Here is a 72,089-nt window from a genome sequence, read left to right as displayed (position 1 = left end):
GTATTGACTTTGTAATTAAACCATTTTACCTTCAGAATTTTGTAATCACTGGTTTAAAACCATCTGTTGTGGTAAGAAAGTAAACTCTTTTTCCCCCTCAAAGTACAGGAAAAAATATACAGTAGCTTTTGTTTAGGACTCTGATTTTTTCTTTGTTTATGTGGATTTAGTACTCTGAATTTAAGATTGGCTAATATTGCAGTAGAAAAAAGGGGAAAAAATTCTCTGTGAGAGATGGAAAAGGAAGACTGCCATAGAATTCAAAATACATGCAGGTGAAAGTAACTTCTTAATTGCTGTTCTTTTCGAAGGTGCTTTGTTGTTTCCTTTTGTATATGCAGTTATTATTAATTTATAAGAAAATGAATATGGTGGTGTTAAAGCCAGTGGTTTTTTTTCATTGTTGTTGTTGTTGTTAATACAGACATTTTATTGCCTATATAAAAAGAAGTTTGGAAACATGCATCCCCAGGTTGGTTCAGAGGCTTAATGATGTCAGCAGTGGGTTGCCTTTTCTTGAATTCTCTTGGCCTCTTCCTCATAATCCCAAAATACTAATAGTTGCAGAAGTTCCATATGGCATGTCCTCACATTAAACACAACAAGCAAGAAGCTAAAGAAAGATAGGTCCTCTCTTCACCCATCTCTCTTTAAGAAGAAAAATTCTTTCCCAGATACCCTCCTGCAGAGGTCTCCTAAAGTCAGTCAGCACTGGGTAAAGACAGGTGACAGCTTTTACTATGACTTACACTATTGGAAACTTTTCTTGCTAACTTGTCATGATATTGTCAGGAATCTCAGAGTAGACGTTTGCCACAGGTGTGGGGTGCTTATTACAATGAGTAGAGAGGACTCATGGAAGACAAGCAGAATGTTCAGGAAAGGGGAAATATTTTTAAAATAAGTTGGCTTATGAAATATATTTCTTGGCATTGATGTAGAAGGCCCTGCCCTTCTTTTTCCAGAAAGAAGAGGCAGAAGAGTGGCCAAATTTGTACCTCTGTTAAACCTTTATAAAGGGCATAGAATTGATCTCAACTCTCTCACCCACATTGTGGAAATGAGAATGTCTGAACTACCATAAATTTCACCTTTTGCTTTTGGGAGATGTAGTGAAAAGAGTTTAAAAATATGAACTATGGAGTCAGACCAGTGTCCAAGTCATGGCCCTGCCACTTTTTAGTTTGTGGATCTGGGGAAGTCATTTAACCTCCAGAAGCTGAGGTCTCCTTATCTATAAAGCAGTGAAAATAATAGTATTTCCATCACAGGATTGCTGTGGGGTCTTTATGAGATAATATATTAAAGTACCTGGTACAGTTAAGAAGTATAACAAAAATTTTACTTCTATCACAGTTGACTGGCTTATCTGAAAACAAATTTTTGAGACGTTTCACTTTTAAATCTCAGTGTAGTTTAATAATTATAAAAATAATTGGATTTGTGGTTTAATAGTGGACTTTTAAAGCGATTTTGTAGTTCTCTTTGGCTGACATCTAGGATATACAATCCATTTGGGGAGAGGAGTAAAAATCATTATCAAAAATCACAAAATTCATTGTTGAATGAAAAATTTTTCTTATTCCTTTTTTCCTTCCTCCCTCCCTTCTTTCCTTCCTCCCTTCCTTCCTTTCCTCCTTCCTTCCTTCTTTCCTTCCTTCCTTCCTTCCTTCTTTCCTTCCTTTCTTTTTTCTTTCCTTTCCTTTCCTTTCTTTTCTTTTCTTCTCTTTTCTTTTCTTTTTCTTCCTTCAGACTTTGAGCAAAAGGTCAACTTCAGCTCACAGCAAGCCAACAGTAGCTGACTGTGACGTGGCACAGGGGTGCAGTGAGGGTAAAGAGGAGAGGGTGTGGGTGAGGACAGGCCACAATGTCCATCCTAGGCATCACTGTCAGCTGAGAATGCAAGCTTTAACCTCAAGGTTTCTAACTTTAATGCTTAGCTTCTGCTGCCTACTAGCTATGGAACTTTGGGCAACCCACTGTCTTCAGTATATAGTTGCCTCATCGGTAAAATGGAGATGGCCACAGCACTTGCCTCATAGGACTGGTGGGAAGGTTCACAGAGGAAATGCATATAATACTCTTAGCACAGTGCCTGGCACATGGCAGATACTCAGTGGATTTATTATTCATAACAAGAGCACTGCAATTAATATGTGATAACTGCTTATTGTGCATTGGAATTCAAGAAAAGAGAGTTGCTATTGATGCCATGAAGGTTCAGGAATTGTTAGGAGCATCCAGTTTCTCTTGCAAGTTTACTTATCCTCCTCAAAACTCAAGGATTTTTTTCTTTTATGGAGTTACTGTAACCATATTAATAGGAGCTGTGATTAAAACCATATTTAAGTCAGAAAACCAATAGGTAAACAACCCTTTTTATTCTGTAATGGAAGATGAAAAGTAATTTACTTTTAACAGCACACCATGCTAAACACATAAAAATTACTCATGGAGTGTACATGTAGATGAGTTGTATCAACGACATATAATACCTTGAAACCATGAATGTGAGAGAATGTTTATGCAGTGGTTCTTAAGAATGAAATGAAAAGACAAGCAAAAAATTTTGTCCTTTTTATGTTTAGGAAAACAATATACATGTAATTTTAGTTTAATTTGGTATGATGAATTTGTAAGTATTTATGAAAATAATTCCAAAAATTCTGTATAAAAAGTATCATACAAACTCATAATCCAGGGGCACATTAGGATATATAACTGTTCTAACTGGCAGAAACTTTATAGAAAAACTATGAAAAATGTAAAAGTGTGTGGACTTGAAAAAAAACTAGAGCTAACATGCAAAAAAAGAATTCCAAAGAAATAGAGATTATTTTGGCAATAGAGGGATTCCTATTCATTGCCTAGGCAGTCTACAGAATAAAAAAATTCTATTTCATGTTCCAAAATCAGTTCAGAAAGCAATACCTTCTAAAGCCCTGAATAGCATAGGGAACTTTCTATCTTCCTTAAAACTTAATCTAGTTTACAATCCTCATGGGATAAGAAATTCCTCTTGTGTAAGAAATAGGTGCTTTTGTGAAACAACGTCTAGCCTCCGTCCATAGCTTAGTACTGAAAGTGGTGGATCAGTGGCGCACCCTTGAGCTCTGGACAAACTCTTCTTCTGCCATAGGAGGTGGAGAGAGGTAGGATGGAAAGTTTCAAAATCCTGGAGGAGAAATTGTGTGGCCAATACAATTCATAGCTGAAAGACGAACCTGATACTGTTTAGGAAGTTCTAATTATTCCTCTAGATGTTTATGTGAATGTATCAGTAACATTCTAACATTAGCCTTTTCCAGTCCAGATACTTTTCTCGCGCTTATCAGCATAGATAAGAGGAGGGAAATCAGATGTGAGGGAGAGCACGGGAACCCATCAGCTGTGCATCAGCCACCCGATTGTTCTCCTCTGGCTGTGCTCCTCTTGCCAGTCTGCCGGCTCACAAAGGCCTCAGCTTTGATCCCAATCTGACTGTTTGACAAAGTCAGTTGCAGATGCCCTTCATGGAGACAGCAGATTACAGACAATACCATGCTAAAGAAATGCTATCTTCGAACCATGTATACACTGAAAGCTATCTCTTTATTCTGGGATATGCTTGTTTCAAGGAGTCTCAGAAATGAGGCAACTGTGGAATGGAAGGCACCTATTTATCCAGGCTGCAAAATCTCCCTGAGAAAGACCAAACTTAGCAGCAACAGCTAAATAACAATTGTCTATGACATGAAAATCACATAGATTCATGTTTAAGGCATAGCTATTACAGAAATCCTAATGAGGCATTCAGGCAGCTAAATATGCTCCTCTTTTCCCTAGAACACCTTTAGCTGTTGAAAGGGGGCAGCAATAATATAATCTTGTGGTTGAGCGCTCACTTGCAGGGATGTGATACCAATCTTCAAAACCCATTTTGACCTTCGCTTTCCCTCTGGCTTAGCAAAGAGATTCTGATTTCACTTTGGCTAATACTTACGGAAGGAAGAATGCTATTTAAATTTTGCTTAAAGTAGTCTTTACTGCAAGACACATGTAGTTTCAAGTTGCCAGAAAGTACAAAGTCCTTTTGTAATTTGAAATTATACCACCAGAATTGAGCAAATGACTCTGTTGATGTCAGAAGAATAGACATTGAGTTTTATCCTTATGTTTAGGTTGGTGAATTCCTTAGTGGTCAAGTCCTTCTTTGTCTCAGCAGCCCTAGAAACATCAAATAAAACGATATTGCTTTCCAATCACTTTATTTTTCATGCTTTGACTCGTCTTTAGTCTTTTAAAATTAGTGAATAAAACTGAGCTCTTACTCAGCTTTACTTTCCTTTAAAAATTGAAAGAAGATATATTAATACTTACCTCTGAGACCCACACAATCTCATGCTCAGTGATATCACTCTATGGCCATCCTGAGGCTTCTCATTCCCAGTCATCATTCTAAGCGCTCCTCTTGTCATTCAGACTTGAGAGCTTCCCACATTCCAAGTTTACGTATTTACCTCTACAAGACACAACCTCCAAAAAACTTTTGCTTGTCCAAATTAAACAGCTATTGTTAAATTCTGGTTTGGAAAGTACAAATGGTCTGCTATATTTTGGTTTTCCTCTTGCCTTGGGCAATTGCACCAATATCTCTAAAATTTACTGTGTGCATATTTGTCATCCATCAACCAATACAATGCTAATCATTTCCTTCTTGATTTAAAACCAATAAAATGAGATAACGCAAAGAAGTCCTTAAAAACAAGGTAAGTATTCAGGGTTATATCTGTCCACAAATCTGGTTGATCAAGTTCAAACAGGGCCTGCTGTGTAGCAGAATTCTCAAGAAAACACAGATTAGTTCCTGTTCACTAGCAAAATCTCCAGTACCATTTAAGACGTCCACTGTAACTACACTTTAATCACCAACTCCTAATATAACTTATAAGGCAAAATGTTTTAGGGTTTTTTTTCTAATTATAATAGTAGTCAACAAAATTTAATAATTACAGGGCATCATTAAAGAGAAAATCCCCTGTAATTTCCCCACCCTGGAAAATCACTATCAACAATTTGAGACCAAGTCCCCTCTTCAACATTTTTTTTATTTATATTTATATCAAAAAAGTATGTATATAGTATTTTTAAGAAAAATGTGATACCATGTATACTAATTTATAATCCACTTCCCCATACTCTACCATATTTAGATATTTCTCTATGTGTTTCAGAAGAGCACTTGGTCTTAAAATTCATTTTGGAAAAACAACTCATTTTTTAGAGTATTTGCTTTCAGAAATATCTAATGTAAATCCAAATATCTACCAAATGTGGTAAGTTCAAATGCAAAACAAGAAGATATTGTTCTGTGAGTATCTAATTAGTATTTTCCAAAGGCTCAAAGAACATGGAGAAATCCACGAATTATCTCATCATTACTACAAACGGGTGGACTGAAGAGGTGGTTGTATGGATCTCTGCATATTTGCATTCTGTAAGGATTCAGCATGAAGTCATGAGAAGTAATTGCTTTCTGGCTCTCTTTCTATATCCTTTCTTTTCACCCTCACCTTTTTCTTCTTCACACCTAAATCATCATCCAGATTTTTTTTCTATGTACACATTGCATGACATTTATGATTTTAAAAGTTTGAATTTGTTGCAAGAGGTTATCATTTCCACTATAGCAAGAGTAAATGATTTATTGTGAACCATTTTCATCCCATTTAAATATTCTTCTTAAGAAATGAAGAAATTGGACATATGGAAGAGGCTTATATTCGGATGACATACAAATTTATGTAATATCTATCTTAAGTCTTCTTTCTGTTTCCCTCTCTCTTTCTCTTCCTTCTTTCTCTCTCTGCAGTAACCAGGGCATAAGGGCAGCTGGAACATGTGGGCTTTTATTTGATCAAAGGTAATGATCAACCAAGCCAAAGGAAGGTAGGTCAGCTTTCCTAGTTCACCTGCTAAATAGAATCTTTTTACATTCTCTCCAATTGTGAGTCCATCTGTGCCACCATCAAGAAGGAAAAATCTACAGAAATAAAGGGACTGGCTGTAACAGGAACTGAACATTTAAAGTTGCTTTGAATAGGGATGTAGGGGCTGCTACTCTATGGGTGAAATGTGTCCTTTGCTCATTTCTGTGAATCTAAAGAGCCATAGATTGGTTGCCTTTGTTGTTTTGCTTGTTTGCTTATTTTATTTTTTATTTTCTTCTCCTACATCATCATTTTCATCTTTGTAGTTCTCTTTTTTCTTCCTTAAATTTTAAGAGTTGACACAAATCTCAGGTTTATGCCAAGAAATGACAAAACTTGCATATGTACTGTACAATATATGTTTGCCAATCATAGTTTCCAGAACAAATGCTCTTTATTTATGAAGAAAAATGTCAAAGGTGGAAATTCATTGCAGGGCTCCCTACTTATTTGCTACACAATGTTTCTTCTAGCATTGGAGGAAAATTGATATAGTATCTTGGAGTTTCTGTGAATCCTGACTATTTTTTCAGATACAAGTCATTTTAATGATAGTAATATTAATACATCAGATTGAAGTAAAAAAAAAAACACTATAAACACCATTGAGTTTCCAGGTCATTCCGATGCTACAAGCACTTTTCTTCCCCACGTCTGATTCTTTGCACTATTTCTGGGGCTCAGCACTCAGATTTTAATTGTAAGTACTGTTCTCTGTACAGATAAACACCAGAAAATAAAACGAGGCATACCTGCCAATGCCTGTTGGCTCTAGAAACTTTATGTTCCCGTGCCCCAGGATAATAGTCCCTGGTATTTAACAATACTTGTTGGTTGACATACCGACTGCTCATTTCAGAAAAGGCTTCAAACTGCTGTTGAAATTTAGTGATAGTTGGCTGTAGGGTCAGGGCGGAGGGTGAGGAATTGTCATGTCCACTATAAACTTCAAAAGAGAAAAATGAAAAAAGAAAAACAGGAGATAGCCATCGACAGAAAGTGTGATTATCTGAGGAATAAAGAAAGCCAGAACACAGTAAATCTGAGGAAATCGCATGTCCTTCTGACAAGACTATTTTGATGTTGCTATTTTCACATTGTGACCATTTTAAATTTTACATACATTCACGAAATTGCAAAGACAAAGCATTAACTTTGAGCTTTTAAAAAACACCATGTAAGAAGATAGCAGGACACTTTCACATATTTCTAAATCTCCCTCAGTCCTCCAGGCCATCCTTGGGGGTGTAGGGGTGAGTCTGAGAGGGGGACTGGGGGTCACAATGGAGTCTACTGTGGATGTTACCAGGTAATTAAAAAGCTGAAAGTTTACATTCTACCTTTAGGCTAGCCTAAATATGTTTGTGGCTTGTTGCTGCTCTATCAGAACTTCCTGCTTCACCAGGAAAATAATATATCTTTGTGTGTTCTCTGTGTATATATGTGTGTAGCACACTGGCTTGAAACCCACCCTAATTCAATTCAGCCTGTCAGGGAATTTCATGAGATATGCCCATTAACTTGGATTTGTAGAAGTCTCCACTTTGGGAAGATTTTGTGGCTGTGTTGCTTTGATAATGGAGCTTGTCTTTTGGATGAGGAATACTGAATTATGAGGAAGATATACAACCTGGTTAGGTCGCTGTGTTGCTGATGTGGTGATTAAGAAGTACACAACCAAATAGAGAAAATTTCTGGTGTGGATGTTGCTTTCACTCATTCATCACCAGGGCCATCCCATTTTTCTTCTGCCAGGATTTTGAAGGAAAGCTTAGAAGAACAAGACTCATAAACAGATGGGTCGTGTTGCAGATCCTGCCAAAAGATGAGAATAGATGGTGAATATCATATGCATGTAGAATGTCATGGTAGGGTCGTGAAAAGGAAAATAATAGGAAGTTCCATTGATGCAGCCAAGGTCACTTATTCCTATCTGTCACTCCATCCATCTTCTTTGTCTCTTTCCCTTCCATGCATTGCCTTCTGCCAGTTGTTTCTCTGTAGCCCATAAGCATGATTACATATCTTCCAGTCAAAAAAGCAAAATATCTTAACCCTGAATCCCCATGTTCTCAAATGCAGAGGGTCCAGAAAAAAGTTTTTAAAGAGTATTCTACACTCATTGTCTGCCTTTTCCCACTTCCCATTTACATTTGGATTTTCATGTACATTTTGATCGAATAGTCTGTACCCATACAAGCTGGCTTTTGCTTAGAACACTACACTCAAACTGCCCTGGAAAAACCCAGCAATCACCATATGGCCAAGCCCAACATACATTTTCCAAGCATTTCATGGGGCATCTGTGCTATGTTTGCCACTATTGACCATCATGTGTTCTTGAAACTTCCTGCATCCTCAACTTCAGGTCACTGCTATCCTTTTTCTGTTCCTAGCTCTGACCCTCAGTCTCCTTTATGGATACCTTCTCTGTATCTTCTTTCTAAACCTGGGTGTTTCTCAGGGATCTTCTTCTGGCACACTGCTCTGCCTGGTCTATGTACTCTCCCTGGGCAGATAATTTTGCAGCTTATACTTCTAATTAACACCTTATCTTAGTGACTATCAAATGGATATTTCCAATCTTTGTAGTTCCCCTGAGTCTCAGGCTAGAAATAGATCAGTCCAGGCATACCCTCAAAAGAACCACAAAATTTGTGTAAAATCAGTATGTCTCTTGTCACTTTTCACCAGAATATCCCTCACAGAAGTACTATGCTTCCTCCTATAGGTCTTAATTGGTTATTGGCATCGCTGTATATCTAGTCTCCACATCAACCCTTTTCTCCCCATCTCTCTTACCACAACTTTCCTCCCCCACATCCAATTAATCAAGTATTTTTTAACCTATCAATCATTGCAAGAGTTGAGGCCTTAACCATCTTTTACCTGCAATATTACAGTATATTCCTCACTGATTATAAAGATTGTAGTAACCCAAGGAATTCCAGGTACCAAATACAGCTTTTATGTGATACATGAGGCTTCCTCCCATGAATAATTTGTACCTCAGCAGAAACACAAATACACATCCCTGTCTCAGAAAAACCAATCCAGGTAGGAGTTAATCTCTTTTATATAACTTGGAAAAGTCTTTGATTGTTAGAGGTCGTTTGCACTGACCTTGAGCAGGAATTTGGATTTCATTCTTTGGGAAGGGATGTCAAAGATGTTTCCGAATCATTCCTTTTACCTAAGGGAATGCATGAGAAATCTAGCCTGGAAAGCAGAAGGCAGATGAGTTGCTAGGCTATTGAGAGCTGTGTTTGCATGGAGAAATAATTTCAAGGGAGGAAGCCATGTGTTTATACCTCATCAATATTAACTGAACTTGAAAGAATGAATTGTGACATTGCCATCGATAGTAGATCAAATCATGACCCCCAAAGTACCTGAATTTCACCAAGCATGATTGCTTAATGGTATTTACCCTCATTCAAATTTTACTTGCTCATGTTCTCCATCGTGCATTGTGTTCATCATCTCTTACCTAGACTACTGCCATATCCTCATGTGTCTCCCTGTCTCCAAAGATATGCCCATTAATCACTTGAATGCAAATAGATGTTCATGTTTCAATGGGTCTTTTTTGGCATTTAGGCTAACAACGCTATTTTGCCATATCTACCCTAATGGTATCATAAAGCAGCTTCTCCTAACATTCACTATGAATAAGAATATAATATATTACATAGAGGTGCTGTGAGGACCAAAAGAACACATTCATTGATTGATATTATTAGTATTTTGGAAAGAATTCCCATCTGGGAATATTTAAGCAATTAATCATCCCTAAGATTTTCACTTTGGGCAGTTTTAGTGTAGCATCCCTTTTCCCCACCTCCAAAGTAGACAGGTAAAAATTATTGTGGGAATATATTAATATCCTGGGGATGTCAACCATCAGACATGGTAATAGCTGTCTAGGATGTTCCAGTGGTTTTGTCTCCTGAACATAAGACATGCCTAAAATACCTGGGAAATTTAGTCCATCATCTGAATGATTTCATATATTAAAAAATATCAACTCTGTGTATGTGTTGGAGTTCAGTAAAAATAAAGCTGCAATTGGAGGATATTCTAGGTCATATTTTTCCAATGAACCAGGAAATAATTTACTTTTTCTTTTTCTTTTTTTTAAGTCTAGAAACCACTTAAATATCCAGTAGTAGGGGCTTGATTAAGTTATAACATATCCATATGAAGAGACTGTACACATCTACTAGAAATCTTCTGTAAGAAGAAACTAGATAACATAGAAAAAAGTTCACATACAAATACTAAGTGTATGCACAGACTGATGTAATTAAATCATGTGTGCATGTAGGCATATGTATGTGTATGTATGGAAAAATTATGTTTATAGACTCATTTATGAGAGGTGAGATTATACTCCACTTCTATTCAACATAGTACTGGAAGTCCTTGCTAGAGCAATTAGACAAGAGAGGGGAATTAAGGGCATCCAAATGGGGGCAGATGAGATCAAATTTTCACTCTTTGCTGATGATATGATATTATATCTAGAAAACCCCAAGGATTCAACCAAGAGACTCCTGGAATTGATAAATGAATTCAGTAAAGTCTCAGGATACAAAATCAATACACACAAATCAGAGGCATTCATATACACCAACAACAGTCAAGCCAAAATTCAAATAAAAAACGCAATACCTTTTACAATAGCCTCAAAGAAAATTAAATATCTAGGAATATATTTGTAACGAAATATGTGAGAGACATATACAGGGAGAACTATGAAACACTAAGAAAAGAAATTGTAGAAGATGTAAACAGATGGAAAAATCTACCTTGCTCATGGATTGGTAGAATCAACATCGTTAAAATGTCCCTACTACCTAAAGTGATCTACAGAATTAATGTGATAATTTTCTAATCTCAGCCTTTGCCTCAATTAGGCTTCATGTCATGGAGGTCCATCAAGGTATTTCCTCATCCTTTTAGTATCACTTTGTCACACATTAAAAAGGTTGAGAATTGAGCCAAAAACTTCCATTAAATAAGATTTCCTTCAGTGTTTCTTGTGTCAAATGCTAATATCTTGAAATATTTTATAGCCATTAAAGCCATTGATTTTAATAAGCATTTATCATTCATATTCCTACACTTTCTACTCTGAGAACAAAACACAGAGGAAATCCCAGTACTTACAGAGTGATTACTTTTGCCATCTAAAAATTCTATAAACCTTCCATTTGCATACCAAGTCCCAAAGAGCAAATACATTCTATTGATTAACACTAGCTCCAAGCAGAAGGGAAAAAGCCTTAGAGCTATGCAGAGGAGCGTGGGCCTTGTTCTGAGGTCAGAGAGGAGCAAGTCAGCAAAAGATCTTGAGCAGAGGTGTAGTTTGTGCTTAAGAAAAATCAGGAAAGCTGATTGAGTTAAAACTAATACCATAATCCTGACAAGATATGAGAGTTTACACTGGGTTGTACACGAGGATGAAGAGAATGAGAGAGCTCAGAAAGATAATTAGGATGAAAAAAGTGACTGGAAAAGGAGGCAGTGAGGGAGAGTTTAGGATGATTCCCAGGTTCCTGGCTTCCATAGCACTATAATGACGAGAGAAAAATGTGGAGAGAATGCAATCAGAATGAAACAAATGGCTCTGGGCCTATGCAAGCTGAACTTCAGGGGCCTGCAAAATATCCTGGGGGAGATGCTCAGGTTAGGGTTGGGAGAGTGCTTATGGCTAGGGTGATGATTTTCCTTCAATAGTAATAAAGAAAACAGAAAGCACTTCGTCCTGACCTTGTAGTTACGAAGGCATCAGAAATGTCCAACTTATTAATAATTTCTGATTATAAATTTATTCATCTAAACTTTCAGAAATACTAATTTAATTGACTTTTATGGGAAAAATGAATCAGTGAAGAATACTTCGTTCCTAATAGAAAATTTCACAGAAAATTTTCATATGTTTTAATGACAGTTTATTATAGGTCTATGAAAACAAAGACAATCAATCAAACTGAAATGAACATTGACAGTTGCCCTCCCAGAATTACTGACTAATCAAGGAAGAATTTGTATCATTGTATGAAACCAGTTAAATATATATAAACAAATTGTTTTAAAATATTGCTTGTGATCTTGTTTTCATATCTAACAATCACACCATATTGTATCTTATGAGTGTCACCTCTATGAAACCACACTGATGTAGTTAATAATTTACTACATTTTACTTTTTTTCCTTTACTTTTACATAATAAATTCTTATTTAATTAGCACTGGCCTAGGTTACCTTACTAGACAACTCTAGCAATAGAACAGTCTACATTACACACAAAGATACAAAAGAACAGTTTGCATTGCTTTTAATAATCTACTGATTCCATGAGATTTAAATACTAATAAAGATAATTAATAAGTTGCTATTTATTGAGCCTGTATAACGTGTCACGAACCATAATGCTAAACAGCTAGATTAATTCTCACAAGAGCTTGTGACAAATACTATTATTAAGCCCATTTTACCTTTGAGAAAAATGAGTCTCTGGGAAATCATCTAAATTGTCACATGGCTATTGTGGTTTTAAACAGAGCTGTCTGACTCTGTAGTAAATGTTTTAAATCTCTACATATTTGGCCTCTACTTGAAATCATATTTTATGTTAATTCTGCCTTTATATTTTAGTAGAGACTTGAATAACTACTTCAACGCTGTTCTATAGGGGTGAGTGTGGGATTCTTGGGGAGATGCCTTTCCTGGGAGAGCTCAGGACTTGCCCACATCTTTCTGATACATCTTCGTCCCTCTGCACCTTATCTGACTCTCAAATGCAGAGACCAGGAAAAGTTACACAGGCGTTTCACCGGGTCAAGTCACTTAGCACTGAAGCATGTGCCAAAGACAAGCTATTTATTCTCTTTCGTTTCTAGGACTTACTGGTCAATTCTTGGCCACTTTTCCCTCACACTGGGGAGCTTCAGCATGTGCAGGAACCGCTGATATGCCAAGGGGTTATCTCTCTTCCAAGGTGCAATGTACCCTCAGAGGGCTTTTTCTGCTGGTTTGATGTCCAGGTGTTTCTAATTCCCCGGGTCTCTGGATATCCAGCTTCCTATGAAAACTCTTACATCATATACCACCTTCAGGCTCATTTTCTAGGTGAAGTTTCTTTGGGGATCAGAGAGTCAAAATGGACAATATAAATTGTACACGTGTCCAGACAATGAGTAATGAGTGAAAAACAGCATGTGGGTGGTGGCGGGGAGGGCGGCAAATAATACAAATATATTACCCCCAAAATTCAAAGGCAGGAAATCCTGCCATTTTTAATATAAAAACATTATATGGTAAAATACGGAAACAGTTTTCTGTTACATAGAATTCATGTGTAAAGTATTAATAAGCTAAAGTACACAAAGCCAAATGACAAATCTTGATTAACAAACTACCCACGCTGCCCATGTTTGCCTCAGTGTGTTTAAAGATGCTTGAAGGCTGTAAATCTCTGACCCTCACTCTGACTATTGATTGGTAGGAACTCCACCCTTGTTTTTTAACTAATAAAAACAATGGTTTCTCTTTACTTTAGAGCAGGTATCATATTGGGTAGTTAATTTTTCACTTTTGTAAACGTGTTTCTCACCCAATTCTTACTTGGAGGCTCTACAACACCTATTATAAGAAAAGAGGAAAGTCTCTACATCACACTAAGAAATCTTGGTTTTGACCTCTTCACCTTTAGTTTCTTTCAATTTCAGGGTTAAAATCAGTATAGAAAATATATAGAATATTTGAAAAAATATAGAATATAGAAAAATGTCATTTAAAAGCATTAACATGTTTTCCTTTCCTTGTTATTTAAATGTATTTTTCAGGAGAGGAAGTCTGGGATTGAATTTGTGGGAAAAATAATACTGAATTCTACTACAACTTGTTAATATTTCCTAAAATCATCATTTTCTAAAGAGATCTAAATTAAAACCTCCAGAAAGAATCCCATGAGATTAATTTCCTTGATTATATGTTGTCATGGGACACATAAAAGAGACTTAAGGGCTATTCAATAATTTTCAAGTGTGAAATCTTCCAGGAAAGCAAGGCTATTCTCATCATGAAAATGTATTAGTATTTCAGAGTTTATACATTCTTGCCAAACCTCTTCTAATTCTTTACAGATCTTCACCATCATACAAGTTTCTCATGTTTTATCAATAAATCACTAAGGTCACCATTAGTTTGAAAGCCCAAGGAGTATCTCCCCAGACTCATTCTGGCCACTCTTCCAAGGTCTCTGTGATCTTCTGACAACCTGTCTTTTCAACTTTGACATCCAGTCGTTGATTCTTCACATGCAGGATTCCTGTCCTGAACACTGGTTCTGCTGCTCATGTGCCCCCAAGAAAACATCTGTCCCCATCACCGCCCACTTCCTACTCATTCTTCAGGCCTCAGCCTATACATCACTTCTTCCAAGAAGCTCCTCTCATCAGCATTCCCCTCCCAACCCCCTGCCCTGCACACACCTTCATTAGCCTCACTCTCCTTATAATTTCTCTGAGCAGCCTTCACATTTCACATTTTCAATTAATTATCTCTTAATTGTAACCAATTGTGTAAATATTTATCTTAATGTCTGTTCTCCCTCATAAACTATTAACTCCATGAGGGGAGGAAAGTTGCCTGTTATTACCAGTGTGAGCAGACATATTTGTCAAAATGTGAGCTAAAAGGGACTATCTCTTGAAAACTTCAGCCCATTAACTCCTTAATAAAACCTAACCAAGCCTAAGAACACTACCAAGATTTTTCATTAAGAATACTGAATCACTGGCTTTTCTGATGCAATCTCTAAAAAAAGAAAAACAAGAATATTCAAATAATAAATAAACTTTAATTCTTGAGATCAAATGAAATATTTGCAAATAATGAGATGAAGTTTTTAATAGAAACAAGAATCTAGAGATGTTCTACATTTATATGTACAAATCTTCCCATACTATCAAATGAACAGAGTGGGCTTCTAATAGAACTGTTGGTATCATAAGTAAAAGAGTCAAACTAATGAGTGCTCAATTTTATCCCCATAAACATCTGCATGAATATTATTGAAAATATAGACATTAAAGAGAGATTTGGGGAAAAATCAGAGATCTCTCACCTGGATTGGATTCTAAAAAAAACTAAATAAAAATTATTTTGTTTATTCTAGAAAATAAATTGTTTTTATAATAGAAAACATTTCTACCATAGTATTAAATATAGCCAATATCAGTAAAACTTAAGCACTAGTTATAGGATTTTGATATTAGAAAACTAATTTAACAACCTTTTATCAATAAGAACAGATAGAAGGCCTTATTTTGTGATTAAATATCTCAAAATTAGTGAATAGATTATTCATTAGAGTCTGCTTACAGCTACCAATCTTTTCCAGCCATTGCTCATGCTTATAATCAAAGAATAACTGAAATTTATTTTCTTTTCATTTAATCAGTGTGCTTTTGGAACAGACAGGTTGTGTTCTCTGCCATTTACAAACTCGAGGATTTAATTTAGAATTCAATAATTGAATGAGATGGTACAATAACCTTTTATATAAATTCATCATTTCTTATCTTTCCCAAAGAACAAAATGTCCTGTATGCCATAATCACTATTGTTTACTTTTCTGGACGGTTTTTGTTTAAATTTCTATAACTCACCCTGGATTGTAAATCTGCCCTCAAAATTCAGTGTGAACAGTTTACTACTTCAGGCCTTATAAGAGCTCATAGCTGCTCTTGGGACACATGTAAGACAATTAATTTCATCTCCTCTTATATAGAAAGCTGAATCCCCGTAATGTCCCTTCCAGGGAGTACAAACATATCACTCTCATTTGCCTCCTGCTTTTTTAAAAAGCTGAAACTTTGGATTTGGGTTTCAGAATTAATGTATCTCAAAGATTTCCTCCCTTCCTTCCTTCCTCCCTCCCTCCCTCCCTCCCTCCCTCCCTCCCTCCCTTCCTTCCTTCCTTCCTTCCTTCCTTCCTTCCTTCCTTCCTTTTTTTCTTTTTTGAGGGATAAGTAGGGAAAATATACTACCTAGGCTGACTTTGAAGAATTGACAATATTCTTTGTCCTATCTTTATGGACTGCATTTGTATGAGATAGATTCAGTCATTCAAAAATAAAAATCAGTGAACCTCTATTTTACGGCTTATCAAGTTTTTCTGCAGAAGAGGAAACACATGCTGTAGTGCACTTGGTAGGATAGAGCAGCTGTACTCTGAGTGGCTGTATGGACACCTCATCCATCTACGTCTCCAAGGAGAATTGGGCATTGTTCCTCACTCGTCAGGACAGCACAGCCGCAGCTCTGGGTTTCTGCTGCAGGTCTGGGAACCTGTCATTTCATGACAGGGTCCCAACCATTGCTGCCTCAGCCCCTTTCACAGCTCAGCTTCTCTCTCCCTCTGCTTCTCTCTGTCTCCCTCTCTTTGTAGCCTACTCCTCCGCCTGTTTGTTTCTCTAGGCTGTGTGTGTGTGAGTTTTGCAGTCACAGTTCCTAAGAGGATTGTCTAACTGGATTAGCTAGATGCTATACAATTTGCTATATAATATGAAATGCCACTACTAGGCAAAGTTTGGGGGCAATCACCTCACAGCCCACTGGTCTACCTTCGTTCCTCATAGAAGTATTATTGGCTTTTGAAACGGGGCAATTCTTCATTGTGCAGATCCGTCTCATATGTCATGCACCTGTCTTCTTTAGGTGCACAACCCCTCTCCATTTCCAAAATAGGCTCTGGGTGTATGAGACCCTGAGAATCTCACAGAGTCTTTTTTTCTTGAAGCAGGAACAAAGAGAGAGATTTTTACATCATTACTATAATTGGAATTTAGCTTACATTGTGGTTTTTTTTTTTTTAATCTTACTGATCTGAAAGCATACTTGGGAACATATAACTGAGGAGAGCTCCAATTTTTCTTAGTGCAACACCACCCGGAAAGAAGAAAATAAACTAACTCCCTCTCATCTGTGATTCTGTGTTAATGAAATGGCTGGGTTTTAAGTTGTTACAAAACAGAGTTTTGGTCTCTAAATTGTATTAAGAATCCACTGAATTAATTAAAGCATTCATTTGTCAATATGTATTTTATCTGCAATAGCCACCATAAGATTTGAAATACAGTATGCTAATAATTGAATTTTAAAGCAAACATTTTTGAGCATTGATTTCTTAATTTTGTATTTCACATAGGCATTAGCTTAAACAGGTCACTTCTTTATAATTGTTACTCCACAACTTCCAAAAACTGCTTGAAGAATAATTTATTTACTTTTGAAAATAGAAACACTAAAAACCTAGGCAAGATTATTTGCTTATATACATATATGTAAATATATGTGTATATATATATATTTTTTGAGACAGCCTTGCTCTGTCACCCAGGCTGGAGTGCAGTGGCACAAACCAGAGTTCACTGCAACCTCGAACTTCCAGGCTGAAGCAATCCTCCCACCTCAGCCTCCCAAGTAGCTAGGACTAGAGGTATGGGGAACCATGCTTATCTAATTTTTTCAAAAATTTTATGTGGAGAAGGGGGTCCATGTTGTTGCCCAGGTTGGTCTTGAACTCCTGGCCTCAAGCAATCCTCCTGCCTTGGCCTCCCAAAGTGCTGGGATTACAAGCATGCGCCACCACACCTGTCCTTTGCCTATATCAAAATTAACAGCAAATATCAGAAAATGCCTTGGGCCTCAGGTCCTTGAAGGAAACAATTCTTAAATGATGAGTGTAACTGAAGGGCAGAGAGGTATTATGTTGTCTCATGCTCCTTCTAGGTAAAATTAAAGATGCTGTCACCTTTAATTCATGCAGGACTAGCACTGCCTCTCCAGGGGGATTTGAAAATTTGTGAGGTGTTTTTGGTTGTCACAATAACTGGGAAATGGGCTTCTACTGGCATTTAGTGTTTGAGGTGCAGAGATACCAAATCTTGTGCAATATGCAGAATAGTTCTGTGAAACAAAGAACTGTTCTGCCTGAAAGCCAATAATGCCTGCATTGAGGACCACTGTTATGCATGTAACAAAGATAAATTCCAGTTGCATTACCTGGGGAAAAGATCAAGTTAGTTATCTGCCCCTTGACATCAAGATTGAGCACCTTGTTATCAGCCAGGTGCATGAGACCCAGAGACACTGCTCACATGTCTTGTCAACCTCTCCTTGCTCCAGATCACTTTCCCTCATTAACAAAGGGAGTATCCACATAGGGTCAACTATTTGCACTACAATGCCTTGCGAATAGTTAGGGAAAATTCTTCAATGTATTCTTTGAAATGATGCTTGTGCTTCTTTCTCTCTCCCCCATCTCATTTTTTCTGCTTCCAAATATTCTCTGTGCTTATCTGCTATACATCTAGATGAGAGAAACAGCCTCCCCAATAGCCTTTTCTCAGGCTAATTCCTCCCCTGTCCAATCCACCTCCTCCCTCCCACTGCTACTAGATACCCTCTTGAATGTCACTTTCCCCACATTGCTTTTCTACTCAAAAATCTTCAAGGAGGCTCTATTTCCTATCACATCACCCTTCCACCATTACACCAAAATGTGTTAAAGGTATGGCAATGTCCTTCTTATCTCTGAATTTTCCATGTTGTCTAATACACTGTCTGACGCATAGTAGATGCTGAATATATATTTAATTACTATACCTTGAAATTTTGGTTCTTAACTTCCAAAACTTATGGCCAAACACTTGTTAAGGCTGTTTTGTTCAATATTTTGTTCCAAGCCTTTATTAATTTCACCCTCCTTTGTACTCCTATGATATTACTAGACAAAGGAATAGAACATTTAATTTGCTATTTCTCATGATTTGCTATTGCAATCTTTTTCTGCTCAATTAATTAGATCATAAACTACATACTACTGAATATACAACTAATAAAGAGTAGCAACACTTCGACAAGTCCACAGATAATTGTTTATTGCTTGCTGAAAACAATTCCACAGTTTGTTTTACCAAATTATGTCCTGATGTGTAATGAGTATTTGGGGTTTACAGATCCTTATATGATGTACCTGGAGCTCATGAGATAGCCTAATCCTTAATACAAATAATATGAAGCCTATCCTATGGCTATAGGAGAAGCCTGTAAAGTTAATGGAAGTTCCTTACTGTAGGCCAGGAATCTTAAAACAGTCCTTTCAGCCAAGACATATGGAAAAGAAAAAGAAACAGAGCTAGATAGATGGTGCTATGAAATTGTATTAATTTATGTGCAATGAATCCTTCACTTCTGAATTAGCATGTACATCCAAATGATCTCTGAACACTCACTCATTCACTCTCAATTTATAAGCAAAGTACTTGATTAAAAAACTGCTTCCAAATCTGAAAAAGTTCAGTCTACAAGTCACAATTTCTTTATATTTATAGGCATGGATCTGATATGCAAATATTGTTGAGTTACAGTGTTTGGTCAATCAGATTTCCTCTTTAATTTCATATCCAAAGGAGCTCTGCCTGCAAATCCTCAGTGTTTTTCAAAAACAGTACCAGTCCTGAGAGCAACCAAGCCTTTAAAAATATTTCCATACATTATTTCTCTTATTTCTTTTTATCTTTTTTAAATAAAGAGGGGAAAGCATTTATTATCTCTATTCAGTTACACAGAATTGGAATATTGCTATGTAACAGAAATCATCACACTAATGCACAGGAATTGAAAATCAAGCAACTTTGGTCTAGGCTGAATTGAATTAAATCTTGACCTTGTAAACATTTCCATAGGAGGTAGAACATACACATTTGACTTTTTGTCAAATAAGGGATAGTAAACAATGATTTTGAGATCCTAATAATTTAAAGGTATTGTGAAGGCATTAAATATACTTTTCTCTTTCTTAGAAACCAAAGATGAAAGAGCACACAAATTTTTAATAAATTAGAAAATGAAATATTAAATCTTCATAGTTGAAATGTTTGCATCTTTGAATCTCCACTGATTTCATTTGATAATTTTTGAAAGTATGATTAATAATGAGATCACGTTTTAAACCATTTGTGTGCAAGGCGAACTCTGCAAGTATCTCCATTCTCTGAGTTGTCCAAAGTACGAGTCACTTGAAAAACAATGTCCAGCCACTGCATATTCCATTTTCTTTACTCTCATGATAGTCTGAATGAATAATGATATTTGCACAGCAGAGATTTTTAAAGTTTCAACCCCCCCAACAATGTTGGTTTAAGTGCCTCCAGCTGCTGTTCCCATGAACACAGTGTTGATGGGTGGTAAAGAGGACACCATTTCTCTACTGCCTGTTCCATGGGAGTCCAGGGTTTCTTGATACTGATTGGAAGTTCCATACATACACTGGGATGAGGAGGAAGGTATCGGGGTTTGCAAGCTGGTAGCTGGAAGGGAAAATATAATCAGCAACTGAAAATTGATTGACATTTTCTTTTCTTTGCAAATGCCACTCACTGTAAGCCTCTGTACTTATTTTTGCATTTAGCACATAGACCTGTTCTAAATTTGAGTTTGTATGGTTTGTCAAAGCAATCATCTTTTTTTCATTATTTTCCCCACTTGCTATTCTTTCAGAAATCTTCCTTCTACATATTTCACAAAGAAAACTCAGTTTCAACTTAGGTTCTACCACCAAAATATATCCCCCAATCTACCTCCTCTTTCTATCTGTCCCCACTATTATAGTTTAAACCACCATCTTCTCTTACCTGGAGCAACACGGCAGCCCCCTAACTGGTCCTGTGACCCTCACCTTTGTCTTGCTCTCTTAGCTTCCAGACAGTAGCCAGAATGATCTTGTTGAAGTGTAAATCAAACTTTCATTCTTCTTCCCAAATCCTTGTGTGACTTCACATACTCTTGAACAAGATCTAAGCTTCTCAGCCTGGTTCATAAAGCCCTATGTGGATTGATCCCTGCCTTTTGATTTATTTTGCTCCACTTTCTCCTTCATTCACCATGCTTAAGCTACACTGGCCTTCTTTCTGCCCAGTGATCTCTCCAAGCGTGTTCTGACTTCAGAGACTCTGCACTTGCCGTTTCTTCTGCCTAGAACTCCTCCCTCAGATCTTCAGTCACTGCCTCCTTGTCTTCACTCAGCTTTCAACTCAAATGTTTCTGCCTCAGAATTCCTTTCCCAATTACCTTATCTAAAGCAACTCCTCCACTACTATCTGCCATTTTACCCTATTCAATTGACTTCTGAATACCTGAAATGATCTCTTTAATGCATTTATTTATATATCCATTGCCTTACTCTTTCCCTACTTGAATGTAAACTTCTTACAGGCAGAAACTATGGCCTGATTTCTACCATATCATCACACCTAGAATAGAGTCTGGCCCATAGTAGGTTCTCAAAAATATTCACTGACGGGCTCACTGGCTCTGTATTTCCCTAATATATGGTTGGTGCCTTCTTGTAGCTAACATGGCATGTTCTCTGTCACTAAGAACCAGGTTTTATAACTAAGGAAGCCCACAGTGTGTCTCAATTCCCCTTGCACTACCTACCCACCTATCATATTCCTTCTTTTCACCCTGAAGCCCACTTTGCAATCTACTTGTAAGCCAGCTCTAACAACTAACGCTTAGAATCCACCCTACTCCCAACCTATGTTTCATCAAAGCTTCCACTATCTCCACAAGTAAATAGAACTAATAGTAACAATAGCAACACAGTACATTTTAGTCTCATGGTGAAGAAACTTCCTGAAGTGGAATTTTCTGCTTCATTAGAGTAACCTAGAAGCAATGACCATTTGCAGATAGCAGGAGATGAGCTGCTAGACTCTGCTCAGGGAGCATCTGTGATGGTCAGCAGGAGGGGAAGAAGTACTTCCTATTGAATTATTGGATAAGTACACTGAGTGAGGACAGATGAAATTTATTTTATTTTCCCTTACGCTCTGGTTGGGTGTCAATGCCCTTTACTTATGCTAGTCTGAAATCAATTCCATGGGGAGATTTCAACCATCTCATATAAATATCAACACTCTGCCTTGATACTTAATGAATGTATACTTTCTCTGTGATACCTTATTAGTAATTTTAGAAACTGAATCAATGTATAGATTTAATCTCTAAGTCTATGTTATTAGTAATAATATACTAATTAATTATTTATAGACTGAATGTATATGTAGATTTAGTTTTGACTTCTTTTTTCACTCATTAATAACTGAGTCCCTACCATGTGGCAGACTTTTTGCTAAGTGCTGGTGATGCGTCTATTACAAGTTGCAGAATTTCTTCATAGATGAAGCTTAGGGACGGCAACCTGATTGGAAGAAGATTCCAGGAGACTTCGTGGCCAGCACACTGTTTTGCTCATTTTTAATTAAGTTGTATGTTATAGAACAATAAAAATAGCAACATTTTCTACAGCATTGAATCACATTTTACATAAAAGATTAAGAAAAGGCTAGTAGCATCCACCATAGGACACTATTTTTTAAAAAACTTGGAGTGGTTTTCAGGTAATGATGAAGATTATAAAGTTCAAACATACCTTTTGGCACTACAAGTGAGTTGGTCCAACAAAATCAAGAGAGAGTGAGAAAAAGACACCATTCCTGTCATTGTAAAATTAATAGCTTTAGACTACATTTGACAGGTTAATTCTTTGCATACATAATAGATGCCAGCTATTTTTTTTGAAAGAATAACAGATCTAGCAGTAGGCTGCATAATAGTGATATATAGAATAAGAAATGGAAAACTGTTAGTAACTGTGTATATTCAGACACAACAACATAACTTCAGATCCAAAGTGATAAAACAACTATGGTAATGTGAGTGTTCAGTTCACCTAAACACAACACCCTCAGGTAATGCTGCATACCTGAGGTCAATGACTTTTTAAAATGTTTTCAAGAACTACTACAGTAATTTACCTAGTACTGGAGTCCGACATGCAACTGGAGATGATGTGTCTGCATAAAACGAGCTGGGCTGTTTTCTACTACTGTCGTCTAAAATATTCAGGGGGTCGTGGATGTCGCTGTAGGGAGGCAGTGAGCGAACGCTGCTGATGACAGAAACGTGTTGATTCACCATTGATCCGAGTCTGTGAGACTCTGGGTAGTTGATATTGCTCCCATAATATCCTATAACAGGAAGTGATGAGAATGTGCTGTTGACTTATTATAAAGAACATTCAGGAAAGAAAAAAATGACAAGGTAATTGGGTAGAGCCCTAAAGATGTCAAACAATAAATATTACATTTATATCTATGTTTGCTATAGTTGGATTTATGTTTATATATGGATATGGTTTACTACGCTGATTTTTTGAAAAACATACAAAAGAATTGTTGTATTATTAATTTTGAGACAGACTATACCTCTCTCATATTTCCCTTACCAAAATTAACAAGATCTGACTATGAAGAAAGAAATCTGACTATTAGCCTTTCGTGAAAATACTATTTTTATTGATAGACTCATCTTTTTAGAAGAAAGACTTTCCTACCTTTAGGAGAAAGGCATCAAAGTAGCTTACATGCAAAGCCTATTTTGGTGGCTGAAGATGTCCACAGATCTTTCTAGCTCCCCTAACTTCAAGTTTTTATCCACATAATGATGTCACTGTTTTGTTCTGAATCTTTAAAGTCTGCTTTTAGTTCTCTGGAAGAAACATTATCCACTAAAAATAGTTTAAAAGGACAGAATGTTCTTCTTTGGGGCTATTAAGATTGGACTTAAGCATGTAGTTTGACATAATTTTTTTTTATCACATGTGGCATTTAGAAGGGCAACTTTAATAAAGCCATAAGAATTAGGGAATATGTTTGCATGTGGCAGAAATCAGCTCCAAAATGTCTAAGATTCTATGATCATTAGAAGCCTGACATGGGATGACAGCTATTCAGCAGAGGTGGAACTCAATGTCCAGTTTTGCCTTATTGGCTATCTCAAATGCCATGAAAAGTTCTTTAAAAATTTCAATACCATTAGGTGAATTAGGAGGCAATGTTGCTCCTTGGCAGTTGGCAGCCCCTGCGTTGCTCAGGAAATTGAAGCTTCCTGTATTTAAAAACTGCATACTGTGTGAATCTTGGGCATGTGGTGATGGTCCATAGCTGGAAGGTGGCCGGGAGTTATACGGAGACCCAGCACAGCTGCCACTGAAGAAGTCTCTAGAAAGCTGCTGTTCAGTCCAGGCCATGCATCGACCATGCTCGGTATGATGAGGATAGAGTCCTGATGGGGGGTGGGGCTGTGACCTAAACACAGTCTGATAGTTAGAGCTGGTCCCATAGAAGTCATGGTTGGCTTGAGGGAGAGTAGGGTAAATGGGTTCTGGGTATGTCGAGCAGTGTGATGGAGCTGGCAGTACTGGGCCCACACTTGGGGGTCTCCCTGCCATTGGCCCTTGGTTAATGACGCTTCCTCGGCTTGCCATGGCTGGGGAAATGGGTGGTGTCATCAGATGGCCCGTGCTCTGTGAAAGCTCCATTTGACCTGGGAAAAAATTACCAGAACAGTCACTTAGTGTCATATCAAAGTAGATGTGCTCACATCTGTAAAAAATATTCAAAAGGTTTACTAATATACCTTTTTTTCAAACTTGGTTCATTCTTACCCTCCAAAAATAACTGAACTGGGGAATACCAAAAATCCAGATTTAAAAAAATAAAATCGCAGCACATGTATAAATCACAATAGTGGAGACTTGGAGTCAGTGACTACAGAGGCAAATCTGGGAGGACCTCATACTTCCACAGGTATGAAGATGGTTAGAACTCATTCATGCTTGGGAAGGACATAGGAGTCTGCTGCTTACATTTCTCCATAATTAAAAAAACAAGCTGAATGTTAAATGGTTTGATTTTTAGAGTAAAAGAAAAACGCACTAATGTCAAAATGGCCATGCTTCAAAGCAGTCAATTCAAAATATCACGGATGATCAAACGCAATTTATGAATGCCACCAACTCCCTGGGCCTCTGATTTTCCATATGTGGAATTAGATCCCTGAACTATAAAGGCTCTCCCAGGTTTAAAATTCTGTATGTCCAATGAAGTAATGTATATAAAATGATTTCAAAAAAAGACACAAGGCAATAAGGAGATTTAAAATACTCCCTAATCACTAGTTCAAGCCACTAAACATTCATTTTAATACAAAGAGGACCCAAACCAAAAGAGAAAATTATTGTAATGGTTATCCTAAAATGCCCAAATCCACTTTCTAATGGCAGAGAAATAGTCTCCTGAAAAGCCAAAAATAAATAAGCTACCCATTTTTGATCTTCAAAGAATCTTAAGAATTTTATGCACATCTCACCTAATTTTTTCTTCCATTACATGAAGACAACTAATTATCTATACTGCTGATATAACTTATCAAGTGTGTCAAAATGTGATACCTATGTTAATAATGGTATTAATTGAATGATAATTGCTGAAAATCACAAAAATAGTATGAATATGTATGAGAAGCCAATTAAGATAATCCTTATTTATTCTTGGAATCCCGAGTGGTGGTTACAAATTATAAGACAAACGAAGGGACAGGCTCTTCCTCTGAGATGTGTTCAAGCCTCAGTGGTTCTCTGCACTGTTTCACGGGTACCTGTGAGTGGCATGCTGTCTGTATTCCCAGCAGGGAACGGGTGCAGAGCAGGGGCTAAGCCTCCAGGTTGACTGGATGACAGAGGAAGATAGGTTGTCTCCACGTGGCTTTCATTCTTCACGGTGTCGCTGGAAACTAAGCTCCCTTTATTACGGTTAGCCAGAAAACATGAACTTGGAGAAGCAGTGAAAGCAGCTTTACTTGCATCTGGAAAGATTTTTTTTAAATGGGAAAGCCAAGATTATTCCCATATTCCTAGTAGATAAACCCAAGCAAAACAAACTGAAAATGTTTCATGATTGAATCATTAATCTGGAAACTCCTAAGCAATGTGTTCCTTGGGAAACAAGGCTGGCCGACTTTTGTTCCTGGCAATGGTGTGGGTTTTTTAGTGGTGTATTTGTGGGTGTAGATGTGTTCTCAGGGGCACTAAATAATCCGCTCTGGAGTGAAGTCTTCAAATACAAGTTGTCCCATCCCAAGTAGATGTGTTCTCTTCCTTCTCTAAACTCCTATAGAACTTATTTCTACACCATTTATATATGCAGTATACCATGTGTATTGTCTTGAATTAGGTATTTTTTATATTATAATCACTTCTCCAACTTCATCTAAATTTCCAGAAATTAAGAACATCAATTTTGTATCCTTTAGAGTTCCCAGTAAAGCAACTTGACTACTCTATATATAAATTAATGAAAGAAAAAATAGTGCTCCAAAAGTGTTGGTATATGCTATTAGTAGTGATGTATTTGGGGAAAATTTTTGAAACTACTATAAACCCACTTAACGTGTACTTACAGCATCTTGAACTTAGGTTTAAACAAAGAAATATGCAAAATAAGATAGCTATTTTAAATTACCTGAATTCTTCATATACTTGTCCAATAAATTCTGTAATTCCTGCTCTTTGTCATTATTAAATTGGGTCTCCATGGCCAAGAGAATGTATTCATCAAGAAGCATTCGAATCAAATGGAAAGAACCTTATTTTTGAATGAAGAATGGGGAGAGGACATTGTGAAATGAAAAAAAAAAAAAAAAAAAGGAGAGAGGGAGAGGGAAAGAGAAAGAGAGAGAGTTATCTTTGTGACCATCTCACAACATTTTACAAGGAGCAACTGATACAAACAAATACTTGTTGGACTTTAAATGACCTGCTAAGACCAACATGCTTAACTCAGGTCTCTAATCTTTCTGTGTACCGCCTGCCCAGCTCACTGTGTGTACTGTCCTGCCAGCTCTTTGGCCACTAATTACATCAAAGGAAAATACGGATGAAAGTGAGACATGCTTTATGCTTTAAGAGGGCACACATTGGAGCGCGATAAGCTTTAACCTGGGGAGAATGAGCTCTACTCTGCTCTATTTCTGTTTGCTTTGTACTAAATAATTAGACAATAGCCAAACATGGTCTGAAAAAAGCATCAAGTAAGGCGATGTCTTTCTAGCCCAAAACAAAATATTTCTTGATTAAAAAAAATCAAAAGAACAATTTTCATTTCATGGGAAAGATGTACTGAAAACCCTAAACTTCTTTGAACTATTCAACAGATGTCCCAACAAAAGTCTTTTTTCATAATAAAGTCAGGATTCAATGCTGTATATTTTAAGAAATCTTAAATATGAGCAAGTCTATTTCAAATAATAGACTCAACACATTTAGTTCATCCCTCAATACAAGTTCACTGATTTTATTTAATTCCATTAAACATCAAATAAAAACAATGTAGTTAATCATAATCTATTTAATAATGTGAAGATTTCTTGAAATGTAGCTATTAAATGCACAGTTACTGCCCTTGAGTTTAGCATTTTAACTACAAAACATGAACCTCAGAAATTTTAGGGAAAAAAAGGTATTCAATTTTTGGAAAAGCTAATGTGACCCAATATGTCTCACAAGTCATATAGATCAGGAAAGATAGTCCAGAAACTTATGAGGGCGTGTCTTTCAAGCTGCTCTTTGGGATTCCTGGAGTGCAGCTCTGTGAGTGCCCAGAAAAGATGCAAAAATTTGCCATATTGCAATGAATAATCTCTTTGGAAAATAATGTCTTAGTTATTGTGTGTTTGTTTAGCAAAGAAAATTTTTCCAAGCACTGGTAGAATGGAATGCAACAGTTGCTATTCATTAAGTATTTGCTGAGAGTTATACAATGTGTTTTTATATACATCATCTCACTAAAGCACCTACACAAGGGTATAAAGAGAATATTCTTCTCCTTCTTCACTGAGCAGACTGGCTTGGGTAAAGCCCACAGCCAGAGAGAAGCAGTGTTGTCTGACTCCAAGACCCAGCCAGACTCATAAGTACTATTCTCTACTAACTCAATATTCAGATACAGTTTGAGAATTGACCATGTAACATGTTTAAAAATTGATAAGAGATGTGACTGGGGAGCGAATGACATAACTCATTTAATAAGAATTTTATAAAGCACATAGGATACCAAAACTGGATGCATTGTTCAAGGTGAGATTATGCATTACTCGAGCACCAAAAAAGCTCCACTTTAGCAGAAAGTCTTGAGCCCTCTTCTTTAATGATCTTCCGTTTTGTTTGCTGGTCTAAAAGTAAAGGAACAAAATGAAACTATAAAATCTGTCCTCTCGTTACTACATGCATCCTATGTTAGATCAAGAGGTAAACAGACGTTTGACAAATGGACAGATGGCATGGCATGCCATTTATTTCATCAAACAAAACGATCCTTCCAGGGATTTAATTTTAGGCTGTCATTGCTGTCATTTTAAGAGTGATAAGTCTTTATTTTATATGGCTTTGTTTCCTAATAGAATAACACAACAAAATGAAATAATTTACATAGTATTTTTATTTTTAAATTTTCCTTTCACAGAGCTTTAAAAAAGAACAGAAGGTGAAGTGTGAAGGAAGGGTTATATATTTCTGTGAATGATTAACTCTGACTTCTCTGGTTCCTGAATGATAATCTGTTTTCCTTCCAGAAGAAAAAAAGTCCCCAAACTATAACTAGTTTCCTTGATAGGGAATGGCTAACACCAACTAGTGATGGATATATTTGTTCTCATTGCCTTGTTTCATGATGGATGACTTGAAGGTTAACTGAAAAAGTTGAAGAAACCACAGAGAAAACCCAAAATACTGAGCTTTTGGAATTTGGAAATGCAAATGCTTAAAACCATATTTTTCTGTCAGAATTTCTAAAAACTTACTTTTTAGAAAAAGGCCAAATCTTTCTAGTTTCTAAGTTTATCCTTCACTATTCATGCTACTCAGCTGTAACTTTATTGACTGATAGGGAAGGCAGAGCATCTTCTAGTCCTTGGTCAGGAAAGGAAAATAGAATGGAATCCATGCCCAGTGCTCTCACATCTGACATATTCCTAATTTTGGTATTTGGGCTGCCTTATGTGTAGAGTGTCAAAGCCTTTCAAAGCCTTCATACAAACAGCCTGCCACCTCCCTCACCAGTCAAGAAATTACAGCCAGTTTAGCATCTACTCATAGCAAAAAATGTATTTTCTGAATCTGTCATTTAAAAAGTACCTTAATAACTCTCTGTTCTACCACAGTATCCAACCATTCAATAAAAGCTTCCACGGTGGCATTCTTCTTAAGGAGATCCTTCAGTTCTTGGAACACAGTGATAGAGTCATCTACCAAGTTCAAAAAAAAAAAAAAAAGAAAGAAAGAAAAGAAAAGAAAGCAGAACATTACATTGCACTCAGGTCTCACAAAACAAAACCTAAAACTAGGAATCATCAATAATTTGAGCATAAAAGGGAAGGCAGATCAAGTTAATTTAATCAGGTAGATTAAGTTAAATGTGTGAAAGGAATTCATTTCATATCTTGAGAATAGTAACAAAAAATTCTTAGTACTCTTCAAAACTTTAATCTGAAGCATATATATAGGTATGTACTGAAATATAGGTTTATATATTATACATTTATGCATTCATTAGGGAAGAGTAAGCTGTTAACATAGCTGGATATTCATTTTGAATCCAGTGCTTTCATTAAATGGAACAGATTAGTTTGGAAGCTAATGAATGAACAAAGCTAAGCTTGTTGATTTTTTGCTTTCTGAAATATCCTTTATCTTTGGCAAAAATTAAATTCAGCACTGCAGAATTTAGCGACATACATGAATAACCTTCCATAATATAAAATTTAGAGGGGAAGTTTAGAACTATAATTTTATTAAAGAGTTTGACGTTTACTGAATCTCAAGGGTAAAAAAATTTTATGTTAGGAAATAAAATGTAGAGTTGAGGTTGGACTCCAGAGAGCAGTCCATCGTTTGTGCCATATAGGAGGCTGTGTTTTTTGTCTCTTCGGAGAGAAAGGGAGGGAAAAATAATGGGCTATTATTCCTCAGAAATCAAGCCTTGTTGTCTAGTCACACATATTGGCTTGGTAAGTTCTGTCAGATCCTCTAAATGTGAGTAGAGAGTCTCCTTTGAAAAGCAGTATTGTGTTGAAATACCATTTTGATACGTATCATACAGCATATGATGACAAAACTGTAAAACACATGTAAGTGTGTATGCATATAATGTAAAACTGGAAGAAAACTCATAAAGCATAAAACCATTTTGGTTATTTCTAGGCAATGAGATTATAGATTACTTTTATGTTTTTCAATATCATCTATATTTTCCAGGTTTTCCACAATGAGTGAGTACAACTATTTTTGAATAGACGACAAATATTTTTTAATAAAAATGTTTTCATAAACCATGGTTTTTCAACCAGATGTGATTTTGCAGCCCAAGGGACATTTGGCAATGTCTGAAGACATTTTTGGTTGTTTCAACTTGGGGGAGGTGCTGCTACTGGCATCTAGTGGGTAGAGGCCAAGGATGCTGCAAAACACCCTACAATGCCCAGGACAGCCCCCTACAACAAGCAGTTACCCAGCTCAAGATGTCAGTAGTGCTGAGGTTGGGAAATCTTGTTTCAGACAAAGAGAATGGACTTACGTTCCGTGTAGATATCAGATTCAGTGTCTGAGCTCCCCGAAATTGTAAGAAGGGCCTGAGATCCAATACTATTCAAGTCAACCCTTTCAATGTCAGACACCATGGAATTCACGACATGCTGGTCAAAGAGAGCTGGTCTGGCAATCTGCACAAAGAAAGTCAAAAAGACACTATGCTACATCATTTATAGTCCAGCTAGAGGAAAGTTTTAGCTTTGAGAAAAAATAGTTCCTTGAGGGAAAGGATCATTAATAACCTTTTCCTTATTTTAAAACTAAAAGCCATAGCTGAGACTCATAATCATCTCTGTCAAAGGCTTGAAAATTATTTTTGGACTTCGTAAATGAAAAATAATTTTTTTTGTCCGTGGTCATAAAATAAGGATTTTAAAATGTTATATTTCCTATCTGGAACTATCCCATGCTAGTCTTTTAACATTTAGGGGACAAGAAACACTCATAAGGGAATGAATCATTTGAGGGGAGGGAAAGTATATTTTAACAATACACAAATATGGTATTCCTAATTTACGAATTACTTTTGTTCTTCTTTATATAAAAGAGCCATAATTATTAGGCAGTTTAAAATGTGTTGGGTTTGCGAGGTTCACAACATCAAATATCACAAAGGCTCATTTCCCAAAACCTTAATTTGTACAATTGGATTCACATGACAAATAACTGTTTTACATTTTGATTACATTCAGAAGATTTTTTTTTACTTTTTATTTTGAAATAATTTTAAATCACAGAAAAGTTGCAAAGATAGTGCAGAGTATTTCCAAATACTCTCCATCTAGCTTCTTATCCTCTTACATAACCATTGCATATGACCCAAGTCAGGAAATTAACATTGGTACAATACTATTAACTGAACTACAAACATAACTCAAATTTCACCAGTTTTCACATTAATGTCCTTTTTTTGTTCTAGAATTCACTTTAGGATCTCACATTTCATTTAATTATTGTCTATTTAGTGGAAGTCCTTCAAATCTTTCCTTAAATTTAGTGACAAATACTATCAGTTTACCAACTTACCTGAGCAAGATGTAAGAAAGATGTTTGTCTTTTCAGAGAAGATACAAATCTTCGCACAATGGGTATCTTCTTATCTGTTAGGGCTTCTGGCAAGTTTTCCAATGATGAAACAACCCACTGTTCCCAATTTTTAGCAAAATTTCTTATGTCTGCCAGTAAGCTACAAAGAAAGCTATGTGTCAAAGGCTTCATTGTTAAAAATGCACTAAATAAATGTGTTTTAATGCAAGTATACTATTATTCTAGAATTCCAAGAGCAGACAGACTTGGCCTAGGTCTGTCATTTATCATCTTGGTAAAAACACTTAATCTCCTCAAGCTCCAGTTTCCTCATCTGTTAAATGGGAAGAATAATAGTATCTGTGTCATAGGATTATTGTGAGGATTATACAAAATAATTCATGGAAAGTGCCCAGGTTAAAGCCTGACCCACAAAGAGTACTCAATAAATAATATCTTTATTATTAACTCATAAATCAATACTTTTCTATAAAAAATTTCTAGGAAAATGTAAGAGTGCACTTGATTTCACATCTTGACTTCTTGAGAGACATCATCATATTGAGATCATAACATCATTTCATGTATTTAATACTAGTTTCCAGTAGCATACTCTTATAATCCAAATATAAATTTGTGAGATGAATTATCAAAACCATCCTAATTATAGGACCCAACTTGGAAAACTGCAAATGTTGGTTGTGTATATATTGTGAGAACATACAAAATTTGAAAATCAATCAAAATCTAGATATTTTAACAAAACAAATCTAAATATGTTTGGGAAGATATACATGTTGGGAACAGTGACATGGTACAGGAAACAGACTTGAGTTAAACAGACTTTGATTACAATCTAAGCTCTGCTTCTTACTAATTCACTGCCTCTGGGAAAATAAATTAACTTCTTTCTGCTCCCAGGTTCCTAATTTGTGAATTTGGAATCATAAAAGCTACTTTGGAATAGTCTGACAGGCTACATTTAAAAAATATATAATTGTTCAATGATAAGGATTTGGTTAAATTAAGTATAATATTCTCCAGAAGGTGGAAATTTATACAACTATTTAAAAAGATAATGTTGACCTATATTTATCGATATGGAGAGATTTTTACAGTTATACTCCTATAATATGTATGCTATAGTTCCATTCTTTAAATGTATGTATTTACAAATAGTCCTAGAAAAAAGTCTGTGAGATAATAATCTAAGACATTAAGCATATGGTGAGACTATGACTGATTTTTTTAAAGGTACTCATGTATGTTTTTCATTTTCTATGGTGACCATGAATTGCTCATATAGTTAAGAGATAAATCAATAAACAATCCCTTTCAGGCTTGTTGTAGGAATTAAATGGAATAAGCTACATAAAGTCTCAAAGCCTATGCTGTGTTTAATAAAGGTCAGCTATTATCACTAGTGATTGTCATGTGACTGGATACCTGCTACTAAGTACAGCCATTTTGCTACGACATGGAAGTGTTAGGTGTATCTGATTTAGAGTATAGATTAGATGCTTAAAAACTAGAATTGATAATTAAAAGACACTATTGACCAGGCTAATAACAACTATTATACAAATAAATAAAACAATCTAGAAGAAAAGGTAAATAAAAAATAAAATTTGTTTTATCAATCTACGTTTACTTATTGACCACCAACTCTGTCCAGCCCTATATGAATTTGTGCCCCAAAAATATTGAAATAAATTTTATTATTTCATTAGACTCTGTTTTCAAAGAAAAAATTGGCCTTTTGTTTTAAGTTTCTATTGTTCTCGTATCAAAAAAGTCTTTGTGAAAAATCTTCAGGTACCATTTCAATAAACTATTTGAGATTTTATTCCTTTGTTAAAAGAAGGTAATAATTTCATTATGCCACTTTCTGATTTTGTAATTAAGACCAAAGTTAATAATTAAGCATAATATTTCCCCTATACTTTTTATTATGCTTATTTTTCATCAATTATCCTCATTTATCATCTTCCAACTAGTTTCCACTGAAGAACTTTCTCAGTGTCTTGAAGGCCAAAAGCACTTGAATATCTATTTTTCACTTTGGCAACCCTCAGATTAAAGGGATTTCAGAATTGTTTCACCCATTTTGTTCACTGAGGTCCAAATATAAGGATTGAGGATTTCTTCTAGCTGATACAAAGGGACAGAGAAAGAAAATAATCTTGATAAATGAATAATTTACTACCTAACATTTTCTTTTAATATAATGTACGAGGTGAAACCCCATACTAAGAAATGATCATGTTTTATTAGCTGAACATACCTTTCAGGCATTTCTTGCATTGTTGCAGGAATGAGTACATCTGTAAGAACCTTAATCATAGCAAAAGAGAGTTAATATAAATCTTAACTGAGTATTTCTATAGAAAGACATTATTTGTCAACTATTTTTTCTTCCTAGCTTCCTAGAGATAATATGTTAACTCCTTCATGAAAGTTATAATTTTATCTCTAAAATGAACGCATGTATGAGTTGTGTGTGTGTGAGAGACACTAAAACAAGAGACAGTGTTGTATTTGCCCAGTATGTTAATTACCAAAGGACTGGCCACAGTAATCATGTACTGTTTTATAACTAAAAGCTGACCACTCTCCAGAGGTGGGATGAAGATCTTGCAGAAGCTCATTTCACAGTGCTCTACTTACAGTGCTCACTGTGCCTCCCTGGTTCCACCATAAGGAGGAGAAAACAGGTTTGTTTCAAGTTACATAAAGTCAAGACTAAAAAAAATCATTTGGTGGGGGGGAGTATGTTTTAAGGGTATTTCTTGGAGGAGCTGAGTGACAGTCCAAAGTGCATTGCTTTAGTGGTTGTAAACGTGTATGCATGAGACCCAGATCTTTTCTTATACTCACTCTTGGAGCCACCGTCATTCCTGCTTTTGGTGCTTCCTCAAGTGTTAAGCATTACAGACAATCAATGCAAATTAAACCCTTTCTCTCTAAATAATGACATTCTTATTCAACCCAGAAAAATAAATGAGATAATCCTTGCTTTCCTCTGCCCTTCTTCAACTTTATCTGGAAATAAAGGCAGAGAATATACTGCACTAAATCCTGTTTTCTTATCCTGTGATGAGGAAGAACTGAACAGAGAATGAGAATATGGGCTCCCTTATCCTGGCTCAAGCTAACCTATCAATTCTTGGTCTACACAGTTACTTCTGGACTGAGTCCACCTAGCTTTTGCTTCACTTTTCTGAGAAGTCAAGAACCTAATAGTTGCAACTAACTTAGAAGGCTTTTATTTCACAAACACTTAACAGGATCCAGCTTGGGTTTTCTTGCCAACTCAGATTATTTTTTAAAAGGAAAGCTTTTAATTTTATTTATGACAATTTAGCAGGTAAATGCAGGCAGACTCACTTTAAAGTACTCAGTTTACAATATAGTTTTATCTTTTAGCTTGGACCTTGTAGCAACCAGGAAAGAGACTGTGTCGGAGATTAGCCTCTTTCCCTTTCCCATTAAATGTTTGGCTAGAAGGACAGCCAGCTTGTCTTTATACAGGATGTCTTCGTGATCCTTCTGTAGATACTTGGGGACTTTTATTTTGTTTGAGAATAGAATTAGATGTTAAGACGTTAAAGATAGAAGCTTTCAAGATTTACAAGTTATTATTTTTATGGGAAAAAACATTGTATTATTTTAATCTGGAAATATCTTGAAAAGTTAATAAAAATTAACTACATTTTCACATATTAATAAGTATGTCATGTATACAGTCATTCTTAGCTGTAAACAGAAATTGAGTTTGTTTTACTTAATGTAAACTTTAATTAAAATACATACACTATTAAACATGTACTATTAAATTGTTTTCTCATCAGAAAAAAATTGATAGTGTATCTCTAGCCAGAAATAACAAATTTATTAAAAATATGTTGCAAGAATTTACATAGAATGCCATGTAAAGAAACAAATGGTTCATGTTTAACATATCCCAAAGAGCTTACCTTATAAAGAATTGAGTCACAAACACAGAAAATGTCAATAATAACAGGGTTTTCAAGCAGGGGAAGAAGATGATCAGGCATTCCTTGCCAAAAGTGTAATAAGAAATGCTGGATCTAATTGCAGAGCAAAGAGTATGTACGTTAATATTTTCCCTTAACATGAACTCATTAAGAACAGGACATGAAAGTATATGTAATATGCTCAACAAAGCGTTCTGTGTCACCCTTACCTCTTCAAAGTTTCCATTAATTGCATTGTCCAGGATACATTGGCAGTGAGTTTTGTACATCATTATGAGAGTATCAACCTATTTCAAGGAAGAAAAAGCTTAACCGAAGCAGCCTTTTTATTTGTTCATTCTTTCAACATACATTTTCAGGGCTCCCATTATGTACAGAACAGTATGTTCAATGCAGAAGGCTCAAAAATAAATCCTTATTTCAAGGAGATTACTGCCTTGTGAAGAGAGAAACAAAAGTCAATTGACAACTGCAGTGTAGTATGATAAGAACAAAGAAAAAGGTAATTGTGCAGGGAGTCGTGGGTCAAAAGAACATCCTAATTTTCTGCCTAATAAAAAAATTACCTTTGACTGGGGGAATGAACATAAAATGATAAAATACATCAACTCTTTATACAGTTTTATTAAGTGGATGCTTGGAGCGGTGTGGCATAGTAGTTTCGAGTTTTGGTTCTGAAGTCGGCTGAACCTGAGTGCCCAGCTCCACTGCACTACTTAGCAGGCGTGACCTACAAGTTGCTTTGTCTCTGAGCTCCAAGCTTTTATCTTTAAGTAGGCATTAATAATACAGTACCCATATGGTGTTAAGAAAATCAAATAAAATAAGATGTGCTATCCATGGAACAGTATCTGGCACATAATAAGACCTTACTAAATATTTTCTGGAATTAGTAATAATATCAAAGGATACATTTACCAAAAAATACTCAAACATTGTGTGTCTATTACGAAGAGTCTGTATTTCCAAGTTAATATGGATATTTGTATTGCATAGTTTAAAAAGTTTTAAATATATTCTAAAATTTTCAGTGGATTTGAACTAGATAGTATTCCAGCAACTTAACAATATTCAAACTAAAACCTTTATTTTATGTGCTAGAAATGTCCCTACCTGTTGCTGGTTGTTTGCTATATGTGAAGAGGAGCTCAGCTTAGGTTAAAGGTATGAGCTTTCCCCTAGATTACCTGGATTTGAATCCCAGCTTTAATCTGCCACTTACTAAATATGTGACATTGGGTAAGCTATTTAATATTTATATGCTTTAATTTCCCCTTCCATAAAATTTACATGATAATAACAGTAACTGTATAAGTTGTTTGTGCAGTAAACAAACATAAAGTATAGTACATGTTAAACAACTGTCAGCTATTTTGATCCCAATGGCATTGAGGGTGGTGGTGACACAGGTGTTCTATCCTAAGCTTTTGCATTTCACCCTTTATTCTTAAAGCCCAGTGAGAGCACCCATTTTTGTGGTCCTGCTTACAGCTGAACAATAATAACATGCAGATTGCCATCTATTTCCTTGGAGGCATGCTGACTACAGGACACCTCTAGCAGGTTAGGACATCATTAATGCAAATGAGACTTGATCTCTACTTTAGGCAATGCTATTATGTTTTTAGATCGATTGTAAGTCATCCTTTGGAAATGAGAATGAAAACTATTTGAAAGATGGAAGGGAAGTCATAATTATTGTCAAAAATTAACCCTTTGTTTATATACACAAAAGAAAGGAAAACAATATATCAAGGAGGTATCTACACTCCCATGTTTATTGCAGTGCTATTCACAATAGCCAAAATTATGGAATCAACCTAAGTACCCATCAGTGGATGAATGGATAAAGAAAATGTGGTATATATACATAATGGAATATTTTCCAGTCATAAAAAGAAGGAAATCCTGTCATTTGCAGCACCATGGGTGGAACTGGAGGTAAAGTAAAATAAGCCAAGCACAGAAAGACAAATATCACATGTTATCACTCATACGTGGGAGACAAAAAAGTGGATCTCATGAATGTAGAGAGTAGATTGGTTACCAGAAGCTGGGAGGGGTAGGGTGAAGGGTTGATTATTATGTACAAATATACAGTTTGATAGAAGAAGTAAGACTTAGTGTTTGATAGTACGGGAACTGTAGTTTACAATAATCTATTGTATATTCAAAATAGCTAGAAGGGAATAATGTTTCTAGTGTAAAGAAAAGACAAATATTTAAGGTGATGGATATTCTAATTACATTGGTTTGATCTTTACAGATTATATGATTATATTAAATTATCACATGTATCCCCAAAATATGGACATCTATTATGTCTCAATACAAAAAATTTAATTAACCCTTTGAGCTCTGAAACCTACTAAAGGACAAATAAGATTTTATCTTCACAAGTATTTCTATTTATTTGTGTCGAAATTTGTTGTTTTATACACAAATCATCAACATTTTTTAATCTTACTATTAGTACTTCATTTGTTTATTTAATACTTACATAGTCTTAGCCTAATAAATTTTAATTGTAGTGTACTTTGTATTCTTTATAAACCTAATTTTACTCAGTTTTCTGAGAATAGCCATCATGTTAGAGGCAGCAGCAGCAGAGACAAGGCTTAGCTCCATTAAAGGCTGTCAGCATGTGGTGGGGGCGGCAACTGCCTTGAGTGACAGTATGATGAGTCATGAAGCGGATCCCCAGCTTCAGCCAACATCTCTCATGGGGTCAGCTTCTCATTGAGCAGTCTCCGTTCTTTCTGCCTTAAGCAGGTGCTTCAAGTGCTTGGCTTCAGCCGCACCCCTCTTTCTAGGAACTGACAAGTTACCTAGGGAACTTGGCTACTAGCTAAAAAGGTGAAAGGGCTAAGCTGTCCTCAAGAGACAAAGAAGAGTGTTAGTCCCTGGTGCTCATGATGAAGTCCACTGGGAATGAACTTAGAAACCAAGGGTTATATAAGCACCTTGATACCTGAGTGAGAAATGATCTACAGACCAGTCTTTCAAGTTGGCACGTAAGAAATTCCTTAGAGGCCAGCAAAGAAACTGAAATAAACTATTGGAGCCTGATCCTCACCTCTCTTTTTTCCTTTGTTGCTCAACCTCCCTGTCCCTCTCCCTCTCCCTCTTGCCAGGTATATTTACACAGTACACATTTCCATGATAAGTTTGTATGTAAGCAATCATCTCCACAAAAGCTACCCAATATTACCCTTCCCCGGAGAACTGAGATCCCATTGATTTCCACAGGCTTCCCCATAAACTGCCACATGTTAACATTTACTGGCAATTTCCAAAATATAAAGTCATAATATCACACATTATATCCACAAGGTTAAAAAAATGTGGTAATTTTGAGAAATGTGGTGAGAAAGGAGAATAGTAGGAAGTGGACATACTTCAGGAAACTCCCTTGGATTTGGCATCTGAGAATTATCTGCAATACTTAACCTATTCTTAACTGGCAGAGTATGACTGTCATCAGAATTAACCCTGTAAGTTACTGTGCATCTCTATTTATCTACCAATAACCTTTTTTTAAATCAACATGTTATTTTTATTTCCTGTTTCTACAAAAAGCCCATTACTAAAGTAATACAGCTGGATATTAGTTAATCATATTCTTCTCTTTGCCTCAAAAATATAAACTGACTCAATATACTATGAAAGGTGTGTTTCTCAAATGCTAATGAAAAAATAAACTTTAGTTGAAAGGAAAACATAGAATTCATTAAGTTTTGATTTAATAATGGCTCCTGCTATACAATAGCCAATAAATCCCCAGCAAATGACTCTACAAATACAGAAATAGAGGAGAATTTAGCCTCAAATTTTATTACATAAGCATTGAAAAGTCATATTGAGGATTATTTATAAGCTGAATCCAGTGAAAATGTTTCTTAACTTTAAAAAATTGCAAACCTAAGTGAGCATAGAATTTGAGAATTGAAAGGAAACTTTGATTATCTAATATAGTCCTTGTATTCATCTAATTATTTCCCCCCTCAGTGCTAGGAGTATATTCTGTACTAGAAAAATGCTTGATGACTATTTACTGAAATAAAATAAAGCTAATTGAAAACATAAAACTTTTAATTGAAGAAACTGCACATGATAGACACATTCTAGTGCTTTCTTTCTCAACAGAGTTTTAAATTAAAAATAATCTTTAGTCTTTTAAGGTTTATTTTATCACCTTCTGATTACATGCTATCATGGAGATGGTAAATAATTAATTGCAAAGTGTTTAATCAATGTTAGTAAGCGTTTGTCTCTCCTATAAATCAGTCAATTATGTTTGATTATGCAGACATCTGACTGCTTCCTGCAGTGCCATGAGATTCCCAGAAAATTGAGATATGGAAACGACCTATCACAAAATCAATAGAGAAGTATCTTTAATTGATACCTTGTCCTTAGAAATGCATCCTTGGTACACAAGGTGTTGAGCACTGGGGAATTCTGGAAGAAGTGTTCCAGTCTTTGAGCTAAGCGAATATTTACGAGTGAAGCCACCCTATAATTTAGAAAAATGAAAATAAATAAATCATTGTCAACTACATACCTCCAAAACACAATCCTAATAAAATAGAAACCCATAAAATTTCACTCATCTTCACCCTGCGAATTATGATAAATTAGAATATTTGAGTACACTGTTCAGATTGTATAAGTGAATAAACTACACGTCAGCCAAAATGTTTTCAAACCTTAAATAGTTTCATGGTCATGATGTTTTTCCTATCACTTTAGATGTTAGTTTTGAATGTTTGTCAGTTTTTATAACTTTTTAGAAATTTGATTTCACATTAGTTAATGGTGTAAGTTTTGGAAGATCTTCATCTGGAATTATTGAAATTATTTAAACTATAAGAGGATCAGGAATTGCCAAATTCAACTCGCTCTTTTACAGATTAAGTAAATGAGATGATGAGAAGTTAATTTATTCAGTCTCAGAGATAATTACTGTCAGAATTTTCACTGGAGTCTAAGTTTTCTGATTCCTGAACTAGTACCCTGAATTTTCCCACATCAACCTTTCCCCACCCTGAGTTCAGATATGTGTTGTTCTTTCACATCTTTTGGGGAAATCACATCTTTAGAAGTTTTCAGAAAATTAGAAACAGTGCCGAATAACTTATGATGCCGTGGTGCTCACATATGTACAAGAAACCCACACGGAAAAAATAAATACATATTCATGACAGAACCAAATCCTCAGCAAATCAGTCTCCCAGGCTATAATTGATTGTTCCTGCTCCACAAACAAAATTTTAACAAACTGAATGGTAATCAAAAGTTTGGGTGAAAAATGAAATTGTGAATAGGGTAAAGAAAGTAAAGTATCCCTGGGAAGGACAAAATGTCATTTTTCCCAGAGTTCTTCCACATTTATTTCTAGACTTTTTATGTCTTTTTATCTCTGTCATATTGAAAATGTTTACTAGACAAAAGCTTTATTACTGACATAGATAGATTGAGTTCCTACCTTGTCTTATCACTCTCAGACTTTATATACCTTGTAGAGCAGAAAGGAGTTGGGAGTTCTTTTGAGTCTTTAAACATCAGATACTTTAGAATGGATTTCTTATTGATCAATTTGATATAAGCTCTTAAACAAATTTTATATCAAAAACATAGAAATTCTTTTAAAAAAATGTTTAGCCTACCTTGCCTCTATTTGCAAACATAATAAAGTATTATCCTGATTGAAAAATTTTTAAAAAAATTCAACATTCATGTGCACACATGGAAATAACATTCATTGGAAATCAAGCAGGAGGGAAGAGGGAGGAGGGTTGGGTAAAATCACACCTAATGTATACAATGCACACTATCTGAGTGATGGACATGGTACAAAAGCAATTCATGTAACCAAATCATTTGTACCCCTGTAATATTCTGAAATAAATAAATAATTTAAAAGATAATCTAAATAACAAAAAAGAAATATCACATAAGAAAAAAATATAAAATGCAACAAAATAAAGGATTTAATATTTAAAGGAAGGAAAACGTATGGCAAAATATAGAACTAACATTTGATGGATAAACATAACAAAAATAAATCTAAATTCTAATTTTACAAAAGTTTACACTTTCCTTATATTCTTGGGTGAAAAATCATCTTTATTTATCCCAAGATGTGATTTGGTGAGATGGAAAAAGAGAAACAGAGAAATATAAACCAAAAAAAAAAAGGACAATACATAGTGTTGGAAATATAAGTAGTAATCAAAAATATTTTGATGAAGCAAAAAAGATAGGCCCAAAAGATTTAGCAGGTAAGTTTTATCAAGAATTCAGGAAACATATAATTTGTAAGCTTAAAAGAAATTTGTCAAACAATAGAAAAGAAAGACCACTTCCCAATTCACTTCAAAACGCACATTCCAAATTTGACAAGGACAGAAAAAGAAAGAAAAATTATAGGTCAATCTTGTTTTATCTCCAGGTTTGCAACAGTATCAACCAAAATATTGCCAAACAGATCCAGCAGTGTATAAGAATGGTCATATTCAGGTGAGGTTTAAATTCACTGAATTAACAGAAAAAAAGGAGAATATCATATATTAATCATCTCATTGATGCAGAATAAAGCATCTGTTTAAAATGCAACTCTCATTCACTATTCTCTCTTTCTCCCTCTCCCTCTCTCCCTCCCTCCTCCATAGAAATAGAAGAAAACTTACTTAATCATTACACAAAGAATATAAAGAATCCACAAAAATATCTTACTCAAGGGTAAAATACTATAAAAATTGTCTTGAAAATCACAAACAAGATAAAGTTGCCTGCTCTCACCTCTTTTATTCAATACTGTACTAGAGTGTATTCAACAAAGAACAGTAATCAACAAAAAATTAGGTACTGAAAAAGAAGAAACAACACTAGCATTATTTGTAATTGATATAATTGATTAGACTTAAAAACTAAGATGAACCACAGAAAAATTGTTATGATTAACAATAAAATTTTTAGCAAATATACTGAATACAGGATCAATTTAAAAGTCAATTGAATTTCTAAATTCAAGGAACAAACATTAAGAACAGGCAACAAAAAGATACTGTATGAAATAACAAATATTAGAAGATGCGTAAGAATAAGCCTAATAAAAGAAGTATAAAACATTTACAGCAAAATGATTAAACTTTATCAAAATGCACTAAAGAAGTTATGTAAGAAGATTCAGTGTTCAGAAATGTCAGTTCAACACAAATTTATTTTCTTCTCCAATGCAATTCCAATCAAAATAACATCAGGGTTTTCTGAGAAGCTTAACAAGCTGATTCTAAAATGTATGTGGAGATACAAAAGATCAATAACAGATACATTTCTGATAAAGTAGAACCTGGCAGAAGGATTTGCACTAGTACATATGAAGATATATTATAAAGCTTTAATAACTAAAACAGCTGGATGCAGTGGCTCATATATGTTACCCTAGCACTAAAGAAAAGGGTGATATTGGCATAGGTATAGGCTAAAAGACCACTAGAATGGAATATATAGGTTAGAAATGGCCCATGCATACATGAGAAAATTAGCATTGCACATTAGCAGAGATAAAAATGGTTGCCTATCTCGTATCATACTCAAAAATCAATTAGAGGAGGAGAATTATTCTGGGAAGATGGTGGAGTAAGAACCAGGAACCAGTCTCCCCACCTAGACAACAATTGCACTAGTAGAATATGTCTTATGGAACTATCTTAGAATTCTGGAGCCTACTAAAGGCTTGCCACTTCCAAAGTCTTGGATGATAAACTATGGTTCATTTTGGTCAATTTCATCTTTTAGCTCAGTAGAAGGTACCATCTCCCACCCCCAACCCACGACAGGTAGTGCATGAGATGCAGTAGCAGCTTATACATAGCTAATGGTAGCCCGGGTGAGCAATAAAGACCCTGTCCTTCAGATACTGGAGATCCACACTGTGATTTCTGATTGCTGCTTCTGATCATGGAGGTACAGACACAGAGGTGGGCAGCCACTGCTTCTGAAACAAGACCCACACCCCCATATAGACACACAATTGCAAGTCCCTCCCCCTCCACCTGAAGTAATTTCTATGGGATTTAAAGGTCCCTCATTCTTCCCTTCATTCTCCTTTCCCCTCACTCTCTGGGAGTCAGACATTAATGACTAGAGCATTCAAAAGCAACTTCATTTAAGGGGGAAATGAGAAAGTCCCCACACATACTCAGGGAAAGGCACAGACTCAGAAAAGATCTAAGAAGACTGTAAATTTACATCTCAGGCTGATCCTCACCATAGAGACAGCCTACAACAACAAAAAACAAAATAAAACAAAAACAAAAAACAGCAAATCCTGGGGCAGAGACAGAATTTGATTTCCAGACTTAGAGCATGTTATTATATTCAAATGTTCAGTTTACAACAACAACAAAAATCACAAGGCATACAAAGAAATAAGAAAATATGACCCATTCAAAGGATCAACAGGAACTGTCATGGAAAAGACCAGATGTTGGACCTACTAGACAAAGGTTTTAAAACAACTGCTTAAGTATGCTCAAAGAACTAAAAGACATGGTGAGAGCCACGAAAATGATAAATTAACTAAATGAAACTGTCAATATAGAGGTAGAAAACCTAAAAAACTCTAGAGTAAAAAAATACAATAACTTAAATAAAAAATTCTCTAGAGGTGTTCAATGCCAGATTTAAGCAGGCAGAAGAAAGAATCAGTGAACTTGAAGAAAGAACAATGGACCTTGTTGAATCTGAGGAACAGAAAAGAAAATGATTGAAGAAAAGTGAACAGAGCCTAAGGATCCTGTCAGACATCATCAAGCAGACCAATGTATTGTGGGAGTATCAGAAGGAGAAGAGAAAGAGAGAAAGAAGTGGAGAGAATATTTGAAGAAAGAATAGGTGAAAACTTTCCAAGTTTGATGGAAGAAATAAATACAAACATCCAAGAAACTCAACAAAACTCCAACATAGGGAACTCAAAAGAGACTTGCAGCAAGACATCATAATCAAACCATGGAAAGATGAAAACAGACAAAGAATCTTGAAAGAGAGAAGTGACTGATACATACAAGTGATTCTCTTAAATCACATGGAAAAGAGAAATTAAAGTTACAACTGTTGTTACAATAACATTGGCTTTTATTATAATTGCCCATGTCTTTACTTTTACTGAGATTTTTATGTTTTCATACGGCTTCAACGTACCGTCTATTGTCCTTTCATTTCAACTTGCAGTATTTCCTCTACCATTTCTTGCAAGGGAGGTCTAGTGGTAACTAACTCACTCAGCTTCTATTTATCTGGGTGTTTTAATTTTAATCATACAAGTGATTCTCCATAAGATTATCAGCAGATTTTTCATCAGAAACTTTGGAGGCCAAAAAGTAATGTGGCTGATATATTCAAAGTTCTAAAAGTAATAAATTGTCAACCAAGAATTCTATTTCCAGCAAAACTGTTCTTCTAAAGTATTTTATACCCACAGGATTGGCAACAACCAAAATGTCATTCAATACCAAGCATAAGAATGTGCTGTGAAAGGAATGTTCATATATAGCTGGAGAGACATAAGTTGACACAACCACTTTGGAAAATAACTTCACCTTATCTAGTAAAGTTAAACCTGAGCATATAGGACCTGGTATCTCACTCTTACGATGTGTATCTGGAGAATGCTCATGTCCATATTGTTTTTCAAGAAAAAAATGCATCAACAATGCAATGAATAAATGCATTGTGATATCTTCATACAATGGAATACTATATACAGCAGTACAAATAAAGAAACTAGAACTTCATATATTAGCATATATATGTGGAATCACAAAACCTAATGCTGAATAAAATCAGACAGTCATAAAAAATTAATCCATTTGTATGTAGGATAAAACTGGGTGAATAAATAATATATTATTTAGGGATATATAATAAGTGATAAACTTTAGGAAAAAAATGAATGCATAATATCAAATTATGGAGAGTGGTAACTTTTGATAAGTCAGAAGGAGAAAGGGATTGAGGTGGGTGCACAGAAGGCTTCTTTCTTTTAGGCTACAAGGTAGGAATATATGTGCTTGTGTGTGTGTGGTGGAGGTATTGCAAATAATACATTTTCCAATCAAAAATGTTAGCATGCTAAAGTAACACATATTAAGGAACAAAGTCCATATCTTTTATTTTAATACTTTTTAAAAACTCTCCTGTTGATAAATAATAGTTTTCTGTAACAGAAGCTAGGAATATGTGTGGAACATCAACAAGAGGCAAAAGAGCCCAAAGGAAAAATCTTAAAAATTAAATTTATTTGAATATGTTAACAATTGTGTACAAAGATGGTATAAATGGCATATATCAAGTAATAATAGGTTGTCAGAATGTATAACACAAAAAGAAAGGAGGGACCAATCATCTGCAAAAAAAAAATAAAATATATCAATTCCACTGATGTTTGCTATTACAATTGTACTAAAAGAGGTGCCAGATCATAGGCCATCTACAGAGGTCTGGTTTTTTTTTTTTCGCTTTTTTCTTTCTGAACTGATGACTTTGGTACCCTTGGGTGAACTGTTAATAATCTTATTTCTAAAAGAAAGCAAGAAGGACCCTACAGAAAAGAAACAAATATGATTAGTAGGCGAGGGTCTGATTTATGAAGAAAGATTAAAGGAGTTAAGCTGCACAGCTTGGCTAAGTGATCACAAAGGAGAGTATGATAACAGTCTACAAATATTTGAAAAGCATATACCAAAAAGGGAGGATTTGATATTTATCTCAGCACAAAGTTGTTCAACTGGCCATGAATGGCTGATGTTAAGAAGAAAATTCTGGCTATCAAGGAAACTTCCTGGTCATTTCAAATCAAGGGCCCCATTCCCTATGAAATAATGGTAACTTCATCACTCTAGCTACTTAAAACAAAATTCAGTCCACACTAGAAGATTCACAGGAAAAAAAAAAGCTTTCTTTGATCAGGGCAAAGTATTAGAAGTAGGTTTTGTTCATTTGTTTTATTCCTTGGGATTAACAGATTTTGAGACAATCTCTAAGACATTTCTGAAATTTAAACCACTACATTTATGAATAAAGAATTTAAAACAATCAAATTATTACCACCAAGTGGTAATGACTCTTGCCAACCTCTCACTGTTATTTTGTTTTGCTTTTGTTGTTGTTGGCTTTTTTTACTTTTATATTTTGAACTATGTAAAACTTTTAAAAACTTTTTTAAAAGTATAGAGAAAAAATAAGAAACACCCACGTACTTACCATCTTGATTAAGACATGAGACATTTCAAATATTAAAGCAGCCTTTGTAACCCTGCCTAATCTCATTTCCTTTCTCTCTGCAAGAAAAAATAAATGTTCTGGATTTGGTTTAGATTATTCCTGTTCAAACTTGTAAAAATTTGCCTTGTAAATATTCTTAAATAACATATATCATTGCTTTAAAACTGGTGCCATACAGTATGCATCCTAAATTAAGTGTGCTTTTTTCACTCAACTTTGTGTTTGAGATGACTCTAATTTGATTCTAATAACTATAGTTCACTCATTTCCAAAGCACTACAGTATCTTATTGTAAAAATATATAAAAATTAATTTTCCCATTATATCATAATGAACATTTAGATTATCTTCCAGTATTCTGCAATTATAAAAGACACTGCGATGAACATCAGCATATATGCCTCCTTGTGCAGTGTGAAGGCTTCTCTACGAATGCAGTCATAAAATGTGTGCATCTTAAACTTTATTAGATACTGTCCCTTCTACTGTTTATGAGAGTTCCTTTGTTCCACATTCCTGCCAACAAAATATCTTTAGACTTTTTAATTGTTGTTCATCTAGTAATTGTGAAATAATTACTCATGAGGTTTTATTTGCATTTCCCTGATTAATACTTAAACACTTTTTTATCAGCAGGGATGATATTCAAAATATGTACTGACTATATGTTTAGACTCTGGTAAGTCAGAATGGGCACCAAGAACAGCAGTATTATTTATTGTCATTCTTTTTATTTTTTTGCCTTGTATGAATTTCCCTGTTCATATACTTTGCTATATTTACTTTGGGTTGTCTTTTCATTATTCAGATGAATTCTTTACATATTATAGAACAGTGCTGTTCAATTGATCTTTCTGTAATGATGGAAATGTTCTATATCTTTACTGTTCAATATAGTAGCCACTAGCCACATATGGTTTTTAAGCATTTGAAATGTAGTTAGTTGACTGATAAATTATTAATATATTGTTTTATTATTTATCTTATTATTTTGATATTTATTAATCATAGTGAATAATTATTATTTATTTTATTTAATTAATAGCCATATGTGACTAGTGGCTATCATATTGCATAACATAGTCATAGATATTAATCCTCTGTCATTTATACAGATGCTCCTTGATTTATGATGGGTTTATGTCCAATAAACTCATTGTAGGTTGAAAATATTCTAAGTCAAAAATGCATTTAATACACATATAATAAAGTGTTGAATATCTCATGTAATTTATTGAGTATTGTACTGAAAGTATAAAACAAAATGATTGCATGAGTACTCAAAATTTGGTTTCTACTGAATGTGTATCACTTTTGTACAATCATAAAGTTGAAAAATCATTAAGTCAAACCATTGTAAGTCAGGAGCAATCTCATTAGGACTTACAAATATCCAGTTTTGTTTTATATATTTGAGGCCATATATATACATATTTGCTTTTGTGTACAATTTTTTCATAATTAACATTTCTCCATATCATTAAAAGAGCCTTTTAATAATTGAAATAATATTCAATCCTATAAATATACTATAAGTTATGTAACAATTTATTTATTATTAGTCATTTAGGTTATATACAGTTTTTCACTGTAGTCAATAACAATTTTGTGCATGATGTTTTGTTCACATTTTCTATTTTTTATGTGAGCTTTATACAGAAGTAGAATTAGCAGGAGATTCTTGATACAAATCTACAAGCTGTTTTCCAGAAAGTTCATTCTGCCTTCACCAGCAGAATATGAAAGAGCTTATCTCATCATACCTTCACCAGCTTCAGAATTTCTTAATATCTGGTAACTTTATTAATATAATGTAAAATGTTATTTTAATTTTTTTCATGAACCTTTTCTTCCTTAAGTGAATCATCTATTCATATTTTTTACTCTTTATTATGATCTTCATATTTTTCTTACAAATCTTAAGATTTCTTCAGGTAGTAGATATATTATTTCATTGTGATATTTACTGAAGATATTTCCCCCAGTTTTCCTTTGACTTCAAATTTTGTATGTGATGCTTTTGATATGAAGTTTCTAAAGTCTGTGTATTTCTTATCCTTTGAAATTTCTTGAATTGTTTTCATGCTTAGAAAGTGAATTACCCCATCCAGAAATGAGGAAGATATATATATTTACTCCTAAGTATTCTTTTTATATTTAGCAGTTTATATGAAATTCGTATAGGATGTGAGGTATACAATTTTTTTTCAAAATAGTACATTTTTTAACATGATGCCTGAAGAATTTTATTAATTTCGTTGGTACTCCACCTTCCTCCGGAAAAAACCTAAGACAACTTATTGAAAAATATTTTCTCATTGGTTGTAACGTGTCCTTGATCATACACCAAATCCTTATATAAACCAGAGCCTTTTTCTCGTACCTAATCTTTGCTGCAGATTTGTCCCATCTGCGGCTGAGGCAGGATCATAGTGTCACAGTACTTTGATATCTGCCAGACAAGTTCCCTTTGACTCTTCTTGTTTACAATTCTCAACTATTCCTTCCTGAAGATTTAACTTGTAACCATTTTGATCATTTCCAAAAATAAATTACCCATTCAAATTTTTATTAGAATATAAAATATCTAATTTAATTTAGGAAGAATTGGCATATTTATAACATTTAGCGTATCTATCCAGGCCCATGGTTTGTCTTTTCATTTAAAATTTTCTTTTATACCTGTATTTTTTCCAAACAGTTAGTATGCTTCTCTTATTAGGAATGCTCCTGAATATTTCGTATGTCTGTCTGCTGGCTCCCACCATTTAAATTTTACAATTTTCTACCTTTCTTGCCTGCCACAAAGACTGTTCCCATCTCTCTCAATAGAGTGTGAAAAAATTAAGTCCTACAGAAAACAATTTGAACAACCATTTTCTCAATTCTTTCAAGGGTGGCACTCAGCTAGCACCATTCCACATGCATAAAAGAGTTCATTCCTTCCGTACAATGGGTGCCTTAGGGCATTAAGGCTGCAAGCTCTCTGGGAATCCTGATTGAGAATAATTAGAGATTTCTTTAAGCTCTGCAAACTCCTACTTTCCCTCCATGATTTTCACTCACAGCAAATAACCCAAACTGCTACCTCTGAGAGATATCCCAAACCACCACACAGAAGCTACCTCAACTTCCTGCCACATAATTTACAAATCTCCTCACATCTGAATGGACCCTTTCCTCTTTCCAGTTTTAATGAAAGAAGTACTCCTTCCCTCCAGGGCCAATTCCTTCATTCTGAAGCTCTTCCTTCCCAGCTCTTCGGTTACCTTGTGCTCTCAACTTTCCCCACTTTTATGTCTGCAGTCTCTACTCTTTACTGAATCAGTCTTATCAACATTAGCATATCACTCTAATCACCCTTCAGAACTAAACTCCAAGCCCTTTTCTGAGTATGGCCGTCAACTTGACTAAATCGTCTACCTTCAGTGTCACTTCCCACTCATTTCCCAAACCAATCAAACCCCAGCTCACCACTAAAAATGTTCTCCCTGAAGTCATGAGTTATCACCACTTAACTAATTCCATAGATCCTTCCTGGTCCTTATCTTGATGACCTTTTAGCACCATTTGATAGTACTGAGAGTAGTGAGTATTCCCTTCTGCTGGACACATTTTTTTTTCTTGGCTTCTGTGACATTATATTCTTCTCCTTCTCTCTTTACTCTCTGGATTCTCCTCAGTTATCTCGCTGCCCCTTGTTCTCTTTCCCACTTTTCACAACTCTTTTCTGGTAACCTCTTCTCTTCTCATTCATTTGTCACCTAGGCATTTTTGTCCATTACCATGGCTTCAATCACCCCCAAACTACATCTCTAAGTCTTCTTTTCCAGTCACATATATCCAACTGCCCACTTCGAATTTGCACTGGATGTTTCACAAACACATCAAATACAAGTCCCAAATTGAACTAATTATCTTTCTACCTGCTTCTCCTCCAGTATTTCCTAACTGAAATCAGTTACTTCTCTCCATCCCTAGGTCAGTTATCCTAGTCCAGATCTTTTCTTACCCAGGCTCATATATCCTCCAGTGGATTTACTGGCTTCCTTTCTTACACTCTTCTAACTGGTTCTCTATATTATAACCAGGATGAGTTTTAGAAAACACAAGTCTGATGACATCATTCCCCTCCAATGGCTTCCCATTCCAGAATTTTTAACCTAATAAGACCATGCACAGTCCAGCCCTTACTTACCTATTATATAGGTGTACTCTCTATCTCATTCTACTCTAAAGCTATGTCAAATTTCTTTTATTTTTGCTACAAAATACTGCTCCTCTTGCTTGCCTTCACACACACCAGTGGTTGACATTTGGCCATGTCAGAGACATTTTTGTTTGGAATCCGGTGTGTTAGAAGACAGAGAGGCAGTGATACTACTAAGCATCCTACAATATACAGGATATCTCCAACAAACAGAATTTTCTGGAACAAAATTTCCATGGAATTGAGGCTGAGAAACCCTGCCTTTGCCATTCCCTCTGTCTGGATCATTCATTCTTACTCCCCTACCCCTACTCCACTCCTCCTCCAAACTCCTACTTATTCTCAGTCCTTTCCTTAAGCATCACTTCCTGTGGAGAATATCCTCAACCCCCTAAACTCAGTCAACTCCCATGACACCCTTTATAATTCCTTGTTCAAGATACATTTTCCTGCCATACTGTAAAGCTCTGTGAGGACAGGACCAAATTTATCCATTCACTATTTTGTCCCCTAATATGTGTAATACCATATATCTGTTTATTAATATCTTGAACATGGATTTTAAAAAATAGAACCTTACTCTGACTTTTTAAAAAAGCAAATACATCTCTCAGCCTCATTTTTCTTAGCTGTAAATTAGCATGTTAACACCTGTTCTTCCTACCTCTCAGTTATTAATGTTCAAATGACCTAAAGTATATGTATGTTTGCACCGAAAGTCTCGTGTCCTGAGCAAACCTGTGATGATTTGGTAACTCTAAATACAAAATATATATTTTTTTATTTCAACTTTGTTATGAAAATTTTTATTATCATTTTTAAAGCATTTAGAGTAGTTTTAAATTTTTAGAAAGCCCTTAATTATGTTAATTTCTATAATTATCACAATAATGATACACTATTATTGCTTCAGGTATCTGTAGAAAATTCATAGGCTATCTAGCCTAACCAGAATATTTTATTTTAACTTTATAAACAAAATCTAGAACTGAGTTTGTAGTGTACTCTTCTAAGGAAGAAAAAGTAGACTCAGGAAATATTTCCTTTTATTCCATAAAGCAAGGCTCGCTGTACTGAGGATATATCAGCTGATGGCTCGCTAGTACCCCCAGCCTCATCAAACTGGTAGAAAGAACACCTGAGAAAAATTACTTAAATTCTCTATTGACATAAACTTTAGTCAACCGAAGTGTATTTCTAAGTCAATATTTTTGCAGTTTCACAATTGTTTATCTAATAAAGAGCTATTATTTCATTGATAAAAAGAACAATCTGGAGGATTTTTATTATGTAATTAGCTATTAACTGTATCAAAAGCACTGGTGGAAAGAAATGGTCATTTCAGAGGTTGAGGGCTTTATATTATTTCTTAAGATATTATCTTCAGATAATATGCTTGCATCATTTCACCAAACTAATGGACTTACACTTTACCTCAGGTCCAGATTTACACACAACACATTGTCATGTGCCCTTCGTTCTGTGGCACCTTTTTTAATGATTAGTTAACTTGAGGATAATGAAGGTCTTATCATGTGCCTAATTAGCCATGCAGTCCCTAATGGTAGCCTAACTCATTTAGATAAAGTCAGTTTGCTGATCTGTTCTTTAAGGCGGGAGTGGAGAGGAAGCCTAGGGAGAAAAATTATATGCAAGTGTGTGTGTGTGTGTGTGTGTGTGTGTGTGTGTGTGTGTGTGAGGTGTTTGTGTGTGTAGACACAAACTAGCAAAGAGAACCATAATGTAGCATAGCTTTTGGGCGTCTTGATAACTATTAAATGTTTTGTCTAAATAGGTGTAGTCCAAACACCAATTCTTTCTATATCTTCCACTTTAGCTTTTTGCTTATATTTAAGTGAAAACTTTTTGGATGAATGATAGTCCTTTTTTTTCTTTTCCAGTCTCCTAACTATCTGATATTAGGTAAGGATAACTGAACAATTATCTTTCCTAGGTTAACTGAAAGTTGTTTGGTAGTTCCATGTAGAAACTCACTTGTTGCCCCAAATATAATTTAGCTGCATCTGAAATCCTCAGGCATTCAAGGCGTTCCTAATAAATAACATTTATTTCTATATTTGTCAACACAGATGATCAACACGTATTGCTCAGCTTGTAAGACATATTATAGCAGATGTAAAATAGAGATGAAAATAATTCTTACCTCATTCTTCAGCTTGCTTCCAGAAAACCTTTAAAAAATCAGTACATTTCCCATTACTTAAAAAAAATTACAGTTATAGTATTCAAGGATATGCAGAGGACCCCCCCAAAAATTGTAACTTCATGTCATGATTAGTGGAATAAACTGGAGAAATTTCTTTGTTTTTTCAAATGAACTCAAGCATCTTTCTCAACTTACTAAAAAAATAAGTCCTTTAGGGAAAAGTAAAGTGAGGAATATTTAGGAAAGTAAGGTGAGATTTAAGGCAAGCAAAGAACACTTGATATTAAACAGTTGTATGTGTTCCAGACTATATTTACATTTTATAGTGGGTAGTAGATAGTAAGTAGCCATTATGTTTATTTTAATATCTGAATTTACCATAGTATAACTCAGGTGACTAAAATTATTTTTTTCTATAGATACTTTACTTTTAAAAATAATTTTGTCCTCAGCTAAGAGCAGTTCTTGGTAAATCATACGATAAAAGGCAATCTCAGATGCAGACTTAATGTGATTTTTTTAAAAAAATTGTATATTATCACTGGTTTCATTGGATGTCACCTTACTTATCAATAACCTTCTCCTGATAATTAACAGCAGCTTAGAACAATGTGCTTTTTATTTTCATTTATGCTTTTCCTTTCATAGAGACCCAAACAGGTCAGTAGCTTCATATTACAAGGGAAGGTGATATTCAGTGTATATGTGATTAAAGATTATTACAATAAACTTTTCATCTTAGTGAGGTACTAGTCAAACACATAGATCTTTATAACAGATTGTCTCTTAGAAAAAAAAATCATGTTTATATTTTTTGCCTTTATTTTATTGAATCCAGCTTGAAAATAGACTCAGCTTTATGACTAAATAAAAATTTAAAAGAAATTCTGCTTCCTTGATTTCTCCTCTTAATCTAAGACACCTAGTTCACCCTTAATTTTCCATTAATTATTACAAATTATATTTTATAATATTAATAATTTGCCCAGTCATCTAAACTATATAAATGCCTATACAAAGTTGACATTAAGGTCTGACACTTAAAAGAAAACATTTTGATGAGTAAAATTAGAAAGTCATTTTATTGAATAGATGTCATGCATATTTAAAGAAATGTAGAGAATTTGCATTGAAGACAGTATAACTCTACCTTGTTAGGCCCTTTCCAGAATAAACGGAGTGGTAATATGCACTGCTCTCTTTGATGCCAATCCCATAGTAATGATACCTAGAGCAAGGACAGGAACCAGCTCTGTATTAATGAAGGAGATTTTTCAAGTGGGAAAAGAGGCTAAGATAGAACTGAAGTACCCACAACCAAGAACTGCAACCTCTTGATGACATTCCTCTTCCAGTATTTTTTAGGTAGGTAGCATCTTAATGTGATAAATCCTTCTTTGACAGTCACTAATTCTACTTTTGGTCATATTTCTGGCTCTAGGGTTGAAAAAAGTAGGAGACTCACTTACTGATATATTCCCTTATATCCCTTAAAAAAATTAGCTTTCAAATCTCCCAAATTTGTAAATGTTAGGCATTGGCTCTAAGCATGTTGATTGCAACTATTTTCAAATTGCTCAGTTCAACCTAAATTTAGTCAATTGAACAGGAAAATACTTTTTACAGTATATCTATTGGATAGAGAAAACAGTGTGACATTATGCATAAGGAAGACAATGATGTCATGCATAGGAATACGTATGAAGCATGTGACCCTCATGAGGAATGAAAGGCCTAATTTATCATCATTTTCACTTAAAACTTCTGGGCAATAATGGGAAAAAAGTCACAAATCAATGGAAATATGACACATGGAAAGTAACAATATTATGAATTATTTATTATAAATATGCCAATGGATCACAAACCACAAATGTAACATCTCATCAATTCTCAAATTACAGCTCATTCTTCTAAGCTGCAGACCCTTGACATATTACAGACCCAAGAACAAACACTACAAATATAGTACGGAAGATAGTGGAATAAGTGGCATATAGTGAGAGCAGCCAGAGTCCTCTAACATCTGCTTTCTGTGGTCAGTTCCCACTGTCCCCCCTTCCCTCCCCCATGAAGCATCTCTACCCACTGTTTCCCTATCCCTTCAATTTGCATTCATCTAAGATCAGGAAAGGAATGAAATAAAAGAGAACAAGGGGGTTTCCGGTGGCCTCCAGCCTAACTATATTTGAAAATGTCAAAAGCTTACTGTTTGTTTTATTTACTAAAGCAAAATATGTTAAGCATTGCTTTAAAAGTTAATAAACTTATTTTATTATAACTTTGATCTTCTTGTTTCTCATTTATAATCCTTTTTTGACATGTAAATAATATTATACCATGGTAAAGTGGTTTGTCATGTAGACTGAGAAAAAATTACATTGCCTTCACAGGTGGTAGACAAAAAGCATAAGTCAAAGGGATGACTATGAGCTCAACAAATATTGGCATGTATACTGTGTCCTCATCACTGAGCTAGTTGTCAGTTCAATGATGAGCAAAACAGACATTGAAAATCTGGTCAGGAACATTGATGTATACCCTAGTCCACAGCTACCTGAGCCAGATGCCTGTCATCATGATACAGTGACCAGCATTGAGGCACATTTTACTTCCAATTTTTAAACTACCTGATATTCACATTTTTTAAATGCAACATTTTTAGGGGGAAATACATACTAATATGGATTTATAATTTTTTCTTATGACTTTAAGGAAAGTATATTTCCATCACACAATTTATTTGATTCTTGTTTTTATAAATTGCTGTGTTTGGTCCCCTTGGTCCTGTCCCCAATCATTAGGGCAGAATATCTTTACAATTAGAAGTATTTAATGCCTCCACCTACATTCAGTGTCAAGATTCTATACATACCCCCCCAAAAGTCCTTTTTGAGCAATATATGTATTTTATTTAAAGGTCAAATATAAATGACACTATCAACCCAGACACAAATTGACACCTGAGGAAAATGACTTGGTCAGCTTCATTCAGCTCTACACCTGAGAAATGGCAAGTCTTTTTCTCTATATTAATGCCTCATAATGTAGATATGTCGATGTAGCTAAGCATATTCTATCAATACAATCTTATAAACATGCCAGGAGATAGAGAACCAGTACAAGAGGACATTTTCTTTTCTTCCAACATGTATCTGGTGCTTACTGTGTGCTAAGTACTGAGGATTCAAAGAGAGGTAGAGTAGGGTCTCTGGAGGGATTGACAGTTTTGTAGGGGAGAAAAGAATGCAAAGAAAGAATTGTAATACCCAACTTAATATGTGCTACAATTGAAACAGGTGATAGCAGGTCATAATATACATAGTTACGATTTATTAAGCACCTATTACATGTAATACATCTATTACATGTATACATGATCTCAAATTTCCATAGAACTCTGCAAGTAGAGTATTATCCCCATTTCAGAACAGAGGTTCAAAAATTATGGGATTTATTTGAAAATGTTATGGAAAAAGCTATGGGTTTGAAGGCAAAATTCAAATCCATGGCTCAGAAGAACACTCTATCTCAACAGACCATATTGCCTCCATGTTCAAGATGCAAAAGATATGTTTAATTTCACACTTTAATTTTACCTGTAATTAGAAAGTCTTAAGTGAAATATAGTTCGAATATGTTTGCATTTATGCACACACACTCTCTATTCCAGTTTGGCAGGAGTAACTAGTAAGCATGAATAACTAACGCGAATCATTGAAACCTACACCACTGATGTAAATGTCTCCTATTTGACATTCCATATATAAACAAAGACTCCTTCTAGAATATAAGTGCCTTTATAATAGGAAATTAATAAACATTTGTTGAATAAATGAATAAATAACATCAAAAAAGTTAACAATGTGTCATAAAGAAAACTATAAAAAGAACTTGTCAAAGGCATGCATGTGGTATCATCTACTTAAACATATCTGCACAATTTAAAATTTGATAAGGTTAAAAAATCTCTTATCCAACATGATGTAAGGAAGTCTACTAACTCCTTTAACCCTACACAAGTACTGAATAAACTCATCTATTACTATCAGGACTCTATACTCTATAGATATCTTGTGCTTTTTACCCTGGTGCTTTTGTTTTGTTGAGCTCTCCATTGGGAATACCCTTCTTCCATCATGTCCTCATTTCTTTCCCCGCCCCCCCCAACTTTATTTATTTCTTTAATTATTTATTTATTTATTTAATTTCAGAAAATTACGGGAGTACAAATGTTTAGGTTACATATATTGCCTTTGCACAACCCAAGTCAGAGCTACAAGTGTGTCCCTCCCCCAGATAGTGTGCCTCGCACCCATCAGGTGTAAATTTACCTGTCCCCTCCTCCCCACTCCCACCTGCTGGACACCTGAACTCTCATTTCTTACTCATGCCGCAAGGCATAGCTTTAACGCGTGAAGGCTTTGCCTTGTCTCTCAGGCAAAACTCCTGAACTGCCCTGAACTCTCTTGGTCATTTGTTGCATGTAGCTTTGTCCCTGTATCATTGGTATGTGTGTACGTGGATTACCTTCCCTATTAAACTCTAATATTTAGAGGAAGAGAACTTTATTTTTCCCTTCATTGTAATCCCCATTAGAGATTACTGTAAAGAAAAATCCTCAAACATTTATCTGACGAATCAATGTGTTCTTTCAGGAATTTAGAAACAGATTAAACATAAATTTTCTTAAAGCCAAGAGTTTTTAATAACCACTACCTGACACTGCATTTCTAGGTCATCAGTAAAATACTGAGGTTGAACAAAAGTTGTATACCTAACCAATATATATGAAGGGCTTAAAACCACTGTATTTAGGCAGAATGGCTGTTGCTGGCAACACAAATCTCCATATTTAGCAATGACCATTGTAATGCTTTAGCACATTTCATATACAGTTTCTTTTCAAGCCAATAAAATAATCTTTCCCCTTTAATTTTTCTTTTAGTCTAACTGGGTGGATGTTGTCATCTGAGTGATGATTTAGTGTCTTTGAGAAGAGAGGAGAAGAGATAATAAAGGAGCAGCTCTCTGTCTTCCTAACAGCTAAAGATAAACCTCATAAAACTGGGGAGAGTGAGTTCATGAAAAGTATACATGGAGGTTTCATCTCACTTGCAACATTTTATACCATTATGTTGTTGCTAATACACTTACCCCAAATAAATCTTGCTAGAGAATATTTATCATGAATATTCTAACATAACAAGAATATATGCTAATGCATATTAAGTAAAAAGTTAGATTTGTCTCACTGTGGAATAACTAGTTATTTTAACTTATATACCACTGCCTGATGCTTACCATATAGGTTACTCTGAATGAAAACATTTCACAGTTCTTTCTCTGTTTATGACTATTATTCATTTTTGTTAAAGAAAATGTATGATAAATGCTCAAAAATCCTGGGGATGATTAGCTAATTTGTCCAAGAAAACATAAGTAGCCTTTATGATTATCTAACAGAATTGTGTTCATCCATTATAATCAACTGTCCCTAGCCTTATATCAAAGACAGATCTAGTTTACAATTCATGAATAAAGAAGAATTATTAACTAATGTTTGTGGCTACATTTTTAAGTGAACATGTTATAAAATATAAGAGATTTTTAATAGGACAAATGAAATTATTGCTGTTCTTTCATACTACTCAAGTATTTAATTTATGTATAATTTTTTTCTTCATTTGCTGATAAATTTATACCTGCACGTATATTTCTTCTTTTCCATTTCAGTCCTTATATAGAATTCCTGAAACATATGTTCCCATTGAGCTAGTAGCCCTGATGTTAGTTTACACTACACAAATGATAACTGATAAGGAAATGATGGGATTAAGCTGTTCAGGGACTTGCAATAACTTGCTATGATAAGAGCAGCTGCCATATCAGTTTTATTAACCCACTAAATCACTACTAATAAATAAGATAATAGGTTTTGTCCGTCATGTCTGAAAACCAAGATTTGGTTGATCAAAGTCTACAATAAATTAAAATGTAACTTCAAATCAAACAGTCTACCATGTGCATGGAATCTATTTGTGGGCTCAACTATGTTCCCCCTTACATGGCTGAGCTATTCCGAGCAAGGGTAGGACACAGGCTCTTTTTGCTTATTGTTGTGTCGTCCTAAGGCCTAGTCAGCACTGAGACCTCAGTAGAATGCTTATAAAATAATTAATATTAATAGTAAAAGTTCTTTGACAGTAGGTATCCTATCTCACAATTCTTTGTATCTCATATGCTTTGTACATCAATATAAATATGGATTAATTATTCTCAATGTAATAGATTTATAACCACAAAATATGCCAGAAGTACTCTTCCTTATTCTATTGTACTTATAGAATTTCATTCTATCTTTATTTATTCAAAAGCTAAATTTAAAAATATAACAGTGCCTGCGAGATAATGATACACTCTGCTTCTACCCCTCCCTGTGACACATTTTTGCTCCAGGCTCCCCTTTAATTGAAATACACTGTCTGTGTTACTGATCTTGGTATAAAAGTAAACACATTTAATATAAGAAAAAGATAAACAAAAATATTCCAGAACATAAAACCAGTTGTATACTTTTGACATTGGTGGTAAGTCAAAGAGAAAAAAAAGCAGCAGCATGAAATGAAGTCAATTTTTATCTTGGTGTTGAGAATGTGCAGAATCTCCCACTGGGGTTATGGGTTTTTTTGGCAGGGAGGGGATGGTCAGAGTGAAGGCATGAATGAAGAGCTGAGCTGCTAATGCCACCTGCAAATTGACTGGCTCTGTCCCCATATTAGTTGCTCTAGAGTGAGGCTTTCTGACCCCATGTATTAATCTTTAGAGATTTTTTTCCATAACCATTGCTAACAGTTCCTGTGTGGAACATCAGATTTGCCTCTTGAAACAAATTATTGCATTTTTAATTGTTTCTAACTTTGACGATGAATGATATCTGGGCCTACACAGTGATTCTATCCATTGAGATGTTTTTGTTTTAATGTATCTGTTTTAAATATTTTATCTCTTCCTTTTAGATAGATGATCAGATAAATTTGGGGTTAGTTTTATGTAGTTAAACTTTTTTTATCTTTCAGTTTTTAATGAAGGAAAGAAATAGCACCTGCACACAGCTGAGAGTTGTGAGGACTGATTGCTGGAATAAGATTCAGTTATTTTAGAATGTAGAAAAACAAAACTTGAAAATAGATGCTGGTTTTACTCATAATTTTTAGACCCTACTAACCATCTCTTTGTCACATAGATCAGCATTTTCCAAACTTTGGCTCTCATGCGTGGACCAGTAAAATTTGGAGAGAGACATTTCCATGAACCCCAAAGACATCTAAGAACAATTTTAGAAACAGTGGTACTATCTTATTCCCACAAGACAGAAAGGAACATTTCAAGTCTATCATCTATAACAAATTATGTCTGATAGTCCCAAATGAAATGAGTGGACATACTCTAGCAAGCCTATGAGAATTTGGCAAAAGTTGAGTACTTGTTTTTTAAAGTAATCATCATCAGAACAGTTACATAATATTATTATATTTTAATATACAATCCAAGGAAGTGAAAATAAATTAATAACAAATTTATTGATATTTTTAAATAATTCAATAAATCTTCAGTAACAGTAAATAAATATTTAGTAACAGTTTGTTTAAAGTACTTTATTAAACAGCACAATGACAATAAAATATAAAATAAGTTTTGCAAAACTACTAGTAAGATTGGGAGAAGTTAGGATTTCCTAATTCTCCAAGATATACTTACTTCATTTATATTTCTGTGTCTCATTCAATTGTTCATATCTCTATAGACATAAAAATGTTTCATAAAGTATAAATTTATGAAATATTAAACAGCCATTATAAATAATGGCTGTGAAGATAATATACTAACAGAGAAATGTTTAGGACAAAAATTAAAAGGCAGAGAGTAAAGTTGCATTTGTGCTGCAAATTTGCTTTTATGTAAAACATAAATATTTCTAAATACAATGCCTTATAAACCTTGAATTAAATGTCAGCATTGTTATCATGTAGTACCTGTGTGATCTTGGGCAAGTCAATCACCTTTGAATTGTAATTTCCTCATTTGCAAAACAGTAATTTTTATCTTCTATCATTATTGCAAGGATTAGAGATAATGAGTGTATGTGTCTGTGTATATGTAGTACTCAATAAACAATAACTTTTAATTGTATTGCTGATTTTTTTTGATTCATTGAGCCATAAATTTCATGTTATTAAGGCCAGTGAATTTGAAAGCATATTTGCTCCTCCATTCATTCCTACACTTAATCTCATTTAACTCTCACAACAATCCTATGAGATATTGTACACCCACTTTAATGATGAAAAGCTAAATAATCCATCAAGTGTCACACACCTATATATGGAAGTATGGGATTCATGCTTAGATTTGTCCAACTCTAAACCCTATGTGCCTAACCATTGGACACACGGCCTTTTGATATACTATCTTCCAAAATAAAACCCAAGGATATTTCTTGGAAATAAAGGCAGGAAAACTGGTTAAGAATAGGGTTAAAAATAAGGTTAAGAATAATTACATCAAAACTTTATCATTTATAAGATGCACAAACTTTACATCTTGCTATATCTTTCAACATTCTAAGTTTAAATATGGAAAATTAATTGTTCCCCATGATATAAAAATACCAAATATTTTAATAATCATGTCATAAAAAGCAAATGCCATATCAGCAAGGTGGAAAAAAATTCAAATTTTCAACACTTTGCCCTTGGGCACATCTCTGGCTCTTAGATTCAAATAAATTGCCAGAAGTCACCACATGTTGTTATATCAACCTAAGTACTAGAGCCTCACTTTGTCACAATGGACAGAGTTAATGATTCATCTCTAATCCTGAAGGCTCCTTCTAGGATTAATTGACTTTCTCTGCAGCTTACCAGCCCACTCTCTTGTAGACCCTGTCAAGAGGATTTTTCTGCATTGCTTTGCCTCTTTCCCCCCTATCTATTTACTTTAAACACTATCTGATCTTTCCTCCACCTACACAATTCAGTAGGAATCAAATTCAGTAGAAGCCAGTCAGTTAAAATGAGTCAACTTTGAAATAAAGCTTATTTCATTAGAAGAAAAGTACTAACTTTATCTGTTTCAATTTGACATTTTATTCCTCCTTCCCAGGCCACGATACTGCTAGCATTAATAGAAATCAATTAAACAAGTATTAATTGATAAGCTATTACATATTAGACAACAGAAAGGATATAAAAGTGAATGAGGTAAATTTTCTATCCTCAAAATATTTACTATCTGTTTAGGGAAGGAGATAAATTAATTCCTATTAAGATAGACACCAACAAACTGCTATCAGGGTGCAGAGAAAGAGCCTACAATTAATCAACAGGTTAAGAAAAGGAAGAAGTTGTTCATGAGACATTCTTTTAAATGGGTAAAATTTCAACATATGGCAGGGAAGGCAACATAAACAAAAGGCTGACAGATGGGGGTGAAGCAAAGGGTACTGAGGTAAGAACTTGCTGAGAGCATAGGCCACATGATGAAGCATGAGAAGTAGATGGTAAGATAGTAAAATAGGTTGGGACTAAATCAAAATGAACCTTGCATGCCAAGGTGAGAAAAGTTTGTCTTTAGTAGTTAGAATTATGAGCCAGTGAGAGTTTCTAAACATGGGAGAGATGTGATGTAATCTAAACTTTAAAAGGTCAGTTTGGAAAACTTGTATTGCATGGACTAGAAAGACAGAGTCAAGGCCAGGTTATAAAAGTAGGCATGAGGAGAGACAAACTCAAGAGGATTCAAAAAGTAGGACCTATTTTTTGGCAAGTGACCAAAGCTGAGCTAGCCAATAGGGTAGCCACTAGCCGAACATGAGCACGTGAAATGTGGCTAGTCTGAATTAAGACGTAAGTGTAAATACATACTGGATTTCAAAAATTTAGTATGGGCCAAGCATGGTGGCTCATGCCTGTAATCCTAGCAATCTGGGAGGCTGAGGCAGGAGGATCGCTTGAGCTCAGGAGTTTGAGACCAGCCTGAGGAAGAGTGAGACACGTCTCTACTAAAAATAGAAAAATTAGCTGAGTGTGGTGGCACATGCCTGTAGTCCCAGCTACTCAGGAGGCTGAGGTAGGAGGATCTCTTGAGCCCAGGAGTTTGAGATTGCAGTGAGCTAGGATGATGTCACTGCACTCCACCCAGGGCAACAGAGTGAGACTCTGTCTCAAAACAAAAACAAAAACAAATAAAAAGCTTAATGTGAAAAAAGAATGTAAAATATCTCATTATTAATTTTTATACTGATTACATGGTAAAATGATAATGTTTTAGATAAATTGGGTTAAATAAAACATTAAAATTAATTTTACTTGTTCCTTTTTACTTTTTTAATGTGGCTACTAGAAATTTTTGACTTAAATATGTGGCTGCATTATATTTCCATTGGTCAGTGCTAGACTAGATGTCGGGGCAGAAGGAGACAGTGGACAAGCCAGAAAAGGAGTGGTAGACCAGGGCAGAGGACCCGGGCAGTGCCATGACGGAGAAGTCATAGGGGAATTTGCTGTATTTATTTTAAGAGGGTGTTATCAGCAGGTTCAAATGCTAGACAGGAGCCAAGAAAGATGAGAAACAGTAAAAAGGAGCCATTGGTGTTTTTGTTTTTGTTTTTGTTTTGCCCAGGTAAAGAAATGGACTAGGTCAGAGGAACGTGATCAGTGGTAGGGGAAGTAAGCAGGTAGCTAGTTTTTCAACAAATAGCAAAGACAAGAAAAATAATAGAGCAACCATGAAGGCATCATACAGCAGGTTTGATGTGGTTTTTTTTCTTAGTGTAAAAGAGATCTGGATATGCTTGTAGGCAGAAGGAAAGGAGAAACTGAAAGCACAGTGGACAGAGGAAATAACTGATGAATGAGAACCTGTCACTGAGGGTTCTCCAGAGATTGCCACAAGAGAAAAGAAAAGCTAAAGACACCAATAACGGGAATATTCAACAGCTTATTTTATCTTTATGTTTATATGAAGAGATAATCAAAGAGGCCATTTGGGCATGTCATTTATTGTAAAGAGAAGAGAGAGGATATTAAGAAATTATTGTCTGGGAGAGAAAACTGGAGGAAGAACCGGAAGCCAGCTAGGGCACTTCCTTCCCACTCGCAGCTCTTCCCTCCCTGACTTTGGCCTCGTTCTTCAGGAGTGTTGTAGGCTCTGCCTGGTCCCTACAGCCAGTCTCATACATTTCTCCTTCACAACTCCGGTGCCTCCAGTAATGGCTTTAAGATTATTTCATCTGAAAGAATATATTATGATTTCTCTGTGTAAATTTTGCTTTTTAGACATTACTCTAAAATTGTTCTTTTTGGTTCTCACAACTGGTAAAATTCTGCTTCATCAAGAAGAGAATAGGTGTTTCTATTCACTGCCAAAGACAATACTTATTTTTCATTTGTGTCAATCCTCATGTACAAGGGCAAAATCTGATATACGTTCATTGATGTATCTTACTTTGAATGGCCTCTTGTTCCAAGCCGCCGTGTAGTTAGGAGGGGAAATTTCTGGCGAATTGTCTAAAAAGAAAGACAGTAACTTTAGTCTTTATTTAATAGGAAGCGTGTGGTTCTAATGCAAGCCCCTCATAGCCAATTACTTGGAGATAGTAAATGAACTCTGAGTGAACTGTGAATGAATACTGGCCTGTACAAAGTAATGTTTTACACATATTGATGAGAAATACATCAACAGAGGCAGGAAAATACTTTTTGACTGGAGTATTCTACTGCCTTTGTGTCAATTTCCAAGGCAGATCAATATCTGCTTTTGCTTGTTGTTACTACCAAAGCAGTTATTACTTTAGATAACAAGTGGGAATATTTGGGGTTTTTCATGACTCCATAAAGACACTTACCAACAATTAAATATCTATCCTCAACCCTGAAAGAACACATGAAACTTCCTCTGCCTTACTGGATCTCCATGATAGTATTACAAAAAAATTTTTTGTATGTTCCTTTCTCTAAATTTGCTAAAATTAGGATCTGATTAGAGATCAAAAATGTCTTCTGCATAAAACAGGAGTTTTAACCTGGATCTCAGGAGAGTCACACATGAACTTCAGAGAGCTAGATGGTAAATTTTACGTATGCGTTAATTTCTTGGGGACTGGGTCTACAGTTTTTATTGGATATTCAAGGTGCTTCATGACCCCCAAAGTTAAGAATTATTGTCATAAAGTAGACTCACAAAGTGGTAATGTTAACATGGACACCTAACGTTGTCTTGTCCAACCTCCTCATTTTATGGAATGAGTGAACTGAGTTTTGAAGAGATTAAGTGCTTTTCAGAAGGTCTCACAACAAATTACTCAGTTTAGGCCAGAATCTAAATCACTTGATTACCATGTGCCATATCGCACTGCCTCCATAAACAGACAGGTCTTCAAAACAAATAAATAATTTTTTTAAAAAATTGGGGAGCTGGACCATAGTATTCATTATTTTCTGGGCAATGAGTCCCTCTACAGGTTAGAATTCGGATTTCAGTTTATATGAGGTACAATATTTTTGAGATCCAACTTTCCTACAGTTTTTTTGGGATATTCTAAGTTCTTAGACAGCAGAGCATGACAAGAATCTCAAAGAATAAGGCTTTTCAAAAAATTGATATTGTTTCCTGATTCTCATAAGGATGTCAATATATTTAACTATAGTAATGTCAGATCTATAGATTCCTATCCTAACCATATAGATTGGGTAGAAAGAAGTGCTTTTCAATGAAAGAAATTTAACCAATCCCATCATAAAATATGGAGTTTGGGATGTAAACATCCTCAGAGTGAAATGGAGAATTAGAATAACTGCTTAGGTAATAGAATAAAACCTATTAAAAACTCATATACTTGGACTACCTAAATAATGAGGATAACCGCTAATAGCCTTAACAAGAGACTTGCCACCTCTGTTTAATTTTGCTTTTCTACACACCATATCATACTCTTTAAAACTTTTATGATTTTAACATATTCCTTCTTTAAAGGGAAGTGCTAAATCGAGCTTGCTTTAAGTTCACATTAGATCTTCTGATAACCAAGGTTCTAATATTAAAAATCAAGGTATAAACATACACTAGTCCCAAACATAATCCTTAAGAGATTTCATTTATTTCTGCAAAGCAAATGTCTTCATATTCTCTAACAGAACTTGCTCAGATGATTTTGTTTTCATAGTGTCTGCCTGACATGACTTTAGTTGTAAGTCAATACAGTCAATATGTGCCATTTACCTTTCCAAAGGTGGCCGCACAGGCTGGCTCCAATTTCTCTTTCCTGCAGAAATCTAAATAGTGTGCATAAAGGATGCACCGTGGTAAGCAAACTCCTTCACATACAATGTAATTTTCTTCAAGCCTAAGAAAAAAGGCCAAAAATTAGGTCAAACCTTTTCTTTACCTCTCCTTTTCTTTCCCCTTCCTCATTAACTTAATGCCCATTTTGAATATAGATTGTATGCAAATAAGTTAATGAGTAGACATGAATACAATTCCTTTTTTCTGAATGTCTTTAAAACATCAGATCACCGAGGTTAATGTTAGAAGAGCAAGAATACCAATGAACATCTGCTCGTACATTCCTGCCATGCCTGCCTGGTCCACATCACAAATATTAGGTTTTGGGGTTTTTTTTTGTTTGTTTGTTTGTTTGAGACAGAGTCTCACTCTGTTGCCTGGGCTAGAGTGCCATGGCATCAAGCTCACAGCAACCTCAAACTCCTGGGCTTAAGCAATCCTTCTGCCTCAGCCTCCTGAGTAGCTGGCACTACAGGCATGTGCCACCATGCCTGGCTAATTTTTTTCCATATATATATATTTTTAGCTGTCCATATCACTTCTTTCTATTTTTAGTAGAAAGACGGGGTCTCCCTCTTGTTCAAGCTGGTCTTGAACACCTGACCTCGAGCGATCCTCCTGTCTCGGCCTCCCAGAGTGTTAGAATTACAGGCGTGAGCCACTGCACCCGGCCAAATATTGGGTTTTATTTCTATACAAACCTCACTGTTCATCATGGTATGCTCTGTGATATATAAATATGAACGGTGAAACTGATGATGATGGGTTTTTAAAAGAACATCCTGAACAACTAAGGGTTGCCAGGCTTCAGGCTAGCAAATGCTTACATTCTCTCACTTTCATTCACAAATTAGTTCTGAACCCTTAATAGTTAGGGAAGGATGGTGATGCTTTTATTTGCAAAATATATAATGATAAGCTCATTTTATGTAACTCTAAATGATACTCATCTATTTTGATTCCTACACGTTTTACTGTGGTCAGTACTGTAATTATCTGAAACATCCTGTACATTTGAAACATAACGTTTCCATCTCTATAGATGGCTCCAAATATAACATATAAAACTTCAACTCTATATTATAAAAATAATTACATAAACTGTAAAAATTTAGAGTAATTCTATTTAGTTTGTAATTAAGTATAATTTATATAAATCAATATATATATTTGTGTTATGACTATATGAACAGCAGTCTAGAAATCAGAACTTCTATATTCTACTCTCAGTTTTTCCAACAATTCAGTAGGTAATTTTGGCTAAAATTTACTTATACCAATTTTACGTATGGTAAGATCATAATTCTAATGTAGGAATAATGCAATATAGGGTATACATTCAGATTGAAATTGGGTGAAATCCTTCAAGACTTATGATTTAACATATTTCCAACATGCACGAGATAAAGGCTAAAGGAGGTATTCCCTGAGCAGGTAAAGTATTTCTATAAAGAAAAAACAAAGACCAAACCCCAGTAAGAGCTAGTGTTTTAAAACATAAAACCAATTCACATGCATAAAATCAAACATCTAGTTGACAGTGAAAATTGGAAATAATCAGTCAGCTTTTTCACTTTGATTTTCAGTTCTAGTTGTTAGCACTCCCAAAATAATCTATAATCTTAAAGGAAAATACAAATAACTCAGTTTTTTAAATGTATAACACTCATTATTTGGAAGAGAGTGTGGAAAATTCAAACAAAAATGACAGTGCTTTATAGTTTGAAAAATATGAAAATTGTTACAAGAAACATTTATCTATTTAAAATTATATTTTAATTACATGCATATAATGTCCACTTTCATCTGGCTATTTTGATGTTGTTGTAGGCATTGTCTTTGTCTTCAAAATATAGACTAATCCTAGACATAACTACAATGTTAATTTGGGGTATGATTTTTTTCTTTAATCTTAATGTGTACAGATTTATAAAATAAAAACCCAGGGTTGTTTCCACTGACTCAATTTGGAAAAAATGAGAGTGATCACTCAAAACACCTCAATAACATATCTGAAGTCAAAACACTTTTGCCCCAATTATCCTTATGAAAATAGTTGTATCCTAAATATTCTAGATAGTTAACTCAATTATTTACTACTCTAGTGTATTCTTAACCAGTAATCATGACATTAACTTCGATAGTTAAACTATAACTTTAGAGGAATATTTAGTTTATATTTCAAATATCTGAAAGGGTTCAAGCATACAATCACAAAAAATACTATATGCAAATTGTGATTTAATGTTTAAATAAATAAAAATAAAATTTACTAAGTTTAGAGCCTATTTTTTCATTGTATTTTTCTAAGGTTTAGATTATACTTTGCATATAAATAGGTTATGTAATTAATCATTAAACAAGTAGCTCTTTATAGTAATTTGTTTATTACTTAGAATTTGGAAACACATTTACATGCCTATTTCTTCTTATTACGTAGGGAAGTTTAATATTATGTTTTTACTTTAGCTCCCTCTTTCTTTGAAATAAATATTATACCATGTTCTATGTTGAAATCCTACTGACATACTCTCCCTTTTAAAAGGTTTTTCACAAAATCCAATTTGTGATATTTCATTAAAATAAATCACATATGACAGGTGCTGTAAAAATAGTTGAACATTTGTAAGTTAATAACGACATCTTAACTGATTTTTCTATGTCTTCTATTTCAAATGCATTTTATCTTATGGCAAATACATTATTTTTAACTTGCCCTCTTATGGATAAAGCCAGTGTTAATACCCTTCCTCTTTTCAAGTTGTTTTTAAGAATCATGCTTCATAAATGCAAAAAAACTACTAAATAACAAACATACAAGGATCGAAGTGATTGCATGTTAAGCAAGTAAGTCATGAAAACATTCATTATTGCTTACATTTGAAGAAATTACGGTTTTAGTCAATAATGAACAAAGCAATGTTGTTTTATTTGTATTGCAGATCATTTTTCATCGGTACTAGAATATGCCTCTTTACTAAACATTCAGTGAAAAAAAATCTGGATTAAATTCTAATCAGGATTTCAAACTTCACCAAAAAGTCTGAGGGAGAAGCAAGCTGTGAAAAGCAAAGATCCTGAAGACACTAGCTTTGGGAACTTCACATAGTTCAGTGTACCCCTGTGGGCAAGCCTTACCACTGCAGCGTGAGCTGTGTCTGCTTCTTTTTATCCTTCATAATCTGCGTGATGGTTTTCTTCTGAGACAGGGGTTGATCGGCCGCTTTGGCTTTGCTGTCGTGATTGTCCGCATCCTCTTCTTCAGAGGAAAAGTTACCATCATGCAAATGCATTTCTGATTGCCAGTTGGAGGGAAGATAAAGAAACACAGAATATGAAAATCACCTGAGTAGCCTCTTAGTGCACCTTAGCTTCAAAGGTGTAGCCTACCAGCGGGTGGGGACGAGGAGAGCAGCGCAAAACCCCTTGGAGTTAATCTCCAGCTGACATTTTCCTGAGGAAATACGCTTTGGAGAGAACACTCTACATACCCTGTATGTACGTTTGAGGTGTGTTTATTTTTATTATTGGCCACCCTTCTCAGACGACACCGTCGTCCCAGCCACATCTCGGGAGGGGCAGACACTCACCCGATTTCACTCCCCCCCGCAGCTCCGGGGCTCCCCCTCGCCCCGCGCCGCCCTGCGCGCCCCTGGGCTGCGCCTCGGCCGCCGGGTACGCTCTGTCCTCGGGGTAGACGAGCAAGCCCTTGCCCGGGAGCGGCACGCAACAGTCTTCCCGGATGTCAGGGGGCAGTCGGGGCGAGGGCTGCGCCTTCAGGAAGGTGTCTTCCAGCTCCGGGACCTTGGCCATCCTCCCGGCCGCCGAGACCTCGGCACCCTCGGCGCGCCCAGCTCCTCGGCGGAGCCCGAGCCCGAGCCCGAGGCCGGGGCGGGGCGGGGCGGGGCCGGGACCCGCGGCCGCAGGGGCGGGGGAGGGGGTCACCGGCCCGGGAGTCGTCGGGCGTAGCGGAGAGGCGACGCCGTGCACAGGGACAGCTCAGACCGGCCGGCCAGAGGGGGCCGAGACGCGCCTGCGTTTCCCACCGGGCTGCGGGCCGGGCAGGCGCCCCCCCGGCCTCACCGGCTCACCTGCTCACGCCCCGCTCCCCTTCGCCCCCTTCCGCCCTGTCTCTCATTTGGCGCTGGGCGGAGGACAGTTTTCACACCCAAAGCTCCCAGAAAGAAAGATCGAGAAAGCTTCACTCTCCTCGGCGGGGGAGAAAGCCGCTCCAACTGTCTCACACCTACTCTCAGCAGACAGAAATGAGGCACCTGGCCGGGCGGCCCTGACTCTGCACTCCCGGGCAGGGAAAGAGTACTCCGGACTACCGCTCCGTCTTTGCACAGCATGGGCCCGGCTTTCATTCCCAGAATAATTCGAGGAATTGGTGAGGGCTCTTCTCAGTGGCTTGAGGAAAGATCCCATCTCACCACACACTGGTCTGCCCGCGGGCACACACGGGCTTGGGCTCCTGGGCTTTGCAGCCTTTGAGGATCTGGTCCCAACTTGGAGGAAAGATCCACTCCCTCCCATGGATCGTATTTTGTAATTTAAATGCGTCCCTGGTGATTCCTCATCTCTTAGGCCTAGCGATAGTGCAATGGACGTTCGCTTAAATGAAAAATGAAATTGCAATAATTTTCCAACCCAAAATGGCAAAAGAGTCACGTGTCGGGGAAAAACAATCTGTGTTTTCTTTAAGCAGGAGCAGGCGGTGAAGACTTGGAATTAGTGTTACCTGACTGCTACATCATCTTCCCTTCCTTCCATCCTTTGTTCTCTGACAGATACGCCCTGTGCCTTTATGTGCCTGGTGCCTTCCAGGAAAAACTTTAGTTCGAATTGCCTCATCACAATCTACAACCTGTCATCCTCTCGGAGCATTAGAGAAAGAAATCACCCTTGAACTGTAATTAAATATTAAACTACATTACAGTGAGGTTTAACATAGAAAAAACAAAATGGGACCCAAGGTGGTGGGTGGCTGAAAGGTGCATTATTGGAAGGAGTTTAAGTAATACAGCCTGAGAAACTGAAATTATAGGTGCGTTGGAACCTCTCCCATTTTTTAGTACCACTCCTTGGGGAAGGCATCAACTGTCAAAGGTTTTCTCCTTACCTGGTACCTCCAGCAGCTGAATCCAGGCTGGGGCCGCCCACCCATCAACACACCTACGGCTCAAGGCTATACCCCACGGGAGAACTTCGCCAGTCTTCGCTCTACACAGTCCCCTGGAAGCCTCAGAGTGTACTCAGTCCGGAGGGCTTAGCTCTGCAGTACTAGAGTTCAGAATGTTCCCTCTTTACAGAGACACTCTCAGATTCATTCTGCTCAAATCCCCTTGGATTCTGTTCACATTTTCCGAGCACCTGTCCCTCAGTCTCTACCTCCTGTATGTTTCCAGTGTCCAGCCCCAAGACCACCACTTGAGAGAACCTGAGCCTGAGACTCTTTGGAGGAACTGCCCTTGGCTTCTAGACCACCACTGCCCATAGGCAGCGAAAGCCTAAGTACCT

The 72,089-nt window shown here is 35.5% G+C and overlaps 1 protein-coding gene across 1 annotated transcript; it reads right to left on the bottom strand.

The window, feature by feature from the left end:
- Nucleotides 1-19,541: 19,541 nt before the first annotated feature.
- Nucleotides 19,542-70,438, bottom strand: RFX6 (regulatory factor X6). Its single transcript, XM_045542303.1, has 19 exons — nt 70,160-70,438; nt 69,708-69,864; nt 66,507-66,630; nt 64,734-64,795; nt 54,376-54,453; nt 53,223-53,250; nt 39,968-40,075; nt 35,769-35,846; nt 35,539-35,652; nt 33,846-33,895; nt 31,562-31,721; nt 30,522-30,666; nt 29,084-29,193; nt 28,005-28,122; nt 26,415-26,537; nt 25,552-25,758; nt 23,926-24,438; nt 22,869-23,081; nt 19,542-20,357 (listed from the first exon to the last, which is right to left on the bottom strand). Exons 1-19 carry the CDS (start codon nt 70,380-70,382, stop codon nt 20,188-20,190), a joined length of 2,781 nt encoding a protein of 926 aa, XP_045398259.1. The 5' UTR covers nt 70,383-70,438; the 3' UTR covers nt 19,542-20,187.
- Nucleotides 70,439-72,089: the final 1,651 nt, after the last annotated feature.

The sequence above is a fragment of the Lemur catta genome, chromosome 2 (assembly GCF_020740605.2).
Source record: "Lemur catta isolate mLemCat1 chromosome 2, mLemCat1.pri, whole genome shotgun sequence".
In the NCBI taxonomy this organism is placed as follows: Eukaryota; Metazoa; Chordata; class Mammalia; order Primates; family Lemuridae; genus Lemur; species Lemur catta.
This window is presented reverse-complemented; position numbering and strand designations above follow the sequence as displayed.

Bases quoted from the DNA above. Each gene is read 5' to 3' on its own strand.
- RFX6 (XM_045542303.1), bottom strand. From the start codon at position 70,382: ATGGCCAAGGTCCCGGAGCTGGAAGACACCTTCCTGAAGGCGCAGCCC. The intron at 40,076-53,222 runs GTAAGAATTATT...TCTAAATTATAG, and splicing joins GAAGCAAGCTGAAGAATGAG to GGTGGCTTCACTCGTAAATA. The intron at 35,653-35,768 runs GTAAGGGTGACA...CTCTGCAATTAG, and splicing joins TTAATGGAAACTTTGAAGAG to ATCCAGCATTTCTTATTACA.